Source organism: Symphodus melops (genome assembly GCF_947650265.1).
Source record: "Symphodus melops genome assembly, chromosome: 4".
Lineage (NCBI taxonomy): Eukaryota > Metazoa > Chordata > Actinopteri > Labriformes > Labridae > Symphodus > Symphodus melops.
Genome location: NC_136694.1, coordinates 11,271,068 through 11,343,156, shown reverse-complemented (window position 1 = coordinate 11,343,156; position 72,089 = coordinate 11,271,068). Strand labels below are relative to the sequence as shown.

At 40.0% G+C, this 72,089-nt stretch overlaps 2 protein-coding genes across 3 annotated transcripts; both read left to right on the top strand.

The window, feature by feature from the left end:
• The first annotated feature begins 25,857 nt into the window (after positions 1 to 25,857).
• On the top strand, positions 25,858 to 33,134 carry kbtbd8 (kelch repeat and BTB (POZ) domain containing 8). Its single transcript, XM_079341459.1, has 5 exons — positions 25,858 to 25,968; positions 27,547 to 27,754; positions 27,951 to 28,257; positions 28,461 to 29,280; positions 29,996 to 33,134. The coding sequence occupies exons 1-5, from the start codon at positions 25,953 to 25,955 to the stop codon at positions 30,457 to 30,459; spliced, it is 1,815 nt and encodes a 604-aa protein (XP_079197585.1). The 5' UTR covers positions 25,858 to 25,952; the 3' UTR covers positions 30,460 to 33,134.
• A 151-nt stretch (positions 33,135 to 33,285) lies between these two features.
• Positions 33,286 to 50,904, top strand: LOC306822306 (monocarboxylate transporter 2-like). 2 transcript variants are annotated; one of them, XM_079341225.1, is made up of 5 exons: positions 33,286 to 33,569; positions 34,360 to 34,580; positions 42,311 to 42,454; positions 44,055 to 44,870; positions 49,155 to 50,904. In XM_079341225.1, exons 2-5 carry the CDS (start codon positions 34,364 to 34,366, stop codon positions 49,445 to 49,447), a joined length of 1,470 nt encoding a protein of 489 aa, XP_079197351.1. In that variant the 5' UTR covers positions 33,286 to 33,569; positions 34,360 to 34,363; the 3' UTR covers positions 49,448 to 50,904. The 2 variants fall into 2 exon arrangements, with proteins under 2 accessions (XP_079197351.1, XP_079197352.1); XM_079341226.1 differs by lacking the exon at positions 33,286 to 33,569 and adding an exon at positions 33,944 to 34,018.
• Positions 50,905 to 72,089: the final 21,185 nt, after the last annotated feature.

Genomic DNA, 72,089 nt, shown 5'->3' with positions numbered 1-72,089 from the left:
CAGACTGGAATGAAGAAACAGCTATATAAATACTGACAGAATGGGAAAAAAACAAACATTTCTGGGTGGGTCGTTTGAATAGTTTGACCTCCATAGTTTTCCTATAAGATTCCCTCTAGCATGCTGACTGTAGCACAGAAACAACTACTATTTTACTGCAAATATTTCAGTATTTTTTGTTTGCTTCAACATTTCCTGAAAATAAAACGGAGCTATCTTTTGGATTGCTTTGCATCAACAGCAGTTGTTGTAACAAGAAAACGAAGAGTTAGAGGCACCCATCTCCAAACCATTAGGCCATGTCAGCCTGCGTGGGCGAGCTGGCCCAGCCATAAACTCTGCTCTGTCCTGGATCAAGTTTACAGTTCTTCTTGGTTTAATAAAGCAGATTCTCTCCCCAGATGAACATGGCTTTGGAGCACCTGGCCTTTCCCTGCTCCTAACGGACTCTGAGTTCTCACGACAACGTGCCGCTCTGTACCACCTGTTTGTCCGACTCGGGGCAGCAGATGTTTCAGATATATTCCTTCCAAAAAAGCATGACTATTGATTTGGAGGAAATCCCTGCCAGAATCCATCATAAGGTCTGCTTTGAATGGGGAAAGTACCTTCTCTGATTAGTCCTGCTCTGGCGGAGCAGGCGCTTGAAGCTGTTTCCCATTTGTCATAATACACAAATTTTGTGAGGAAAAAGACCGACACGCTTGAACATGTGCTTTTATACACATGGCTACAAACACCTCCAGATCTGTCGTTTTTATTCAATTCAACAATTTCCTTCTGTTATCTGTCTGAGACTAAATCATGTTCTCTTGTCTCAAACTATCTCATGAAAAAAAAAGGCAGAGTTTTTTTCTGTGACTGCTCTTACACAAAATGACTTCAGCACAGCTCGGGAGATATAGATTGAATAACTTGTTAGTTGACGGATACGATTGCCCAAATGAAGCCAATCCAAAGGCTGACTTATGGAGCACATCAACTGTCCAGGGAATGGTTATCTAGTCACATGCAGAGGTAACTTAACAGAGCAAGACACTAGACGCAATATAAACACAAGAGGAGTAAGTGAAAGAATGAGTTAAAAAGGTAAAGAATGCATGTGGCGGCAAGTGACAAAAACAGGGTTCAGGCAGAAACAAACATGAAAACATGAGGACAACAAAGAAAGAAAGTGAGAGAGGCCCCTATAAAGTGACTTCACACACACACACACACACACACACACACACACACACCATCCAACCCCTACCTCAAACTCAAAATAATAAACTCTTTTTCATTACCAACTCCCAAACAAGGAATAGAAGAGCCTGTGCAGCTGCATACTCTCATACACTAAAAGACAATTACTGGCTCGAGGTTGCCCTGGTAATAGGTTGCTTTCTTCAAAGCCATGCTACTTACTTCAACGTCCAATAATGTGGACAAAGACAAGGAAAGGCTACACAAAAGACCTTTGGCCACTGCCTTTCTCTCCCTTTTCCCTAAAATGATGCATTCTCTCTCAATGACTTCAAACATCCTTCTTACAAAAACATTATTGAGTTTTTTGTGCGTTTCAGGACCACTAATTCAGGGGTGCAGAGGCCGAGGGCTCCTCAAACTCTTTTCTTCTTATTGTGTTGCTTTTTTTTTTTTTTATCAATGGGGCATGAGAATGGTCTGGCATGGGTGTGTGACATGTCCTGTGGACTGACGCACTGTGTGAATGTGGGTGGATGTTTGTGGGTAGTGTGTGTGTGTGTGTGTGTGTGTGTCCATGTCCTCTGCATACAGACCCCATCTGTTTGGTGGCCGGACACAGTCTGGGAAAGTGTGTGCAGGCGAGGAATTCACACACAGCACAAAGGCCCAATTATGAGCCCCCACTCAGAGAAGGAGCAGGGGGGTTGGATGAGGGGATAATAGGGGCTTGTCCATCTCGGAAGGGGGTATGATGGTTTCCTTGCCTCTCACCTCGCCCTCCTTCTCTCCTCCCTGTCCTACCACAAATAAATATGTGTCAACAGGGGCTGAGCATGGAGGACATTCCTTTGGAGGAAAACATGCATGCTGTTCGGTATTTTATGCGGGGAATCAACAAATGCTAAGGCACTTTTAAATTTAGAGGAAAAGTCTTTACAAGCAATAAATTGATGCAGAATTGGTGCAGAATCTTTGGAATCATTCATGTATCTTCTACAAATAGGTTTAATAACATGTGTGTGTGGTACTTTCACAAATTGTATTCCTTCTATATTGTCTCTAATGTGATGTGAGTTTAGTCTCTGTGGTGTTGGGCTTCTGGTCTCAGTACGCTTTCACCTCCTGTCTGTCTTTACTGTAAAACAACTGATTAGATTAGCTTGTACTGGAAGAAAGTGATAGCAGCCCTGCTAGCATCACTTTCAATCTTCGACAGTAGCTCAATGGTGCCAGCACAACTTTGAATCCTTATCTTCACCTTCACCCAGACACTTTTGGCTAATTGGTGTTTGATTCAGGATCATGTTTTGCCTGTTTCATCTCAGTAATATGTCACTTTGACAGCTCAGTGTTGGTTATGAGTCCAGACAGTCTTTGATCTTTACTGTTTTGTTTAAAGCATACAGGACAGTGTGTGTGAATTCCCTTACCGTACTATCGGTGGAAAATTGTAAGTACAAAACAAACCTCAACACCAGTGACTTGGTTCTTGGCTGGGACAGTGTACATAGACACTGGGACATGACCATGTTAAAAATTACAGAGGTTGTGCTGTTGATAATTCACAATGTCAAAGACAGTGTTAAATAGTTCCTACTGACTATACAAAAACAACATGAGGGTTACAGGTCAAAAGTCATCCAAAACATACTCTTTTTTTTCTTGGGCTGTTTCACTACAGAGCTGTTTACCTTTCACTGTGTTTCCCCATGACTAATATAAAAATTAAAGTCAACAAACAAGCAAGCTATTGGTTCCCTCATAAATAAGTAATGCAAATGTTAATTACTAAACTTTACATATAACTTCATATACTATCATCGTTAACTATTGTCCAGAGAAGTAATTTGTATTAAGATCTGACAAATTTGATTGATTTTCACTAGAAAAGCCTGAAAAACTGCATGTCACTGAGTACATCCAGGTTCAGTTTGTCCTTGGAGGAACTGCATTTAGTGTCTCCTCCTTGCAGTGCATGCTGTTCTTATTGCTCTTATGAACAGAGAAATATGCATTTGCATGACACCAAGGAGCATATGTCAATGCAAGGCCGGACGGAACGGAATGAACAGACATGCAGTTGTGTGTGTGTGTGTGTGTGTGTGTGTGTGTGTGTGTGTGTGTGTGTGTGTGTGTGTAAGTGTGTGTGTGTAAGTGTGTGTGTGTGTGTGTGTGTGTGTGTGTAAGTGTGTGTGTGTGTGTTTTGTACATGTGTGTGTGTTTGCATCTGACACTCAAGCTTCAGCAGCTGGGGAACTGCTCTCACACACCAGGTGCAACCTGTAGCTCTAGGCGCTGTGTCAGCACATAGCACAGCAACATGACACCCTAGAGCCCAAACACACACATATACACACAAACATTTACTAAATTTACACAATACAATACAACACACATGCACACACACGCACAAGCATGCACACACACACACACGCCATACACACACGCCATACACAAGACAATTTAAATTCTTCAGACTTCAATACAGAACGTAACAGGTTTAAATATTAAAGTTATAAATCACTGATTGAATCACAGCTTTCATTTTGATCTGATAGGCTGACAGCCAGGGGAGCTATTGAGATTGAAAACGAGAGAGAGAGAGAGAGAGAGAGAGAGAGAGAGAGAGAGAGAGAGAGAGAGAGAGAGAGAGAGAGAGAGAGAGAGAGTCATGTCATGTAGTCCCTGCAGTGTTCATGACTGATGTGATCGGGACACACAAGTGGTAAAGGCAGGCAATAAAAGGCATTTGGTTGCCATCTGTCTTCGTGGCCCCAGTGTCAAACAGTTGGCTGTCAGGCTCATGCCATAGACACACAACTAGGATAACCATTAGTCCATAAACAGGCGCCCTTCTATAGACAAATGGTCAGGGATTTCTATGGTCATGTCTGTGGTGAGATAATGGCCATAAAGCTTTGATATACAGCTGTTCACGTGAAATACTGGCTAAATGGAACTGGGTTTAAGAAAAAAATGCCTCCAAGGAGGATTTGTTTATGTGTCAAAGAATAACTGTGTGACTTATGGAGGATCATGTAGGATAATGGGCTGAGGCTTGATCTTTCAGCAGGAGGGCAAGTCATGTGGAGATCAGAAAACTCCCAAATGTTTTCAATGTTTTTCCTCCCTGGCTGCTAGTTAGATATTAGAAAGTGTGCTATGTTCTTGCTATTTGCTATAAATTATAAATAATTATAAATATTCATGTTGCCGTTTGAAAGGGTTATAGGCAAGCATTCAAATCTCTTGTAAAAATGGTGACACAGAAGTTATTGATTTTAATAGACCTAGCATAAGCCTTCACCCAAAAGTGATTATTTTCAACTAGTGTTGACTAAAGCTGTTGACTTTTCACAGCAGGTGTTTAGTGTGAGTCGTTGTTGACCTGGCAGGGTCAGTGTATGGCAGGTGTTGATTGTAAGCCTAAAGTTAAGAAAGGTGACGTACATTACAAGCTAATACTTAAGAGCCAGTGCTAAGCCTGTCATTCACAGCAGGTTGGATGTGCACGCTAACTGCTAAAATACTTTTCAACTCACTCTATTCTATGACCAATAAAGATGATCATTTCCGGATGAACATCTTCCGCATCGTCCTCTGATTCTGACCACACTATAGCGACATAATCTGCACAATGCTGATCATCAGATGGGTTGTTGCATGGAGCTGAGCAGAAATCAATAAGAATGTCATCCGCCCTGCCTCCGAGCTCTTCAGAAATGGTCTGCTCTGGGATATTCACTGTTTTTGATGAAGGCTTTTTAATGGTTTTGAAATTAAGCTTTTTGTCACTGTTTTTTTGCTGTTTACTTAATGATTTCCAGACAAAATGATCACAGAACAAAATGTTTCACCTGTAGCTTCCTCAGGTTCACCCAGCATGTCAAAGTAAAGTCATTCTCAGTATGCCACGTATTATTGATTTATTTCTCATGGATTGTTCCTGAAACCGTGCGTGACTGAGAACGTATAGGCTGTGCAAGGGGTACCCTGTTCGTCATTTGGATTAAAATGAGACGTGACACAACATTCCTATTCTTTCTTTTCTTCTCCCTAAAGGAAATGGGTGCACAAAAGGGGATGCAACTTGTACAGATCATAAATCTCAGTTATTAGTCATAAATACATTTATTTTAAATGTTGTGTTGTCATTCAGTTTAATATGCGTTGTCTTCTTCTCCTGTGAACTTCTGAAAAGCTATAATGGTTTAATTTTGTTCTTCTTGTGGCATGACATGGAGGTACAGCTATTGCTTTACTTGATAAATGATGCAATCCTTCCCTTGTGTGGTTTTTTAACTAATTTCTAAGATCCATCCACTTTATTCCCTGCTAATTTAAAGACAGCTCATAATAGTAAATTAAACCTAATGTTGTAATGGTGTTTACTGTGTCCTTAACCTCTATCCGACTGCTCTTTGTGCATGCCTGGACAAGGCATCATTTTCTTAAAACTCATGGTTGACAGTAAGTACTTTATTGAAGCTTGAGAATCTGCAGAATTAATCTTTTTCTAATGAGGAAAACAGAGTGGTTGATAGGAGCAGCGCTGACAGACAAGCCGAGGACACAGACACCGTCGGCTCCTACTTTTACCCCTCTGTACCATTTACCTGCAGACTTCCCAATCGTCTCCGGCTTCACATAAGCCAGGCGTTGGGATTTAGAGGTTATTTCTTTGTGTTCCCGTCTTTGTCCGAGGGGTCATCTCTCAGAGCTCAGGTGAGATTGGGGTGAACACATGAGAAATGCAATTAAAAGCAGCACTGTAAAACAGAAATGATGCTAAACACAGGTCTGAAAATCTGTCGTTAAACACTGGAGTGTGTGGATATTATATTTATCAAAGAGGTAAAGAAGGATGAGAGGTAAAACGGTTAAGAAGCTTGTGAGTAGCTCTGCATTTTACCCCCTGGAGTGCCCCAATTGTGAGGCCTGTAGTGTTTGAGCACTGAAGGTCATGGGTGACACCTGTTTCCCGTCTCATCTCCCGACATCAAGCTGAGTCGCAGGGAGGGGTGGGGGGTCTCAACCCCCACTGCAGCGTAGCACAAAAACTCCTGTGTTTGTTTCCTGCCTCGAGCAAAAAAAAAAAAAAAAAAAAAAAATCCTTGAAAAGGGGATGAATCAGCCAAGTTTGTGTATCAGGGTGGGAAATTAATTTCCGAGGTTAACGGAAAGGCATGCATGCCTTTGAAGAAAAAAAGGACTCGCTCTGCTGTAAAGTGTCTGTGTTTGAACAACAGACTCTACTGCAGGCCAGAGTTAAACTTAAACACTACAAACTATTTCAGCGTCCTATGAATATAGTCACAGAAAGTCCACATTGGAACCACATGCCAAACTGGAGAGAGTTTGCCCCCTTGTGGTGGAACAGGACACTTCATTCTCTGATAAGTCCTTTGAGTAAAATTAGAAAAAAAATCCTGCAAAATCCGAAAACATTATGATCACCAGTTTGGTGTAACATCATTGACGTGAATTTCCTCATGTTGTCTTAAAATAGCCACGACAACCAATGCTTACCAGGGGCTGTCTGGTTATATTTGAGCTGTTTGGTTGGAAATGTTGTACCTGTTTGTGATGCTCTGCTGGAAGACTGAGTAGAGAGCCATCTGTTGTCTGTTTTTCATGGTCAAGATCAGGTCCTTGTCTCTCACCATATGGCTGTAAAAAAAAAAAAGAAAAGAGAAATTAAAGCAGTTATGTATTTGCATAAATTAAATACACCCAAATGTATCCTTAGCCCATACAGATACAGTCTAATGTCTTTAAAGCGTTTCACAGTTTGCTTCCAGTATATTTATTAGCCCTCTGTTTCCATATTGACTTCTCTGCAGCTGAGGCATAAAACTGCTTCGTGTTTAGGCCTGGCCTGTCCTCTAAAAGCCCACAAACACGCCACCGTGCTCGCAGCTGCATCCTGACTCAAGGTTCAGCCAAGCTTCTCCTCTTCTCCATATTCACTTCTGGCCTTAACTTTCCTGCTCCTCCCTCTGTCCACATGCAAAATATTATATTTCAGGGGTTTAAAAGCTGCTCATACACTTGCTCCCTCCACCGCTGAATGTTTATATGCTTCTCAGAATGCGTCCCCATGTATGCCATTTACTGTTAGTCCAAGCAGAAACGTATTCCTTGATTTCGTTTAAATGTAAATAAAAAAGGAGTTTTGAGATTTACAGCGATACAAACAAATGTTGTCAGGTGTATATTAAATATGAACAACTTTTATCAGCTCAAGAAATAATGTGTTTAGTTTTTATGAATATCAGACAGCAGATGGCATCAGTGTACCAGACTACTTAATGTGTTTTCGGCTGATCTCAGACCAGTTGATGCTTTTTTCAAGCTGTTCAGGATATATATACTGTACATATAGAGTAAGTGAAAATACTGCAAAAAATAACATGTTGAATCTTATGCTGCACTTCACCTTTCAGAAGTAGAGGATAACATGAATCTCATAGTACATTCGAAAGAGGCAAACAGTGCCTTCAAAGGATCCATTAAAACAACCTTGATATTCTAATTCACATTTATACAAAGCTTGTCTCTACTTGATCACTGTTACCTTATATTTTTCAGTCATTTTTATCATAATGTAAGACTTTAACTCCTCCACCAATACCCAGATGTTGTCATGGGAACATGCTGTAGATAGGAGCTGACAGCTGTTTAGGTCCAGGGAAATTATTCAGCAAATCTGGCAACTCCACCTCCTGGACAGATGGAGAGGTTGGCAAAGTGGTGATCACATTTAGCAACGTCACAACTCACTCTGGATTTTCTAATTGCAAACTCTTTCCATCATTTCCCCCCACTTAAAAAACAGACATTTGCAGTGTTTTAATATTTTGTTCTTGTTTTCTTTTAGAGAACAGAAAAGTAGAGAAATACGCTGACTGAGGAAAGGCTCCAGTACAAGGCTACTGAGGTAGCTTTCTCTTTTATAGGTCAAAAAGTAGCCAAGATTTCTCATGAATAATTCTAGCAAATGTGCTATATAGTCTATTTAAACATAAAGCAATTAAAACAATTTGTTTGGAAGTAAGCTCCCATGTTGCTCTTCTTGCTCAAGAAGAATACATTTTAAATATATTTTTGTTATTGTAAAACGCCATGCTAACATTTTTGTTTTTTTTGCTCTTCAGCTAAATGCTAACATTTAAACACTAATATGTACATTTCCATCACAAAATAGATGTTTCAAAGTTGATCTATTAGTACAGCAATTTCAAAAGACATCTCTCCAATGTCCACAGATTGCCCCCAATCGCCTGCTAATAGAACTATGTTAGTTTGGCAGCAGGTCACTATTCTATCGCAAGATGTTTTTTGGCTATGACGACGAATGAAGTATGAAACAGGAAGAGTGAGCAAGAAGCAGAGCATGAATTCCTGCAGAAATTATTCCTCACAAATTGTGACCAAAAGTTCTGATGTATTTTTGTTGTTTTCATTGTTTCATTGTGTTTCATTGTGTGTCTCCTGTTTAGCAGCTAAGTCATGTAAGTTTTTCATGTTATATCTCAGGCTGACAAAAAAATAAATAAAATACAATCCATGTGACCCCTCTGCTTACACATTGTACATGTTGTCAGTGAGGGGGAGTAGTGTGGGAAGCAGAGCGGCATGTGTTTTACAACAATGCATTTGCACTCTGAGGCCTTAATTGGGTGCCAAAGCACATCAGATGAAATTCCTACATATCGTTGCTTTAAGTGTTATGCTTGCATGCTCATAATTAGCTTGTGAGACTTAGTTGGTCTTGTTGTTCATAAAGTAGCCATAGATATTTATTTCACACTCTGTATTTCAACAGCTATAACCTTGGTACAGCATCAGCATGCTAGCATGTTTCCAATATATATCACATTTTTACATTTATCGTTATTTGATTCAATTGAAAACCAGGGACAAGTTTGAAATTATTCCTGAGGGAAATCAACAACGTCAATACAATTTCATGATAACCAATTGATTGACTTTTGAGAAAAGCACCTTTTTTTAAGCTGGTACACTGTCAAACGTTGTCAGCCCCTGAAAGTACTTGTATGACTAAAAAACCGATGAAGTCATCCAAAGTTTTTTTTGTGTTTGCTAACTTCTGATGACTCTCGGTGGTTTGCTGAATGTTTTTGGTGTTCTGATCCTCAAAAGCTTTCTCTACATTTGCTTATTCGTGTGTTTTGTCTCCTTCATCCAGATGAATGCAGGAAGTTCTCTGTGAAAGTCTTTACACTGAGGAGTGTTAGTGGATTACTCAAAGCAGAAGCAGCACTCTCTAAATTTGGCTCATCAGAGGAACTTATCGATTTGGCCGCCAAAGACCTCGTTTGTCTCCCACTTGGTGAGGTGTCAGATGACAGAACGCTTGCATTTTACCCTCAGCGAGTGGCAGCCAACCTTAGACAGAGAGACAGAGTATTAATTAGAGCCCCCCCAGCCCCCCACCAAGCCCCATCCCCATCCCCCCTCAGCCTCACCTTTCTGGATGCTCCCACAGAACAGGCATCTGTAGCCAACACTGGAAATGAGCCTTGAACGTTTAATTAATGAGCGCACTGGTGAGATAATTACAGAGAACGAAATTATTGACCAGGCCAACAAACTCCTGAGTCTTAAAAATGTCTGACCTAAAGAGCCTTTCTTTATTCTGGAGTCAGGAAATATGGTGTGTTAGGTAGTGTTATATTGTGTTCGGTATTTAGCATCTTTTTTTTATCACTCCTCCAAGATTGTTGAGACATAAAGAATTGCTGATTTCCTCTGAGGGAAAACTATCAATATCTCCACATACCAAAGGTTTTTCTAGAGAGTATATGGGGGGCTAGTTTAGTTCGGTAATAAGTCATGGCATGAGTTACTGCCTCTACTTACTGAGTCTAATGAAATAATAAAATGTAATCTTCAAGATTTATAAGAAGAGAATTGCTGAGTGTGGTGTATTACAAGAAAAACAGCAGTATGTAGTTGTGAAACAAAATGTTCATGAAAATGTAACGTTATAACATCGAGGCCTAAGGATTTGCCATGATTGATAAAAAAGACATCATAGAAGATGAAGCCTGAGTATTGTCTTCTATTTCTTAGTGCATGGGGCTCTGGAAGCTCGTCAATGTTGATCGCCATGCTGGAAATGTTCTCTCAACCAAACTAGATATGCACGATCCCCTTTTTTTCAGTTTCGATCTGATTCCGAGACATACATACGATACTGATTTCAATATTTTTATATCATAAATATTATTTTTTATTGTTGGTATTGCGTTTAAGGCTACACAAAGCTGGAGTAAACCCAGCATTGCATTGCATTGGGCTGGCTTCACATACAAACAGGAAGCAGCAACCGGTTTTTCAGATTAAATCTTTTCAACAGAAGTGGAAGAATTGTACTTTTGGTCATATTGAAAGAGCTCTTCCATTTCGTCTGAACGTTGTCATGGAGACCATTTCTGAATGTCTTCACAGAGTGACTGTACGAGTTGAGAATGTTCCAACCCTATTTCTTGATCAGTGGCCTGGATTGCAACCATCAGTCTGATATCTGATGCCTAAATTGCTTCAATACCTGATACTGATATAAGGTTAGATCGGTCCCTTCTCTAAACGTAACTTACAGTCAACCAAACAACAGGCTGAAAATGGAGGAAGAGGAGGAAGACTCCTGACAAACAGTCTACCAGTCAAGTCAGCTATGCGTCTTATTGGGAAAATGCTTATCCTTCAAAACAACTAAAACGAATGACAAATCAAAACTGGCTGCCTTGGTGGTAGGGTCAAAAATAAATAAATAGACTCAAAGTCCCTGGTGCTCAGAAATCTGTCTAGCTTATGGGGCAGCCTGTATGGCCCTATTGCATTTTTTCTTCAACAAAACCATTGTATTGTGCACATTACCAAGTTTCCTCTATAGGGGTCTACAGCAGGGATTGTTTGCTTTAACCTGACCTACAAAAGCAAACCAAACCATTAGTGGAAATATGATAAGTTCTATTTTGTTATTTTCCCTGTGACCTCAGTTACTGGGTTGGATTCCCACTAAGACATCTACAAACATGCAGACCAAGTGCTACTCTAGCCATAGAACCCACACACAAATAAGATCATGAAAATACAAACGTTATTCATTGGCAGTCGTGTATTATTCATGCAACATTATAGTAATTTCCTGTTATTTGGCTCACTTCCTGCTCTTTTACAGATCTAAGAATGCAAATTACTCTTTTTGGCTCTCTGATGATGATCTCACAAACATGTATACCACAAGGATTTTCTGAATGGGAAAACATGAACACTAGTCATATCGAGTATGAAAATGTATTGAATTGTCAAAATGAAAGGACCATTAAATGAAGCTTAACCCCCCCCCCCCCCAAAAAAAAAAAAAAAAAAAAAATTAAATAAATAATAATGAGTTATGTTTGAAAGTGTGGGACAAAAAAACATAACTGAAATATTGATTACAGGCCAAAGGAAAGATGACGATATAAACTGAAACCATTGTGGTTCATAGTGCGTCACACCTTTTCACTATTGTTAGCAAAAGAGACATAGAGTGTGTGTAAATCTGTATTCGCTTCTCCCCTCCCTCCTCCCCCTCCCCTCACCTGTGCTGTGCAGTGTAGGTAATGAGGCTGCAAGCTGATGGCCAGATGAAAAGACAGACAGTGGGAGCGACAGGTTTATTTTCGGTCTTCAGATACTGCACCAGGCATGAAAAATGACGTGCCAGCTTGAATAATTAAACTGCTACAGAGCTCTACTCATCCACCTGTCTGCAGATCAATAGACAACATTCAGATGGAGCGTGCCATATGTTATACACTAACTTCACACTAAACCTAGTAGAGGGTGCTCATCTTTTTATACATTGCCTTGTGAATAGTTTAACACAACGTGCACTTTTTCCTTGCAGCAATACCTATGCTTTAGTGTCGTTTTGTCTCACAAATAAAGGTTAAGAACATCATACCAAAAAGTAATTCCATAATACCCTTCCTTCCCCGTTCACTCGGTCTAATACGTAATGAATACTCTTACAGTGGTTGCTCTGTTCTCTGGGCTCAATTTTCCATTCCATTTCTGTGTTTTGAACATCAAATGCCATGCAGGGCCCTCGTGCAGGATTAGAGGGCTTGTTCCTTCCTAATAGGCCCTTGACCTTCGCCGCTCTCTGACAGAGCTCTGGCATTAGCCCCTTTTTTGCCGTATAGCGTCCGCTGCCCAGGCTCCCATGATGCAAATTTCATGTCACAACATCAAACGGCGTGCTGATCAAAGGTCAGCACTTCTTTGTGTAGGTGTTTGATATCAAAATTTCTATTTCATCTCCTGCTGTCAGGGGCTGTTAGAGCTGAAGAGCGAAAAGGATGGAGGGAGGGGGGAGAAGAGCCGGAGAGGTAGTCTAAGTTAATGAAATAAAGAAGAGTGGTGGACTTAGCTTGGTGTAATAGGCGACTTAGTAAATTACATTTTTACATTTTATCCTGTATATTTGTTCTATTTGAAATAAAACAACTCATCTGATCATTGAGTGTGCAGAGGGTTTATCAATGCTATGTAAGAAATAGACAATGTCTGTACTCTTCTGGGTGCTTATTTTGCTTTGATTGTGTTTCTGTGTCCTCATCCATGCCTTATGTGAAGGAATGAAAAGAAGGAAGTTGAAATTGATGCATCATTCTGATTAATTAGGGGCATGATTCGCTGAGGCGTCTCCGAACTAAACCAATCTGAATGTGGAATTAGGATTCAGGGGGAGAATAAAGTCAGTTTGTGTTGCATCCAGATCTGTGACATTATGCATGAAATTAAGATTAAGGAAGAAGGCTACTCTCTATCATCATAATGACACATTTCTGTGGCATTCACTGCCTGTGTTTCTGTGTGTGGATGGATGCACTTTATGTTTGCATACATGCTAATAAAGGTCATGCATCACACACTCTTGTGTGACACCGTTACAGAAAGAACGCATGAGCTGCATGGGCCACTCAATAAATGACACTCTAGACTAATTTAGCCAGGAGAAATTAAATCACATTCTTGTGAGGAACCAGTGGGACATTTGGTGAGCTGAATTAGAGCAGGATTATTATTCAACAAAGTGGCAGGATCGCCGCATCCCATGCAAATACAAAACCTGAGGAGTGAAAGCCTGAGGAATAAATCTCAGGCCGACTGTGCAGCACTGCAAGGCCAAACTGGTAACATTACGCGCATGAGGGATGTCAGATAGCAGGGCCATACAATATGTGGCACCCTTCGGTTCAACTTTTTTTTTACCTGGGATTATGTATCACTTTTTTCCTGACTGGTTTCCAATACAATTTATCCACTTCCATTTATAGCACTTAAAGTGTAAACCTAAACAGGCACAAAGTGTATGAAAAATGTCTGTTTTAAAAAGATGTTGAAGTCGGGAAAAGCCTTTTTCATTTTGTTTCAGAAGCGCTTATCTGCAGAAATCTGCGTTCTGCAGCTCAATGTGGGTTAGTGCAGCATGTCTGCATTTCTGTAACTCCGAGATAGATGGCAATGTTGCTCTTCCAAAGAAAACCACTCGGCTGAACGACGTGGTTTCTTTTTAAATACCTGCACCTTCTTGCAAACACCTTTTGCTCAGTAATTGTTCAATTTCAGTCAGAAACCAGAATGCACCTTTGTCAAATAAACAGATTTTATGGAAACACAAATGAATGAATCACTTGAAGGAACGAAGGTAGGAAATATGTATTATGAGGATGTGTCTCAAAGATTAGGAAAAGAGGATCAAATAAGTCTCAACTTCCATTATAACTCAAAACATATTTTATACTTGAGCAGTCACACATGAAACGGAAAAACAAGTGCAAAACGTATCAAGTTGCCACTTATGTGCTGAATATTTTATGTTTTTTTTTTTAATGATGTAATTTGGTAAAGTTTAGTCTTGTAGTAAAGTTTTTTGTTACTTTTCATCTACTTCCTTAAAGGGATACTTCACCCATTTACATGAAGCTGTGTATCATCAGAAACATGGTAGTAGTGTTGAATGGTTGGATTCATGACCATTCAACACTACTACCATGTTTCTAATGATACACAGCTTCATGCAAATGGGTGAAGTATCCCTTTAATATAAATTCAATCCCTAATCAGATGTCAGGTTTTTTGTCATTATATTTTATAAAATGTTAATCTATTCTTACACCATTTATGTGTCTATAAAAATATTGTAGTTGTTGAACAGCTTTTATTGGACAGTGATACAAATTTGCATTTTGAGAAATAGAGTTTCTCTCTATAATTTATAAGAACATGAAATAGGGGAAACCTCTTCTAACTGATTGCCTATAGAGAAAGAATCCGTGGCTGCACAGACAGATTAGCTGCATACTTGCATGGGGGGTAATTACTCTTCCTCTGATACAAAAAAGCTTGGGGGTTATCTCCCAGCTCATGAAAGGGCATTGTTTATAACAGAGAGGCTCCTCATAGCAACAGTGATCTACATTAATCGCCTGACAATCCAAAAAGATCAGTATGCTCATGGAGAAGCACTGGGAGCAGAGAATGGGGGGATCACTGCTTTTTTTCCCTTTTATTTCTTCCTGTTGTTTTTTTTGTTTCTGGCCTCACCACCTGTGGAGAGGAGGGGAGAGAGAGGGAGAGAGAAGAGGATGGGACAGAATTTAAATGAAGTTAGAGAAGTTTGGAGAGTGAGAGAGAGGATAGGCAGAGAAAATAGGAGACACGGGCTGAAAGGAACATAATCGACGGCAAAATGAAACAAAACGCGAGACAGAAGAGGACAGGTGGAGGGAGAGACAGGGGAAGAGGAGCCAAATGAAACACATGGCTTACAGGGGGCTGGTAAAAGTCCCACATGAAAGCTCAGACCTGATATAGAGGAGGGATTAGAGTTGTTCTTCCTGGGTCGAAAAACCCAGAGAACTGACATACAAATAATATCCCGTAAAAAACAACAGTATGGGTTTGAACTTCAAGTCTTCTTTAAGATAAAAAAAAAACCCCATGTCATCCTGTAACAAAATCTTTTGAGTAATCAATCAATCACTCAGATTTCATAACACACACACACACACACACACACACACACACACACACACACACAAATTGATGAAGCCATTAGAATTAGACGTTGAGAAAACACCAATTTAAAACTCTATCTTGGTATAAACCAGCATGCACACAAAAAGTAAAGCAAAATGAACTCCACATTTACTTAAGGCAAGAGGGTAATATACAATACATAAGCAGAAAAATACTCCATTAAAACCCTTACTTAACTTGCACTTTTTACATCTTGACAGAAAATCCCCATCATTAGACAAATAGGGCTCAAGTGTAGGTCGCGATTAAACGAGGTCAAACCAGGCTGGAGGTAATAAACTCTGACATTTCCAGTCTTATTGTTGCAGACGGTACCTGACTGCATTCAACACCACCCCTTCTTCTTTCTGCGCTCCATCCCGACACCTCAGGTCAGTAACTTTGACTCGCTAACCACCCTCATTAGTATTCTAGAAAGCTCCATGGCAGACATCCAGGTTCAGTGAGGGGAAAACAAAAGGCTGCTAGTATACAGGTATAGTATACTGTAGGTTTCACTTCTTTCAAATCATTGTGATATGAAGGAGAGGGCTGAGGAGAATGTGGAGTTATTTTTCTGCAATAAAAGTACAAGCCTTCAAAAGAAACTCCAGTGGGAAAAGTTCACTAACAACTATCTGTTGGTATCAAAGGTTTACGGATTAAGATTAGGCTTCAAAGTTTCAACAGTAGTTACTGTAAGAACACTTATTTCAATTCTATACTTCTAACTTAATACTTGAATATTTCTAAAATGTGTTCATATAGCTGCATTAGCTTCTTTCTGAGGTTCAAGGTTTGAATCGTCATCAGACAGGTCCCCTCTGTTTGGCATTTGCATGTTCTCCTCAGGCATACGAGGGCTCTCTCTGGCTTCCTCCCACAGTTGAAATATGCATTCAGTATGGATGCATTCATTTTTCAAGTTAAAGATAAAAGTTACTTTTTTATATTTTGCTAATTTAATCTGAATGTGTTTATGGGTATGTAATGCTAATTTTATTTACTGCCGAGTTTGTTAATCCCATGACAGGAACAAATGAACAATTTAAAGGGGCTATGTGTAACTTTCAAAAATATTATTTATAGCGATACTGCATGGCCATCAGGTGAACTACCTAACGGCCAAATAATTTATGTGTAGCTACAAGTTACATAAGTAAGTAACTTTTTACACGAAAAAGTCATATTCGCCCACTCATAAGCAAACATCTAACTGATGTGGCAAAGTAAATGTTCACTCTCTCTCTGCCAAAGCTCCAGCCTGTGACAAACTCCTTCACAGACTCTCACGTGTATGACCACTTACCTCCTTTTGGAAACATTATGCCAGTAAATATCCGGTGTTTCAGGGCCGATGTTGATGCCGTACAAGCACATATGACGAGCATGCAAGGGTGAGCGAACAACAGGTTACTAGTGCAGTTCTCCTGACAGCCATGCGTACCACTACAAATGCAGTATTTTTGAAAGCTGCTACATATAGCACCTTTAATGATCTTGGTAGTAGTATCTGTGTTGATGACGTCCACTCTCTTGCCCTTATTGACATGTTCTTAAAATCATGGGCTCTGAAGTTTTTCACCTCAGTCACATCATACATGTGCCACATTAGAGCTCTAATTATGTTCAAATCTGTGACTGTAAAGTTTCCAACAAAAGCATAACATAGTTTTAACTTAAATGTACCCCTCTTGTTTAGAATATTGTTTCAATAAAGAGTCAAATCCCCCAACAGGAAAGGGATGTGAGACAAAATCAAGAGACTCATAGTGTTTGGTTTTCTCTTTTCAACTAAGAGCACAGTAAAAAATCTGTTTTGAGTTAAATGTCATGGCAACCCCAAAAAGTCCTTCTTCCAGTGTGGAGGATAGAACAGTATAAAAGACATCTGCTAAAAACAAATCACAAAGCAAATGCAACTTGACAGGATTTATTCACTAACATATTGCCATAACATTTGTTTTGATGGGGCAGTTTAAAAATACAACCATACTTCTTAATGCTTTAATTCTTTGCTTTCATGTTTCCTTCAAATGCAACTGGGAGTAGACTCATAAATTAGTGTGCAAATACTTACATAAAAAATGATTCCAGCAAACATTCACTGTGTTAGTAATAACTGTGATTAATCTGTAACATAAATCCCACATGTGCTGCTTTTAAATATGTCCTTAAAAACTGACTTATTCATCAAACAAACATATAAACCTCCTGGTTATATAAAAAAAAGCTTTCTCCCTGCAGTCCGGGCTGCTATGTTATGCTTTGCTCAGTAATTCAACGACTTGGCCTGCAGTCATGGGATTAAAAAGACAAGTGCTGGTGAATATTCGACTGCTTCTGCAATGGAGGTCTCTCATTTATCACCCAGTGAGACCAGTGAATAATACATAAGCTTGTCCGGTCCACGCACAGTAAAGCAAGGGCACTTGTAGTAGAAAAGTATCGCCCTTGTCTAACCAGTTAGACCTCCCTGAGGCTGATTCCGACAGGTCTATTTGGAACAGTCTTGTTTGACCTCTCCCTATGTCTTCCCTTGCAGCGATGCATGCAGCCGATCAATCACTTGATAATACACACACCTCCCTGTTCATTTCTATGCACACACACTCACATATTACTTTTTTTGTCTCTTGCTTCCCTTGGACACACACAAGGCTGAATTCTATCTGTTTCCTATCACACATGAACTCTGCGGCCTTGAAGCATAAAACAGTGATGTCTGGCATCCATGGAAGCTAATATCAATAACATGCCACTGCTTTGGCATGCATGCTTTTCCTCAGCAGCTCTGCATTGATCACACTAGAATGACTCTGATTGCAGAGCTCTGCTCAGAGCGGAGATGGGATTCATGAATCCAAATGTTGCAGCAGGTGTCTGCAGGTAACTTTGCGCCCAGCTGAGGTCTTTTTCCACATGGATTCAATTGACATATAAGAACAGGCCTGAGTCAGGAAAAGGAGGTGATATGGAGGGGGAAAGCCCCCAACCACAGGGGACACACAACAGCGAGCCCACCATGAGGGATCTGGTTTTATATTGTGTAGAAAACCTTCCCATAGACTGTGGCAGGAGCTATGGCTGAGATGATTAAGTGCTAAAGCTGCATTTTCTCCTTCAAGCAAGCAGCCCTGAGGCCAGAGAGAGGCTGCATGATTGCCTCTGTGTGCTACATTACATTGACATGATGGAGAATACTCTCCTGGGGACTAAAATAATGTAAAAAGAAAGTGGGAGAGAGAGAGAGAGAGAGAGAGAGAGAGAGAGAGAGAGAGAGGGAATAAAAAGAGCCTGTCCCAGCCTTTTCTGCGGGGACCTCGGACTTCTCTGCATGCAATCGGATTTGCTGATAGATCTCTCTGCGCTGCTGCCTCAATATTGATGACAGGCAAAGCATTTGCACACTGCATGGCATGGCATAGCATGGCAGCACACACCAGGGGAGCTCTTTAATCCGATCATGCTATTAGAGCCCCAGATCTCCCGCTGGGTGTCTTGAGCCTTCCGGCCACTGACAAAGAGAGTGCTCAGCCATGCTGTGAACGCACAGGTCTGTGAAGAAGACCACAGGAGGACGATTTAGAAGGAGAAACAACAGAGGCTATAGTCAAAATGGACACAATTTGTGGAGTGCATATTTTTGCCCTCCCTTAACTAATTAGCAGGAGGCTAAATAAAGCCAAATTTTATAAAACCAAATCCATCAGCCGGACAAGTGGAACAAATGACTCGACCTCACAGTGGGAGGCGGTGCAGCCTTATTTGTTTGCTTTTACGACTTGAAGGGCAGACAATGCACGGTCACCCAGCTAGCAGCTTACTGAAACTGTCCCCAAAGTTACTGCCAATATGAGCCCCGGTTTCCTACTAGTCACAGTGGTTTCTTTTGGCAGGCAGATCAAAACACACAAGCTTTCATCTAATGTTATCAACACAGTCACATGTTCAGCCTAGTGTCAACAAAAAAAGAGAAAACGTTTCCTTTTTGGGCTGCTCAATGCTGAAACCCAGTTTGCCTTGTTTTTCACAGCTATGAAAACTTGAATGTTTTTTATTAGCACATAACAGGTCCACCCATTATGATTGCATCAGACTGGACATTTGAGGATTTTTTTCAGAGTATGAAACCATAAATATACAATATCTCTAACCTGACAACTTTTCTTTACAAAAAAATATACATATTTTGTCGGGTAATAGACTAGTTTACTACTTGCTCAGAGTTAAATACATCCCTTTCTCATATTTAAGGGCTATGGGCACACTTACACCAGGCCCAATGTCCCTGTACTGTGCTGAGGCACCCTAGTCCCCTTGTGGCCTGAACTCAATATTAATAAGACCTCTCAGGTCGTCTGGGTTTTACCCAGCATTCTCTGAATATTTGGCTCAAATTTTAGGTAAACACTTGACCTCTGCATTGGACCAATGTGATCCCATTGCCGCTATCACCTAAAATGAGCTCCCAGATGTAGAATCACATTGACTAGGCTTTCTATTTGTATTTGATCTGAAATGTGTCTTTCTCTGTTACCTGCTTATGGGACAAAATATGGAAACTAGCATTTCTGCTACAATCTGGCATCTTTTACAGCTGTAATTGGTATAGCTGTTCATTAACATGCACTGTCCCAAATAAACAAATAAATAGATGAATACGACATAATCACATCGCATATCCGTTTGTGTGCTTGTGCAAGAGCAACCGTATCGTGCCAAAGCACACCTCGGAGCAAACAAAGGTGAACAAAAATAGACTTTAGGGTCAAACACGCTTGGACACAGTAGGGATTGCATAGTATGTTTGTTTCGTGACCATTTTTGGAGTATATTTTTACCAAGTGAAAGAGAAGATTAAAATCACACTTATGACAGTAGACTAGCCTACAGTTAATTATTAAATCTATCTTTTCTGACAAGCTATATTAAAATATCCTCTAAAATTATGTTCCTATATCCAAGTAAGAAACAGTGAATGAGTACATGTTTTCAGACACGACCAAAGTATTAAACAGGGGGAACAGTACCCTGTGATAGGTTCAAATTGGAAAATCCTCCCAGCGCTCTCAACCCTAAAGTTATCTTTCTGTGTTGGTTTCATCTTTAGAGAAAACACACTGTTATAACATATATGAAGTGTTAAATGTTGGTTGGGCATGGGTTTTCAGGGAATGGATGTTATGATATCCACCAAAGCAATATAAGTATACAGTACTGTTTGAATCTTACAACACAGCAAGATTATTTGATGCCAACAACAAACAAGCTAACCAGCTGCTTTTCTCTAGCCTCATGGGCTACAAGTTTAGCAACAATCTTATAATCAGAGTCTTTGTCAGAACCAAAACATATATACGTTGTTGAAATTAATGATTTACTGACAATAAAAGGTCACCAGCAAAAGAAAAATTACTCCCTTATCTGAAGTTAAGCAACAACCATTAAGAAAAAGCTTTGTCGGCAGTTTGAAACGTCAGGGTGAAATTGTGTGTTAAAGTGCTTTTAGGGAGCCGCAGACCATCTGCTCATGCAGCTCCTTAGGTGGGGTTAGTGAGAAAGAAAGTCAGAGGCAAAGGGATTGAATGGGACTTTTAAAATTTGGGAACGGCCTCCAGGTCTGTATTTACAGCAGCCTCCCACTGTGCTCCTATTTGTCTCCTCCTGAGTAGCAGAATGGGGGGAGCCCGTATAGCTTCTTCCAACATCTGCAGGTATTCTTTCACAGGCCCCCGGAAGTATAATAACCCATTACCTCCATCTTTGACAGAAACACACATTTAAACTACAATTACACCCCCTGCCTCTAATTCCTCATGCATCCCATCTAGTCCTGTATGCTTCTGCTTTTCTGCAATTCAATCACAGCCAACAAGGGACTCCACGATTTAACCCCCTGCACTTTCTGTCATCGTCCCAAGAAAGAGATTGCATTAGGCTGACTCACAACCCAAAAGGGACCTTATAGAGAAGATGAGAACTCACCTATCACAGATCTGCATTTATCTTCTTTTTGTTTACCCTAAGGGGGAGAGGCCTATAAGGGTGAGATTCCAACGATTTCGTCGAATATTTCTGCAGACACCTCTTCTAATTTGGTAGGTACTATCACCAAGTATTTTGCAGGCTGAGATAGTGTAATTTAATAAAAAAAAAATACATGGTGGATGACTGAAAACTCTGCATGAGATTGGAATGAAGAAGAAAGTACAGATATCAGGTGATCATTTTTCAATGTATCAAACAGAGACAGGCGTAAAGACGTAAACAGAAACCACAGTTATCATCAAATAGCAGCAACCCCAGGAAGCCCGTTTCTCTCATTCAACAGTCGCTATAGGCCCAATTTCACAGGCCGCACTGTGGCTGAGTGGAAAGAAATTGGAAAAAAAAGTGAAATCGATTGCTAAGATTGCAGTTGAACTTTTATTTGTCTGCCCCTCTGTCATTTTACAGTGTTATGCAGTATTGAGGTGCATTTCTAGTCTGCAAAGTTCTGATAATGGTTCTATAGTAAGTGTTTCCTTTAGTTTGCAGATTTTTCCATCTGCATGCAGCTAACAGTGTTAGCTGTGTACTACGCAAGTTGCTGCTGACAGTATGGGTATCAAAAAGTTATGAAAATGTTCACTGTGTCAAGAATTGAACAGTAACAACACATTTTTGTAAACCTTATTGTGACTGAATTTAAAATACACTTAGAAAAGAATGTAGTGTCTAAAATGTAGACTTTGCATTTCAAGTTTTGTTTGAGAGCCTTCAAGTGTCTATGGGGTAAAGTTTGTGTCATGAAGTGTATCGTCACTTTTTATATGCGGTCCACATTATTGTTCAGTACTGTGGCAAAGAAGTATCCTCTGCAGGGTAATAATTTCTGGCAAATATCTTAATCCAATTTTTAACCTTACATTTTGTATAAACTGTTACTCAAAACACAATGCTATCTCTTTGCAACAGTAGACAGGCAAACACCTCGAGCAGAACCAGGCTTATTGGTCAGCAGCCATCTACTGTAACCACTTAGGACAAAAACATGGGACAGAGAGAGAGGCAGAAAGAGAAAGGTGGTTAGAGACAATCAGGTCAACTCTCAAAGAAGACAGAGAGAGACATTGGCTACAGATGGAAACATCAGCAGCACGTGAATATTCACTTCCTAACATCCTCAGACAGGCTAGTGTAAATATTCTTACACATTTTTAAATTCAAATAATATCTAATTAACATCATGTTAATATACATGGCAATTAAACTGCAATTGTAGAGTTCAATAAAAATCTATTTGTTTATTTCTCCTGACAGTGTGAGGCCACAGGTGCTGCCACATGTATTGAATGTCAAAAAACTCAGCCCAGCAAAACCCCAGACTTAGTTCTGATAGATCACTCGGATCGCAATGAATCATCCACAACCACAGAGCATAAGACATAGGGCATTAATAATAGCTGTTAGTGAAACAGTCTGAGATATGCAGTTCAGGTAATGTTAATTGGTAAATAAATAAAAATGTTTTACTGAACCACTTGTGGATGAGATGTTTTATTGATGATAAGATTTATCACTTGTGTATTTGTTTATGTGAAAGTAAAGCGTTGCACCTACTAAGTTGAGTAATTTCTTGTGTTGTTGATGAGTTGAATACAAATACTAAATGATGATGTCATTACTACATTGTTTCAAATTTTGATTATGTCAGCCTAAAGCTAAAAAAAAAGGAAAAAGGGATAGTCGATAACAGCTCCACTATACATTTCTGTTACAAAATTATGGATGTTTTCTAAATATTAAAATTGTACACAAACCAGAAAATCTAACTCTGATCGTTCAATAAACGGCAATGAACTGAACACAAATTGAATGAGTAAATTTTTATGTTGTGTGTTAATGCTGACATGAAGTGTTAAATCACTTTAGTGTTGCTAAAATGTCATACATGGCAAAGTTCATTTAAATTATGATCCTTTTAAGACATCAGTTACAGAAAACCTTTGCCCCCTTCATAATAAATGAACAAATCTGTGTGGCAGTCATTGCTGACAAAGACAAAACATGCAAAAGATCTCAAGAAAAAGAAAAACAGAAAATAAGCTTGGCTACAATTGTGATGGCAATACTGTCCTTTTTACTGCTTCTCATGATATTTTCCAAGGCATGTGTCGGTTTCATCAATACAACTTTCATTATCTTCTTATTAAACTCTGGAAATGTGAAAACCTGACACACTAAAGCTGACATGATCCTGTATAATCTTAACTTTATAAACAGATGGCTAGACCTGAGGAAGATCAGGTGTAAATATCCACATATTATAAAACCATTAACATTGAAGAATGAGTGAGGTCTTAAGTGTCTTTAGATTTGTTTTGAACTGGTGAGATACAAGTTTGTTTAATTGATTGAAAAGATTCTAATTGAACAGATAGATGTCCTTTGGGTATCTCTTGGCGTGCAAGGCAACCTTTTCAAAGAAGTCCTGTAGATTTTTTTTATTACAATTTAGCACCAACATATTAAGTAATACAAATAAACTGTTATCACAAAGTTTTCTATATTCTTTATGTATTAGTTTACGAATAAACAATAACAAGTTTTTCACAAAAAAATGTATTCGTTTAAGAATTCTCAACTCGTTATACTGTATAATCTTCTTTTGCTAAATTTGACTCTTAACTAACTTATTCAGTTAAATAACAGTAAATGATAATAAACCATATCTTGCTCAGTTAATTGAGTTATCTAATCATTTTCAAATCTTTGCTGCTTTATAGAGATGGGGAATCTGGGAATAGTGGTGTGGCTGCAAGGAAAGTCTCAAGGAGAATCTATCACTTTTACATCGTCAGTTTTATGTTCTGTTGTTTAACTTCAGCTCTGCTAGTTTTATAATGCAAGATGACAAGTGTTTTTTATTTACTGAAAGGGAACATTGTTAATATAATGTTGTATAGTTTAGTGAAGCTACAATATAATCCAGGTTTTTATTATTAAGATAAATGAAGGAAAGTACTTCATGCTAGGCTGTCATTGTTCTTAGAGAATTTGTGTGATCAAGTAACATATTATGTTCAGAGTCAATATGACCCTAGGAAAAAAATGAACAATTTCAAATATTTAAAAGGATTTACATTTTATACGTAAAAGAACATTATCATCATCAGAACATCAGAAAGGAACACAAAACAGTTCTTTATTTACAAAAAACCTAGACCGAACTATTATCTTTGGGGTCAATTTGAGCCATTCGATGTTTAACATACATAAATGACTGACTTTTTTTTTTTTGCTTCATGACTTTTCCTAATTTAATGGGGACATCTGGGTCAACATAAAATTGACATGTTGAAATGTTTTCATAGTTCTGTACACATGTTGTATGCATTGGTGTTCTTTGGGGTCGATTTGACCCCAGGTTGTTTTTAGCTTTTTAAGAAAATGTAAAGATTAGGGAATTTCCTCCCACTTAGAGTTAAAGGTGATAGTGAAATCATCCATTTTTGCTCGGCTATCACAGTCTAGGTCCTGTATTCCTTCAACTCTTCTGACCCAGAATTACAGTATATTGTCGTTACATTTATGTTTCGATTAACATCAAATAATCTATCACAATTTATTTTGACAAGAAGACACTTCTATTAAAAAAAGCTACAACCCAGATGTGAAGACTACATGTTGTATTTGATTAAAGTATACCAATGCTGAAAAATATACAGTACGGTTGAAGCTTGCATTTGAATCCAAGTTCTAATCAGATAAAAACCTTAATCCTCCAAAACGTTTTGTTACAAATCAGCAAACATCTATCTTTTTTCATCATTTCCATTAAACCTATCTGTATCATGTACATAATGTAGCACATATGAAGTGGTTTAGCTATATTTTTTTTACGTTTTGGATTTCTTACATAGCCTACTGTCAACAAAGTAAACAACTTAGAAACCCAATCAACAGACATTAATTAATACACTTTATAACACAATAGAGATCAGTGTACAAGGAATATAAAATACATCATTTGATTTTAGGGAATATGCTGGATTCATGTGACTTCATGAACTACAAACAAAAGAGAAATAAGTGTCATAAAGTAGGATGTTCTTTTAAGGATTTTATAATTTCTTAATGGTCTACAATAGAACATAACTGCACACGTTTGAATCATTTTTTCATATTTTCAAATAAAGTGAAAATAGATTACTTCAATGTTTGTCCAATAAAAATAGATGGTTTACAACAAAGCACTATGCTCTAAATTATTAAAGCATTTAAGCATACTTTCCTTTACATTTACTTATTGTATTGTATAACTGAATGAACTGACTCGAGGTCGTTTTTTATTTACCATCTCGTCAATATGACTGTGGAGTGAAAGGAAAATAAATTACTGAAGATAACATGTTGTTTTGGCAAGTTTATGCTTGTAAACATTTCAAGTAAATACTTTGTATCGACCTGTTGAAGTTTTGCATCATGTTGTTTTAATTTTATTGAGTTACTGTGTGGATGTCATACAGCTATCAACTTTTGCTCTATTTCAGATAAAGGATTATGATTGGCTGCGGAGATCCATGCTCCTCTTGTGATTGGCTTCGCCTTGTTTCCGGGGCTCCGCTGAGCACTAAGTGACGTTTCTCGGTCTGCCCCGAGATAGACTGGAGAGAATGGCTGCCAGTGGAGGTTAGCAAAATGTTCATTGTTTTGTCTAGTAATCTCACTCAAATAGCGCCCTTTTAAAGTTGTAATTTATGTGTTTGCATGTTCGCGGAGTTTATTCTTGTAGACTGATGTAAAGTGTCATGACATGTAGCATTCTCGTTGAAGGGGATCAGGCTCTAAACGACTCATCAAAAGAGTTGGTTATCGTTAGCCTCGCTAGCTGTGTGAAGCTAATGCTAGCTGTGTGGCTAACTTTCGGCCGGTTAGCTCGGCACCTCCAGCTGATTGTGTAAACACTCTTTTATGACCAGACACAACGATAGGCAAGCGGTACACTGTAGTTTACTGTTATCACGGTGAAGTACGGGACGTCAGGCGTGGTTTTATTTCCCTGAATTAGGAGCATTAAATCCTGAAGCATTTGAGTCTTTATCGACCTTTAAATCTCGCAATGTTTTCAATAAAGCTTGCTAACATTAGCTTCATGCCTAGCTGTACGCTAAAAGTTCAGCTTGCCTGTCAACAAGCTAACGTAAGCTCTCTTACTGCTGTCGTTCGTTATAACCAAACTTTCGAAATTACCAAAAATACTGTCGCGCTTGTTATTTATGTGCTACAAGTTGTACTACAATCTCCAGAGAGAATAACACAGGTCCAGCAGTCTCTGGACTGTGTTGCTCGATGTTAGCAGGCTAGCTCCCACCTGGTCAGACTAGTTTCAGTTCACTCATCGCGAGCCTTTGTCCTGTCAATGAGTTAGCTTTGCACACAACACGAGGTATATGTTGGGAGAGATTTGTTTTGTCCATGGACCCCTTGGGAAATAAATGTAACGTGAAACATTACACATTATAGGTAACAAGGCATGAAGTTGGGGTGTCACTTGTTTAAAAAAAAAACAAAAAACAAAAACTCAACTCGCGTACTCGTTTATGTTTACCACTTTATTAGCACATAAATAACACGACTCTCCAAAGTTTGTTTTCTTAGCAAATGAACTAGTTGGGCCCACAAGCTGATGTGGATAAAATAAGTTAAGTGCATGATAAGTTTGTAGTTGTAATTGTTAGAAGAGGGTGACATGTGCAGTGTAGAGAGTAACTTGGATTAGGTGGATATTTACTGACCCTTTCCCACCGACAACACAGTTTCAGTCTTCTTTGCAAAAGTCAATAACAGTAACTTCTTCCAGACGGCATACTTGTAGTAGTAATTTTGTGTGTAGGTTTAACATGCACATTGTTGTTGTTATTGTTAATTGTCAGGTTTTCTGATGAATATATGAAAGAACAGTTGTTATTATCGATCTATGTTTATAGTGGAGTATTTGTCCAACAAAATAACTGAACAGTAAGACATGATCTAATATTGCAACATGTTCAAGATAATCAGAATCAGCTTAACATACAAGGAATTTAACTTCGGTAGACTGTGCTCTCTCTGTACAATGTAAACATGAAATAAGAACAATTAGATAAAAATATGAACAGGAAATAAAAGACTAATATGTACAAGACTAGATAATGATGTTTACTATTATAGAAATCACAATTTTTTTCTGTTAATAATGTGATTTTCTCCCTTCGTTGTGTTGTTCAGAGGTAGGGAAGCTGTTACAAGTACAAAATGGGACGCCTCCAAGCACCAACTTTAATGGGGTAGATGCTGTTCATGCCTGTAACCTCCTTCAGCAGCTGAAAGCCTTATACGATGAAGCGCAGCTCACAGACATCGTTGTAGAAGTGGACCATGGCAAGACTTTCTCATGTCATCGAAATGTCCTTGCAGCAATCAGCCCATATTTTAGGTAAGAAATGTTCCTACAAATCTGTGTTTTAATTATTTTCAAAATTATTTTTTCTTGGTTGTAGATGCAGCATGGCGTCAGGGTAACTGTTAAATAGTAAGCTATTTAGATGAAACTTCCTGGTTCATTTTCAGCACAATAATATCTTGTTTCCATTGCGTTGGTTTAACTTGGTGAAAATGTTTGTTTTCCACAGGTCCATGTTCACCAGCGGCCTTACAGAGAGCAGCCAGCGTGAGGTCAGACTTGTAGGGGTGGAATCTGAGTCCATGCACCTGGTCCTGGACTATGCCTACACATCCAGGGTCACGCTCTCTGAGTCTAATGTACAAGCCCTTTTCACTGCAGCCAGCATTTTCCAGATCCCTGCACTGCAAGACCAGTGTGCCCAGTTTATGATCAGCAGGCTAGACCCCCAGAACTGTATTGGGGTCTACATGTTTGCTGATGCCTATGGGCACCAAGAGCTGAGGGAGCGCTCACAAGACTATATACGCAAGAAGGTGAGTTTAACTGGAGTAAAGAGTGAGGCTCTTTAAAGATAATAAATAATTAAATGATCCTCATGTTGTCACACTTGCTGCTGCTATTTTATTCCCCTGCTAATTCTTCTTTTTTTTTTTTGGACTTGTAACTTTGCCTTTTTTTTTTTTGTGAGCAGTTCGTCTGAAATTTGACTGCAACTTGTCTTTTGTTTTTGTGGTAGTTTGTATGTGTGTCATGGGAGCAAGAGTTCCTGCAGATGACCAAGGAGCAGCTTGTTAGCATTTTAAACAATGACGACCTCAATGTGGAGAAGGAAGAGCATGTGTACGAGAGCATTGTGCGCTGGCTGGAGCACGACCTGTCGGGCCGTGAGGTCCACTTAGCTGAGGTCTTTTCCCAATGCATCCGTCTGCCCTTGCTGGATGAGGCCTTCCTCGGTCGGATACCTGCCCCCTTTGCTTGTGCCCTGTCTTTGTCTAAGGACCCTGCTGAGGCCAAAGCCCGCCTCACTGGCACCAACGGTTGCCCACAACGCCTGGGTATGACTGCTTCTGAGATGGTTATCTGCTTCGACGCCGCGCACAAACACTCAGGGAAAAAGCAGACTGTGCCTTGCCTGGACACAGCCACAGGAAGAGTGTTCAAGCTCTGCAAACCACCCAATGATCTCCGGGAGGTCGGTATCTTAGTGTCCTCAGAGAATGACATCTACATTGCTGGAGGTTACAGACCAAGCAACAGTGAGGTGTCCATAGACCATCGGGCAGAGAGTGACTTCTGGCAGTATGAACATGCAGGAAATCGATGGCTTCCACGTGCACCTCTGCTGAGAGCAAGGATAGGCTGCAGGCTGGTGCACTGCTGCGGGAAGCTTTATGCACTGGGAGGCCGAGTATATGAAGGTGATGGGCGAAATGCATTGAAATCAGTAGAGTGCTATGATGCCAGGGACAACTGTTGGACAGCAGTCAGTCCTATGCCAGTAGCCATGGAGTTTCATAGTTCTGTGGAGTACAGGGACCGCATATATGTTCTTCAAGGTGAGTTTATGTCGAGGTTTCACTGTGGCTGTTTTCACGTGCACTCCATGTTTCCTCAGTTGCTTTTTTACATTAGTACCTCACAGCGGAAGACTTTCCCTGTTGGGGGGGAGGGGGGTTTCTTAGGAGCAGTGAACATAACAAGAAAAAAGGCGACGCAGAAGTGGCTGAGGAAGCAACAGAGACCGACATTATGATGGAAATGTTTGCCTTTATATCAATACTGTTTATCATACTCATTGTATGAACACGAGAGGAGAGAATTACATGCTAGCAAACAGAAATGATAGCGAAAAGTTTTATTACAAGCCCGGGGATGACACAGTGCATCATAGCGTCTCTGGTTGTGCCCCGGTCACAGGATTAAAATGTCATAACCCCCCTTCCATCCGCTTTTGGCAGCAAATGTAACCTGCTGCGTTCTCGGGTCAGCTCACCTCAACTTCCTGTGGAAAATGTAGTTAGTAGCTGGCAGGAAAACTTCCGGGCAAGGTCAGAGTGAAGCTGTTTGTTTTGAAGAGTTTTGTGCTTATGTGTATCGGGCTTGTGTTATCTCTACAGTGCACTAAACACGACGAGGGTTTTGTTTAATGTCTCTTTGATCAAAGTTTATCTAATTTTTTTTCTTCATTATTTGACATGTATATGACAGCTAAGAGTATTTAAATGTAGTTTACTGAAGCTCTATCTTACATTTATTTTTGCTCTTCTACAGGTGAATACTTCTTTTGCTTTGATCCCCGTAAAGACTACTGGAGTCATCTCGCCCCAATGAGCGTCCCTCGGAGTCAGGGTCTTGCTGCCTTGCATAAGAACTGCATCTACTACATTGCCGGAATCTGCAGGAACCACCAACGCACCTTTACTGTGGAGGTCTACGACATCGAGAAGAACACATGGAGCCGCAAGAGGGATCTGCCCTTTGACCAAGCCACAAGCCCGTATATCAAGGCCATGCTTCTTCAGGGCAAGCTGCACCTGTTCGTACGAGCCACGCAGGTCATGGTGGAGGAGCATGTGTTTCGCACCAGCCGCAAGAACTCCCTTTATCAGTACGACGACAAGGCAGACGTATGGACCAAAGTCTATGAGACACCAGACCGCCTCTGGGATTTGGGTCGCCATTTTGAATGTGTGGTGGCCAAACTTTACCCACAGTGTCTACAGAAAGTGCTTTGAGGTGGCTGATTCCTTGAACCCGATCTATGAGGCAGAGGGAGAAGCGTGATCCTGCCTGCCTTGTGCCTGGTGTAACCTTCGGGGGGGGGGGGTTGCACCTCAAGGACCAGTTTTGGTTAAGTCTTAAGTCTTTCAAACTTTGGTTTAACATGATCAAAATGGGGGTGCTTTTAAAAGATTGCAGTATTTTCTTTCTTTTTTTTTTTTTCAGACGGCACCAGCTACCCACACTGATGTTTGTTTAACAAAACTGTACAATGAATCATAAGTGCAATTATCCGTTTTTTTTGCTTATTGTTGAGCCATGTTCTTTTTCTTTTGTTTTAGATACATATAGAGGTAGTGATTTTTACTAATGATCTGCATGCGATTGAGGGGTCTGGAGATATGGATGCTACGTGTCAGCATAAAGTGAAAATCTATATCTATAAATCTATAAATAAATAAGTATATAAACTATATATTCATACGGGTAAGATGAGTACCTTAGCTCATAAGTAGGTTGTTGGCTCTGAGGTTTGTGTGTTTTCTTTTTCCTTATGTGCTTCAGTCCTTCATGGTGTTTTCTAGACGAGTTTTAATTTGAAGTGTGCTTGTGATTTACATTACCCTAGTGTTTTCGAAGCTTGAAGCTTGTATATTTCTCTCTTCCTCTCACATGCGTCAGTGTGTCAAACAATACACTATGCGTGGCTTGCAAGCGATTTTTTTACGTTTTGTCTTGAGAATTCAGTCGCACGGGGGCTCACGACTCCCACTTTTTTCAGTTTGCATTTGCATCCGTTTTGTGTCACATGCGAGAAGACAACTTAAGTGAAATGTTAAAAAAAAGAAAAGAGTGCTCACTCTCCACATTGGAGAAATAAGGACGGAGTCACATTTTGTTGCAACACTAAGTGGAAAGTTCAGACCAGCTAACAGGCTTACCTCAGAACCTCCAGAGATATGATAAGGAGAAAAGGGACATGTCAGGCCATTGTGTCAACGAAGCAGCTTTGTGAAAAGCTCAGTTCAGCATTGGGCATCAAGGTTGTTAGTTTATCATTTTTTTGCAAAGTTTAAAAGAGCCTTCCTTTCCAATGCCAAATAAGCATTTGAGGTCTTGTTAAGGTTGATCTGAACATTGAAAATAATTTTGTGGTAGCAATAAGTCATGGAACTGTGATTAGGCTATATTACGTTATGATACCTTAGTAAAAGTGCATTGATTGTTGTTTGTGCTTGTGTCTGCTATTGAAAATCACAGTAAATCCAATAATGATTGTGCGTCTGTTGCATGGGTGCAGGCTGGAAGTGATGCGTCATTTAGTGCAGATCATTTGGGATGCCGTTGTGCCTGTGGCTTAAAAAGGGGCATCTCAAATCAGAAAACTGTTCCTCCTGATGAAGAAAAATCTGAAAGTCACATTCAGCATTGCACTGACTCACTGTCCACATCTGCAAACTTCACACGGCACCCTACCGAACAAACAGACTCCACTAAAGGGAGCTCTGGGTCATGTGCTTACTCATCCAACAGCCATGAATCCGTTTTACACGCCGTCACACAGAGGACACAAATGGTTGGTGCTGCTCTTATTTTTTTTTCTTTTTTTGTTTTTTTGTTGACAATCTTGTACAGAAGAATTATTACCACCACTGAGTGGCGTTCCCTGTGAAAGTGTGACATTTTCAGTGCCGTCTATTTCCTCATGCAGGTTCCCTGTGTCATCTTTGCACTACACATTTCCCTTGCATTTTATCTGAACAGCAGATGCCCCTCTGTTGCTAAAGGTTTGTCAGACCACTCAGCTGTCATCACAGAGATTTACCTGGAAATGATTGCAGGATAAGTAACATTCTTTGAGGACTTAAAGCTATAATATAACTTCTCCAAGAGAAGATCCAATGTTGACTGAGTTGATTTTTAATTGACCTTGAGCTTGAACAATGCCCTCATCATGGGCGACTAATGGTTTGAGCTTCATCCATGCGTCTACAAACGGCCATTTAAGAACCAGGAACGGAGAACTCTCAGGATTTCTACTGATACACAGTACTGTATTTAAATGTTTTTGTTATGTGTATTATACTGTACTATAGGTTTGCTGTACTTGCACAGTTTTTTAAATTTCTCTTCAGTTTCTTTTATAACTTGAAAAAAAATTAGATGTGATTTTCTTTCTGTTTTCTCCAGTGGCTGTTTTTCCTTTTACTTTGTGTAATTAGTACCTATTTAGTTATGGTAGAGTAATCCTGCTCAGTTAAGAAAAAGAAAAAAAGATTACCTGCACGAGTGCTACATTTTGATTTTTTTTTTTTTTGATTTTTTTTTTTCCCCTCCGTTGTACAGTAGTATTTCTTTTCACTTCTCACTGAAGCTAAGCATTATGGATGGAGGAACTCCATAGTGATGTCACATTTCAAACACCAGTCTTGTCATACAACAAGCTAAAAAAAAATCTACTCTTTGTTCAAGATTTAGTGGCCTTGGGCTGCAATACATATTGCTCATCCTGGTCATCTACTGTACATGCATAGCTTATTGGTGCTATTTCATTGTGTTCTCCATTCATTCTCCTCACTTTGTTTCGCCCATTTGTCTGTTATTGGGTTATGGTGGTGGTTAAGCTCAACTGTGAATTTCACATTGCACATACTTTGAAAATAATAAAAAAAAAATATCAAAGGTGAAATGTGTTCAATTGTTTTCAACCATTTATATGTAGGCGTGCAGTTTGGAAAATATAAATCACTTATGAGACCAGAATTAAGTTTGAATAACTTTTTTTTTGTATAACAGTGATTAAACAATGAAGCTATTTGTATCAGGACACATGAACTCCATTTCTACTGGAAACGGACTTCTGGACATGTATTAAGTGTGCAGGCACGTGGCGGCCACACCTGCATGTTTGTATCAGAGAGCAGTAGCTTGTGACCTACAGGCTGAACAACATTCAGAGAAAAAGCTCACGCAGGGATGACACTGAAACCAGTCAGATCTGCGAAGAACCCCCCCCCCCCAGCCATCAGGGCGACACGTGATCAAACGTCAAATAAAGCAGCAGGCTGAAACTTCGACTAGGAAGTTTAAAGACTAAGTGTTGTGCGGAGATTCTCAATGAAAGGTAAGAGCTACTCAAACTCTTTAAACGACTCACATTAATGAACGTATCAGCAGTGAATAGTTTTAATGTTAAAGGTAAAACCTGTTGAAACAGACAATCGTTGATGTCGCGCGTTGTCCACGTGGGAAGTTTCCTCCCAGCACGGGTCCGTATGGAGGGCTGAAGCCTACAAGAGACTTTCATTGCGAAACTTTAACCCTGGATTTGACGAATTGGTGTATTGTTGTTTGCTTGTGAACTAGTTTGAGAAAGATGCTGCGACTCGGGACTCGGGCAGGAAGATGCTAATAGTGTCTCACCGGATGTGTTATCTCTTTGTGTTGTCAAACGTGTGTGCCCAACTTGCCCACTTGACGAGTATTTTTTAATCGGCTATTACACTTATATTCTTACTGTGTGCCTCAAAATATCCCCTGTCCATTATGATGACACTGTCGCGTGCTGAATTGGTAAGAGACTCAAAAGTCCCCTATATGAAAGCCAGTAGAGAAGTTTACATCTATATCAGTACTACAGGTGACATGCATTAACCAAAGAGTTTGTTTGTCTATATTTGAAGTTATTGCCTCTTCCAAAAGGCCTAAAGGCAAAATGTTTGTGTTTACATATATGAATGTATGCAGCCTACAACAACATTTTTTACAGTGCCTAATACAAAACCCTTTACCCACTGTTTATATTGGCAGTAGAAAGATACACAGGCTCCCAATATATGCTCCCAGTCTTTCAGCTTAAAACATCTACACAATAGATAGAATAACACTCTCTTATGTTTTGTTTGTTCACACAGGAATATGTCCCCTGCTCCAGCAGATCAGTTGGAGGGCAAACCCCTGGATGGCGGTTGGGGTTGGATGGTGGTGATTGGGGCGCACATTTCCATTGGATTTGCGTACGCAACGCCTAAAGTCCTCTCCATCTTCTTCAAGGATATCCAAGAAGACTTGGAGGCAAGCTTAAGTGAAATAGCATTGATTTCCTCTATCATGCTAGCTGCCATGTATGCAGGCGGTGAGTTTATTCAATCAGTACTTGTTGTTGCGTTGGCTTTATTTCCCATGTTAACCGGTTTTGCACCAGTAAACCAAGACAAATTCCTTGTATGTGTAAATGTACTTGGTAATGAAAAATAATTCTGATTCAAAGTTGTAATCACTATTGCAAAATTAGAAGTATCCCCGTGATTTGCTTTCCACTTCAGGATAAATGAAAGGTTTCACTCCAAGTTTACCAAGTTAACCCCACCTGGAAGTGTTTCCCTATAGGACCTGTTAGACCCTGAATCTTGTATCCAGGTTTAAATTAGATCAAGATGAACATGCACTGCTTAATGCCTGCTTAATCTAATTGTACACTATTTATACCATGTAAGGCATCATCTGAAATATGATTTTAAAGTTCAGTTGTCTTTTCAATAACCGTCCCACATCAGAAGTTGAGGAGCCTGCCTGTAGCAAAGTAAACTTTAGGATGTGACCTTGTTTATGAGTCCTCCGTTTCTCTGAGACAAAAATGAGCACAAGACAACATAAATGGTTCCTTTCACAGTTTGCCCTGAAATTAGTCTATATATTTTTTTCAAATTATCATAAGCCCTGAGGGAGTACCTTTTTATATTTATATCATACAACAGCAAGCTGAGCTCTGAAATTTGTCTCAAATGAAAGTTCAGTCTCAATGTCCACGTTCTTTGAATTGTCTCAGGTTTGTCCCGTTCTTTGATCCAAGATTAAAGAAAAATGAAGTACGAGATTTCTAATTATTCTCGATGATAAAACACCTCATTTATATCTCTTAGACGTCTTATCATATACATCTTATTACCACTTTGCTTTAACAGGACTAACAGGGTTAAGTGATGGGATTCACAAGATTGATGTTTCTAAACCTCATGGGGTTTCTGTGACTCACAAACTGTAAATAATTTCACACACTTTCCCATGGAGTGCAAACTTGAGTCAACTAGACCACTTAAACAACAGGTGGTTTGTCTTTTCAGAACATTAAATAACAGTTTTATTTACTCAGTAAGCAGAAATAACCTCAATATTCACGGTTCCAGTTCCACATCAGGGAACAAATGTAGCTTTTTTTTTTTTTTCTTTTTTTCTTTTTTCTTGTTTCTTGTTAAAAATGGTAAATTAAGAATCTTCAAATTGTTGGACAGCCGATCACAACATCATTTGACTATCTAGCCTTCAGCTTTGTCTAAAAATGACATAGTAGAAGCTTTTTGATGCGTTTGTGAATCTTCTGACATTGATTCAGTTTGGAGCCTGCAGCATGATAAACAACACTGTCCTGCAATCATGTTTAAATCCAGCTTGGACCGCAAAGAACACCTGCAGCAGGATGAGTGAAAGCAATCATTATGATAAAGGTAATGCATAGAATAAACAAAATAAAAATGCTGATAAGGATCATACATATCTTATTTTGGCCTCATGAAATTCTCCTGAGATGAAAATGAGATCTCTCCCATATTGCTTTGAGGATTTTGTCATTTCTGTACCGTGTCTTATGGATTCCTCGTCTCTTTATTTAAACACATTAGAAACATTGAGACAGTATTGTATTTGTCTCATAAGACACAAATGAGCTGTAGATGTTTAGCTATGGAAGGAGTCCATTTTTAAAGCAGCGGGGGTCTGGCTTCGCCTCTGATCAACATCTCCCCCCTATAGTCTGTCATGATGTGTGGACCTCAGTGTGGTATGTGGTCACATCCCTCCAGATTCTGTAGTCTGTACCTCAAAATCAGTACTCATTAAACTACTAAATGCATGTATATTGGTCTGCTTGTAATAGCCTGCTCACTGATCATGCTGAGCAGTTTTGTCTTTTTGGATTCTCTTTTGTTCCCTTACGGGCTCCAACAAAGCAAGTTCACCTGCAAGGAGTAACACTGATAATGGTCTGCTGATCAAACACTCTTTAAATTGCCTCGCATCTTCTGTTAAAAGTTTCACCTGAACAAACCACAGAGTCCGTAGCTAATGGCCAGTTTTCTGAAGCACACACCAGCGTGAGAAGTAATAAGTCGTCTGCTGTTCTTTTAAAACCACAGAAGATCATCTTTAGCTCCTCTGGGTCTTTCATCTCTACAAAGAAAGCAAACGTTGAGCTGTGTACTCATGTGACCCAGATGGGTAATTGTTAAATTGACTTCACATGAGGTACGACACACAAAAAAAAAAAGGGCTCTAATAAGAAGAATGTCGTTGCATGCATTCCTCACATGACTTAAATTTAACACTATGTCCCCTGACTTTTTTTTTTTATTAGCACTGCATCTGTTTCTCCTCTCCAACATCTGCGTTGATTCAGCCTTACAGTTATAAAACGAATGTTTTAAGGATTTATAGAGAGTTGCCAAGATAAGAGCTGGTTGGTTGCTAGAAGGAGCATTGTCGATGCAATCACTTTACTAGATAACTGAAGAGAGACGAAGTGTTGGGAGTAGACAACGGTGGATAACGTGCAGTAAAGAGCCGATGTGTTGGTTTTAAAAGCTGTGACCTCTGCGACTCGGGACTACAGACTCTATACATGAGGCGTGTGACATAACCACGAGGCTATCTGATGACCCCACTGACTATTTTCAAACAGAAGCTTGTTTAAAAGTTGTTTTTTCCGCTCGTCTTCTGACTTAAAAGCTGTCATTGTTTTTTTTTACCAATTTGCATCAGACTACAAAAAAACACTTCACAATCTGAAGTCCATTTACCATTTACAATCATCGTCAGCTGCTGTTGTTATCCAGGTCTTTTTTCAAACTTCTTTCGGTAGGACAAATAAGTCTTTAAGCCCTCACAGAAAACCACAATATCTTGTTGACAAACTTGTTTGAGTAATGTGAGTCTTTATTTGCGTGGCCTTGTGTCTTAACAGAACCTTTGAGTTGTCTCCTATCCAGTCAAACTTCCTTCAAAGGGGCCTCCTGAATTTTTGACCTTTCTTGGTGAAACAGTGTCTGTGAGCGCCAGCTGTTAGTCCTAGTTGGACCGTTGGTGAGCGTTGGACCTTAGTTTTTACTGTGTCCAGCTACGTCACAACCCATCAGCCTTTCTCTCAGGGTTGATGTTCGAAGGTTTAATTTATCTCTAGACTTCAACACAGCTTCAGGAAAGTCCCTTTAGCATGCTGCTGCAAGCTTTCACCCATTGGTGTGGTTTATCCTTATTTGTCATTTTCAACTTTTTTCAGACATTATTCTTTATTAGAAGGCTACCTATAATACAAGTGGTTTGCGACAGCGGTGTGGAAATGGTATGCTCGTACCATTAAAAACGGACTACTGGCTACTGCTGGCATGGAGAGTTATCTCTTCTCATAAATGTGCAGAAATAATAAAAATATGCAATACACCGTTCGATTAAAATAAATATATATATATACACACACATATACACAGGCTACAGTACCTGTTCTTGTGTAAAAAAAAAAAAAATAAAAAAAAAAAAGTATGTGTTTGCAACAGATTCCACTCATTCTAGTCCTGAGGTTCTGGTTTAAAAAAAAAAAAGATGGCTACTCCATTGATTTTTTTTGATTTTTTTTTTTGCAACATGACTTTGGGCTACATGTCCTGCAGTTGTTTCAACTTTTTGGCCAAGACAGAAGGTGACGTGACTGACGGGAGTTGAAACTGCAGAGGATGGAGGCCAACTATAAAGTATTTGAAGAAACATACCATTCAGATTGCAAAAAATGTAATGACTGGTCCAGCATCTTTCCTGATTCCATGATGATGAATTTTACAGGTGGTGGTGGTAGTAGTAGTAGTCATTCCGTGTTGATAAAATGAAACGTGGTCTCCCTCACATAGTCCAATATGTATCCTGTTTTTTATCCAAACATGGCTCTAGTGCAGAAACGACATCTTCACATGTAAGGATTACACAAGAAATGTAAAAATAAAATTGTTCACGAGACATAAATAGGCAGATAAATATTTAAAAAGGCACGTTTAAGAGAGATTGGTCGATTGCTCCACTTGATTGTTGCTATGGATACTGAGAGAACGGGCGGTTCTGTGGTTCAAGACACATGAAGCATACTCACTGCAAGATCGATGGAAACAAATGTGTCCCATACCTCTTCTGCATTTGGCATGATTGATTGGATCGCACGCTGACCTCAGGACCCATTGGGTGCATTTATATCTGAAGTTGAGGCTTCACTTGTGTTGGGTTACTGAAAATGAACGTTGATACCACACATGCTCTTTGTTTCAAACATAATTGAACATGTGTAGAGAGCCAAACGGATGCACATGCTACAACCCTTCTTTCAAAACAATCCAATAAATCTGAAGACATTGACATCCCCAGTTTAACTCTACAAGTTTTTAGACTCCGTTGGAAAAAGTCATTTATGACTCCAAAAATATTAGTGCTATAGAAGCTTAGTACACTTTATAGTTTATAAGTCCATGTTTCAAGGTTATGTTCAACCAGGGTTTGTGACTCACCTGCACCCAACTCGGAGAGCCCAAACTAGTGAATTATTCCCCTCCACTGTTGCTAAGGCACAAGACTTTATCATATTGTCCTTGGCAATGCTTCGGCAATGTCACCTAGGTTAGGAGAGAGAACGAGGAATATATCAGAGGAGGGTTCAGCACACTTGGGTCTGACACGGGGTTCCCATGGGAGAGACATGACAGCCTTTGGAGAGAACCTCTGACTCGAGGAGCCTGAATGATAAAGTTATAATGGAAGTAGAAGTGGTGGAAGTATGGGGAGGATGCCCTATTGAGACACAGCTACATTGAGAAATATTATCTATGTTTGACCCACGCAGGCACCTGGTTAACTGTATAAATAGTAGGAAGGATATTTTTTTATTACGTGTAGTGTAGTTACAGCGGTACAACAGGTTCATCTTTTAAAGGACACTTACTTTAATGCTCAGTGTAAAACAAGAGAGGATCAATGTGGAGAGTTTGTTTGTTATGACTTCATTATGACTTTGCTGTGACTGATTTTACTTAGAAACGTGGAAACGCAGATGATCACTAACTTTTTTTGGATCTCAGCATTAGACAAGTGTAAAAAAGAACTTTTAGCTCAGTCGCGTTACAAGTTATTTGACATTCAGTTTCACATCGTCTGCTTCCAATTAGTCAACTTAAGACTTGTCAGACGTATAGAAGCTACAGAAAAAAAGACGAGGATCCGAACTCACAACTTTCCTAACGGTCAACGAAAACTTTTAAGTGCATTTATTCATAGTCGTTTATTGGTTTAAAAAATGTTTAAAATTTACTCTCAAATGAGATTTTAAGCAATCATGGAAAACACTAAAGTTAATGTAATCTGTTTATTATGGAATAAATTGACCAAAGAGTTGGTGTTCAACACTTTGAACGTGGTCTGAACTTTATGAAACAGACATTTTTATTACCGGTTTATCAAACTGTAGTAAGTAACCAAAATGTGCCTTTTGCATCAAATACCAACAGTTGGGAGAGTTCTAAAGCTATGCTCGTTCATTGATCTTATGTAAACAATAAGTATTGCAAAATAATGTGACAATCAGGGCTTTAAATTAGTGCCAACTGCGGTATAAATAACTTTTGGCTTGGGTTAGGTTTTTGCTGGTGACAAATGAAGCAAATCATACTGTCTGTCAAATAGGCAGGCTGTAGAAACAATGTGACAAGTCAGTGTTTTCAGATTTTTTAACGTACCGTAAATTCCGGACTATAAGCCGCTACTTTTTTCTCACACTTCGAGCACTGCGGCTTCTACTCCGGTGCGGCTAATGCATGGATTTTTTATGGGGGACAATGAGCTTCTGCCGCAAAAACATTTGACTTCGTCACGTCGGATCTTAATATCAGTCATTTTGCGCTTCATGCACGCACCCTCATGATGGAAAACACGGAGAAATACATATGATGTAGCTTTCAAGTTAAAGGCGATCGACCTGGCTGTCAAAAAAGCTAACAGAGCTGCTGCACGTTAAGATGACACTGACAGCGACAACAGAGACTGAGGAAGTGAGTAATGAAGTCATTCTGAGGCAGTGAATGGATGGACTTTTTCTTGTGAAATATATTACGGTCATCTTTTTCATCAGCCGTGTTACAGACACCGTCGGCTAGGCTTCGTATTGTAACGGTTCATGTTGTAAAGTCAGTAGTTGATAATGTGTTCATAATTCCGATTATGTGGAGAGTCAGTGAATGCACCAGCGAGAACGTGTTGAGTGGCTGTATGAGAGAACGCTGGGGGAGAGAGTTGGATTGTTACGGCAAGTTATGTGTTGCTCTCTGCTGTAAACGGCGTGGTCACGGCCGACAGTGATCGGGTTATTAAAAGTTATTATTTGAACGCTCTCGTCGTCCTTTAACGTCCGTACGGACGCTACAGTATTTGCGGATGTTACCGGTAGCCTACGTCTGTGTAAATAGCTCTTGTTATAGCGTGGACACCTGCGGCTTATAATCAAGTGCGGCTTATATATGTAGAAATACATTTATTTACTTATTTTTAGCCGGTGCGGCTTATATCCAGGTGCGCTCAATAGTCCGGAATTTACGGTAATCTTTATCTGGCAGCACTGCTTGTTGTACTAATCCTACATTTCCCAAGAACACTATGTCGTGATGTGTCACACAACAATTGGCTTTGTGCCTACATGACTACATGTTTTTATGATTTGGTATGACCGAACGGCGCCAAACAAACCAGAGGAGCTGAAATTAAGAAGTAAAATTAGTTAGGAAAACAAGAGAAATGTGATGGATATATTTTCCGGGAGTGAAGTAACCAGAAGAACAAAAAGGGGGAAGGCGGCTGCAGACACGGGACAATGAAGATGAAAGAGGATGGGAAAGGAGGAAAATTAGGACTTTTAATTCTAAATGGATGTCTGGTCGTGAGTGGCTGGTGGAAAATCTGGTTGTATGGTTACTTGAATAATCTACTAGCCATATTGTCTGATGATCAAAAACATTATTTTAACAACCTGGTTAAAATGGGTATGATAATCAGAAAGTTTATAGGGGTTTGGTCTTTAAATCCTTTTGTGAATCATAACATAGATCATTGTACAAACACAATTCTTTGCCTCTTAGTGTTCTCATCGAGTGGTAAACATCCCATCAGAGACGGCAGGTGTTTGCCAACCTGTTCTCCTCTTCCTGCTCACTGGGCTGTTTTTAATCTTCACCATCCACAAGAGGCCCTTCCCTTCAGTGCTTCATAAATTGCTACCTTTTTTTTCAATAATGATGGCGGCCCATGTATCAGTTTGATTGATGCCTTTCCCAGTTTTCTATATGAATCGACTCAAATTAATATATATTCAAATAAATGGTCTTGAACGCTAGGAAAATAAAGAAGTTTTCATTAAGGCGTGCTCAGCAAAGACTTAGTGCAATGTCACTCTTTCAGGCAAGGTTATGAACGAGGGGAAGAGTGACAGCATATAAAAAGCTGTTTAATTGCTGATTGATCACTGAGTTTAGTATTTGACATTATCAGGGGAGAGCGTAATGAGTCACCAAGTCGCTTCTCAGTGGACACACGAGTGGAGGTGTTCCATCACCTGCGCCGATGTCCTTATACCCTTGGTTTAGAAGAACAGTGAAAACTGTTACTGTTTTGTCGACATTTGATGACGATCTCGTACTAGTTCAGACGCATCACTCACTAGACCCCGAGTTTCCATATTGGCATGAAAAACATGCTAATTCTGAGCTTTTCGTTTGGTCTTTCTTCCTTTTCCAGGGCCCGTGAGCAGCGCCATGGTCAATCGCTTTGGAAGCCGGCCAGTTGTCATAGTGGGTGGACTGATGTGTGGGGTCTCCATGATAACTGCTTCTTTTGGGACCTCCATCATTTACCTCTACTTTTGCATCGGTGTCATTGGAGGTACAGTAAACATTTTCATAATCAAATGTTTTTCTACAATATTGACACTGCTGCTTGCTCAATTTGTAACTTGAGTTTAGTGCATACTGGCCCAAAGACCCCAGTACGGAGTACTGTGCAAACTTATTTAGTTATGTAGATTCAAGACATTTTTCACCTTCTTACAATTCCCGTCAGCCCTCATAACGTCCCTCTAAGATTTGGAAAGTCTGCATCTTTTCAGATCCTTCCAGTATCTCATGGTTGCCAGATCTGCTTCCCTTGACTTTGCTGCTGTGCCATTTATCTGAGCCCTGGGCGTCCACCCCCGCTCCTGGAGGGCGGTAAGTGCACCAAAGGGACCGGCGCCAGGACAGTAATTAAGACAGAACCATCCCTGATCCCACAGAGCATGGTCTTTCATGGCCCTCTTTACTCTCCTGTAGGCTCCCATCATAGTAGTCACATGGGGGCTCCCTGCCACCTTGTGAGGCTCATTACCGTGACAACGACTGTTGTGAAGGATTAATAGGCCCCAGCAAGTGGCTGGGCCATGTGTGGTGCCCAGAGGCATGTGTGTGCCCTGCTCCCCTGTGCCCCAGCACAGTGACACATAGGCATCAGGCAGTTTCACCTCGCAGACAAGCAGACACATGCTCACACACATTCCTGCACATATACACACAAAGGCTAAAAAATAAGTGTAAACACCCTGAATTCAGCAGGTGTCGTCCTTTTAGTCATCTGTAGCCTTGATTTTAAAATGAAATGAATTGCTTTTTTTTTTTTTGTCCCTTTGCACCTTTTAAAGAGGGTCAGTCGTTTCTTATTAGACATGAAATGCTCGTCTGAGAAAATCTTCTCAAAATTTTGTAGAAATACAAACAGTTATGGAGTATTCCAGGCTTCAGTGTTTGTTTTGTTTTAATTTAGAACAAGGACAAAAGTTTTGAACAATTCAAAAATGTTATAGTGTGTTGTGTAAGGGACTTCATCATGACCTAAATAAAGTTTGTCATTTAGGCATTTAATAATATATATTTTTCCTACCTATGGATAGTTTTGAACGGTTTGGTTTAAATAAACAATTTATTGAAAAAGAGAAACTGGAAAGTCAACCGACGATGTGAGACGTGGTGTATAGCTAAACATCACTTCAGAGTTTGTGTATAATTTTTTTTGTTTCGATAACTATTTTATTTAAGAGCTTTTAAAGTGTTACTGTGAATCTGAATATTCTGATGGTGATCCTCTCGATCGACCCACAGTGATATGTTTACAAAAAAGTTTTATCATTGAATCAGAAAACAAGAGAAAACTGACAGTGGCAGACAGAATATAGCACTCTAACCCCTCTCCCTATAGTGCTTCAACTTTATGGAACATAAGGTGGTAAAAATGCAAGCAAGTGAATGCATTACTCAGGCTGTCTAATTAACTTTGAACTAAATTGTGAAATTATATCTGAAATAATTCCAGCGTTCTTTAATGAGATTTTGGCCAGCTTAAGTGAAATGAGATGAAGCCTTAATGAGCCCCAGACTGAACACGTTCTGATCTAATTTAACCAGCACCCTTTGGAGTTTGAAATGTAACTTTTTTTCTGTTTATCTTCACACAGGTTGTGGACTTTCCTTAAACCTGAATGCATCTCTTATCATCATCAGCAAGTATTTCCTGACTAAGCGTCCTCTAGCCAACGGACTAGCCATGGCCGGTAGTCCAGTGTTTCTATGTATCCTGGCTCCTTTCAACCAATATTTACTGGTCAATTTTGGCTGGAGGGGAAGTCTCCTTATCCTCGGGGCTCTAATGCTTCATTGTTGTGTAGCTGGGGCCCTGATGAGGCCTGTTACTCCGCTGCGCACACTCTCCTCATGTGCATCAGAGAAGAGAGTGGAGGAACAACAAAACAACAGAAACTCAAGGCTGGAGAGAAGCTGTATGAAGAGGGCTAAGACGTCCCTGGATTTGTCCTTCTTCAAAGATAGAGGCTTTGTGATTTACCTCATTGGGAACATCATGTTTATCTTTGGTGCCTACGCGCCCATCGTGTTCCTGACAGCCTTCGCTAAAAGACTTGGTGTAGAAGAGTACTCAGCAGCCTATCTGCTCTCTATTATGGGTTTTGTGGACATGTTTATTCGGCCTGGAACAGGCTTGATAGCCAACAGCAAGTGGATCCGGCCCAGAATCCAGTACTTCTTCAGCTTTGCGATGGTTTTCAACGGTACATGCCACTTACTGTGCCCACTGATCGAGAGCTACACATTCCTGGTGGTCTACGCTGTGTTTTTTGGAATTGGTTTTGGAATGGTTTTCGCCCTGATATTTGAGTGTCTGATGGACCTGATGGGGAGTCAACGCTTTCCTCGTGCTGTCGGACTGGTCACCATCATCGAGTGCTTTCCAATGCTACTGGGACCACCTGCTGCAGGTAACTGTGTGCGCACACACACACACACACACACCCCGAACGTTACATTTACAGACACGAGAGATCAGTGAGAATCAGCAGAAATGGTTTCAATTTAATCTTAGGCTGGGTGTAAGACACAAGTCATTACACATTGACTCATAGAAAAATAGGCACTTTGAAACAAGCTCTTGTGCAAACAATTCGGCAAACTTAATTACAACAAGCAACGCTTTCTCTCTCTCGTTCAGTTTGTTTATCTCCAGCTTACTCTTGAGCTGTGCTTTATGTTGCAGCAGAGCTCAGTTGCCTTCTCGGATGTCATTACTGTGTGACAGAGCAGGATTATCATGGTTGAATAGAGTTTTCTTTTTCTTTTTTTGAGGGGTGCATGAGTGGTCCACAAACAAGTAATTGGTCATGGGTATTTACTGCTGGAAAGAAAATGTCCCTACTCATTGGTAAGTCTTGAATGACATGTTTGTTCTCGACTTTGGCTTCAAACAAAATGATAAACCCTCAGAAACATGAAGCTTAAACGATGGGTCTTCTAAGCAATACGACAGTCGCAGAGCTGCATGCGTCAAACAAAAGGAGGGAGGAGAGGGAAGGATCCAAAGAGATTCTTTGTTTGTTAGACAAAACATAACTGATGTTTGAGAGACACATTATTATACAAAAGGGGCCTTTTACTCTCAGAACAAAATGTGCACTGAATCACCTTCACATTAACTCCACCTTTTTATGTTCAGACAGAATATTAAGGTCGTAATAGCTAGATGGATAACTCAACTTTACAAAAGTAAAAAAACGATTCTGGCCTTGAGTCCCCTCAGATACACATTAAATGCTCTGCTCCAAGTTTGCCCTTTGAACGGAGGCCATGCTTTGAAAAAAACAGTTCAGAGTGGAGTCTGTAAGAGTGACGGATATCTCTTTCATGGCTCATTCCTTAAAAACAACAGCTCATCTGTATCCTCACTAGTTAATATTATAAACCATGATGAACGTGAATGTTTGTGCCATCTTTTCGATCCCTTCTTTCTTAACTTCTCTACATTCTGTTTCCATTTTAAGGCCTTTTTTTTTTCATTTTCCATACAGAGTCAATACTGGACATAACTCATCCTGTGTGCCGAAGAATATCCAGTTCTAATGCATGATTACATTTTCATATAATTACAGACGCAACTGTGGGTGTACCTCTCTATTTGACAATTAGATAGATAGATAGATAGATAGATAGATAGATAGATACTTTATTGATCCCGAGGGAAATTCAATCAATTCAATTCAAATTGATCTGAATAGGCTAACTGTATTGTAGGGTCAACTTTATCATACCTGAGAGTGAATGTTTGCTGATCATATAGAGACATAGTCTTTATCTCTTTCTGTTTTATGATTTCAAACTGTTTTAATTCACACAACGAAACCCACTGAAAATATAATACTTCTTGTGCTACTGTGCATAATGGTTTAGTGTTTACATTATTAAAGTGTAATTGAATCTCCTTATGAGCCTCCTTACACTAACTGGAGAACAACCCAAGCAAGAGTCTCAAGAATGAAGAGAGTATTTGAACAAGCTTTTAGAGCTAAGCAAACCAGTTTATAATGTTAAAATTGGGCTGTTGACCAGTTCATTGTACGTTTTTTACCAATCCAGAGGAAGCCATTCCCTCTGATCTTTAATGTTATGGATTGGTAACTGAACTGGATCAGTTAAAAACGATTTATTAAACAAAAAACAAAGTAGTTCTAAGGAATTGCTTGTCAACATAAACTAAATGGTCAAGATCACCTTTAGCTGACTGCCATCAAGAAGAGCTGGGTCTCCTTAACAGTGACTTAAGAAGATCCAAATTTTGTCTTCATATGACTTTAGCATCTTCTTATTAGCTAACTGTAAACTTCCCATTTGCCTCCAACCTGAGTTTTAATGAGGTGAAAATCTATTGGCCCCTCCAGTTTTGCTGGTGTGACCCTGTTCTGAGGGTCTCATTTAATGGGGTAAATAAGTATAAGTGCCTCCCTGCACATCTAAAATTCTCCTCCAGAGGGCACAATTGTTATTTCTCCTCTAACTAGCGCGCTTGTTTCTGCTCCTCCAAACCTCCAGGTCAACCCAATTAGGAGGAAGTGAGCTTAGTGGGTGTAATTAGCCTTTTGCTTTGGGTGTTTAATGACACTCAGTGCAAATTCTTGTCATTGAAGTCCTGTACCTGGGCCATAATTAAGCTGTGAATACATTAAAAGGAGTTGACCGTGCCAGATGGAACTAATTACCACCCAGCCAATCAAGGACTGTCTTAATGAGGGTGATGGGCGTTGGCGTACATGCACAAGATGACTGCTATCAATCAGAGGATACAGCCTGCACTGAAACGGCCCGATACAAAGTGACCTCATAGTGAAGAACAGTAAATACACAAATAAACAAACAAAGATGGAGTGATGGAGTAAGTCGTCTCTCAGTAATAGTTTGGCAGTTTGTTTGGAGCTCTTGGAGTCTTTATGTTGAAGTGTCCTTGGGCAAAAAACTGAACCCCAGATTGTTCCCTATGGCAGTGTGAATGTGTGTTAATGGGATCGGTCAGTACTTCAGCACTTAACATTGTTCCCTCTGCCATCAGTGTAAGACTGTGTGTGTGTGTGTTGTGATGGTCTTGGGTCCGTTGCTATGTTAAGGCCGTGGAGAGTGGAGGAAAACGGCAGGCAAAAACTCACGTCCACACGGATGCGGGGATTTCAATGCTCGTCGTTTATTAAATAAACACTCCAACCTTATCAAGCTCGGTTGTACGGCTACTATCGTTTCATACATGAACAAAATAGTGCCATATTTGACCATCACTGTTATTCTATGAAGTAAAGAAAACAGGAGCGAAACAAAATACGTCCGACCAGCGTAGTGTGCGCATCGTTCCACGAGGAGCAGGAAGCACAGGCACTGCTTGATGACGTCGTCACTAAGCGACACAGTATACACATTGGTAAAGGTACATTCCATAATCACAACTGTGTGTGTGTGTGTGTGTGTGTGTGTGTGTGTGTGTGTGTGTGTGTGTGTGTGTGTGTGTGTGTGTGTGTGTGTGTGTGTGTGTGTGTGTGTGTGTGTGTGTGTGTGTGTGTGTGTGTGTGTGTGTGTGTGTGTGTGTGTGTGTGTGTGTGTGTGTGTGTGTGTGTGTGTGTGTGTGTGTGTGTGTGTGTGTGTGTGTGTGTGTGTGGTCATAAACACCCTGTGAGTGATCAGAAGACTAGAAAAGGGCTTGAAAAGTACAGTCAGTTTACCCAGTTTACTACACTATTTGTTCTGGAAATGGTAATAATTTTACTTAAACCTTTTTAAAATAAAAATAAACGTACCCTTTGGTCAAACTTTCCAGGCAAAAATAAACTCTCTCCAAGGGAACCACCAGCAGAGATGGGCACAATTCCCTTTTTGCAAGTCAAACTCAAGTCTTTTGAAAGCAGCTCCACTGTCTGTGGTTTAAAAAACAATAATATCAAAAGGATTCGTATATTTATTCTATGAACGAGAGGGAGTGGCTAAGTGGGATCAAATCTAGCATTTCCCAGGGTGTCAGGAAAAAAATGCCATGTATATTTCGTTGCCGTATATGTTTGTTTTGCTTGGACGTCACTTGGCTGAGTCTGCGCCTGCGAAAGTAAAGGCAGAGCTTTCTCAAAGGTGGGATAAAGGCGTACCCCGGTTTCTGAAACCAGGAGATGATGTTTACCTGCACAAATACAAAAACGGGATACTTAAAACCCCAATCAAAACCGGGATACTCAAGTCCATGTAAACGCACTCAATGAGAGAGACTGCAACACCGAACCGTTGATCTGCGTCTGTAGACGGGCGGGTTTGAGTTGCAGAACAGTCTCTGAGAAACCTGAAGGCCTCCTTCTGATCTAAACTACATTTGTCACTTTTTCTGTGGAAGTGGGCTCAGTATTTATGGCTCTGAGAATGAGCCCCTTTTTGGATTCGTTTTGGTAGCAGCCCTCCAAATTGCCCTCCCTGAGAAGCTGGGAGAGCCAGGACAGATGAATTAGCTCTCTGCCATTTCAGACATGACTCTTCACAGATTGGCCTGTGCTTCCTTTACTCTCTTCTACACACACACTCACGCTCCCAAGCTAAGTCTAAGATAGTTCTTACTCTTGTACGAGCATGATTAGTGATGCAATTAAGGTTTTATTTAGTGGCATATTATGACAAGTCTATTATTTTAAATGCTAGTGCTGGCATTCACCTTTTGTAATTTTATCATTTCTCCTCTCCCCTTGTGCACTCAGGGTTACTGGTGGATATCTACAAAGACTACAGGTACCTTTTCTTCATGTGTGGCGCAGTAATCTTGACTGGCGGCCTTTTTCTCTTCGTCATGAACATCTACAACTACCACATGCTGGAAAAGGAGAAGCAGAAGCAGAAGCAGGTAAGCGCCTCGGAGGTGGAGATGAAACAGACCCCTGAGGCAGCAAGGGAACACACTGAGCCTGAGGCTCAGGAGAAGAACGGAGCCCTGAGAGAGCAGGAACACCAAATGAATGTGGATTCAATTGAATTCGCTGGTCAAGCACTGTAAACCCATTCCAGTTGAAGAAGGCCTAAAACAGTCAAGCTACTTGGTCAACATTGTAGAACACATGACATGGCGTTGTTTCAGGTTATCATTGTCATATATTTTTATCTTCTGTTACTTTAGTCTCTTCAGTTGAAGCTTAATCTACGCCATGATTTATCTAGTTGTAGTATCTCAGTTTTGACTTAGCCTTTAGCAAACAACCATTCCACTGCTCGTAGACTGTAAACATTCTACATCATTTCAATGTTTTTCTTTTTCATTTCTTGATTTTTGCACTCGTTCTTTTAACTAGTCAAACAAAAGCCAAACACTAACATCTGTATGCTTCAGTGTTGATGGTTAGCAGGTGTTAAATGTTGACCATCTTGCGGTAGTATTTTAGCATGCTAATGTTTTCTTATTAGCAGTAAATGTAAAGGGCAGCTGAAGCTGGTGGGAATGTTTTAAGTGTTGAAGGTTTTAGAGCCACCTGAGCATGGGGCTTGATAAAAGATTGGGGACACACCAATGTTCTTAACATTCACTCTGTTAAGAACAGGAAGCAGGGATTGGACTAGAGAAAGTCTTTTCACTGTTAAAACAGTTAAGTGACCCAGTCCTTTATTTTTGCCACTTCAGGAAGGAAGAATAAGTGATTGTTTATTATTATGGTGTTTATTGGACCATTTTTACCTCTTACATCAGGAATCTACATGATGACATGGATTGGTCTTGACATATGTAGTTTGTTTAAAAATATTATTCAAAGCAGCAACAACAGCCTTCTTTAAAACATTTGCAAAGCTTAGACAAACAGTGAAATCCTAAGTTCTCACAGGGAGTCACCCGAACTTTGTTTTTAAGAAAGTATTCATTTCCAACCAGAAGTTGTTGGGCTATTCCTCTTCAAACCTCTAATGCCAGAGGATCACCTCAGTCATAAATAGTCACTTCTCGGGGACTGACATTCTCAGGAAATCTTGGAAGAGCTCATATCTGGAGATCTTTTAACAAAAGTCAGAGAATACTGAGAGACCTCCATGTGTAATTTAACTAAACCATTACTGCTTTAATAATTCTTAACCATTTATTTCAAAGTAAACTAATCTTACTATGACAATATTAGTTATTCTTGAGCAGTTCAGTCTTTACATTATTTCTGTGAAACTGTTACAAATACTGTATAGCTGCTAGCAAAAACATGTTAGTCTCCCAGGATGTTTACCTCCTTCTAGGTTTTTAAAATGGATTGTAGGCAAACACTGCAACTCTGTAATGCACATACTGTAACACAGAAGGTTATTGTTGTGGTACATTGACTAATTAACAGCTCAGAATACTGTCTTTTAACATTTGTCTGTGTTTATTTAATTTGAAGTGTTATGAGTTAACATTGCACAGTGATGTAATAATTTTATGTTAACATGTAGCAGTGACTTTCTTTGTTTGGGAAAGAATGAATCTGCATGCACTGTAAACTGTTTTTGTTTTGTTCTGTATTACAAATAAATCCCAAAAATTATACTTAACGTTTATTTCAAGGGGATGGTAGCTTTTGAATTCTAAAATTTTAGAATATGAAATCTTCAGCTACATCTTACAATTACCTCCTATTTTTGATTTACAATAAACCACGCATTGACGCTCACTATTGTTAACCTTAAAACAATTCCCCTACGTTTTTTTTTAATGTTTATATTATCATATTGCGCTTTCTTTTAAACATCTCAGTTCTCATTTTCATCACCACACATTTCTGTGTTCACAACAGACCGGCAAGTCTTTTGTGTTCCACATTTAAGCAACGAGGAGAGGTAGGTTACAGACCGGAGAGAAAATTTGAAATCGGGATCTACCACGTAGCTTCTTAATGTCTGTGGCCGTGTCCAATCTTTCATGACAATTAGAAGACAGGGGAACAAGTTTGGAAATGTCAGCAGCTTTAGGGTGTGAGCACCTAATGAAGCAAGGCCCGGATGTTCCAGCCTGGTGCCCTGAGCTGCGTGAAGCCTTACACACATCAGCGAATCGGTGGGCCAATAAATTAGATATGCACTTGCGAAGTCACATACACACATATTCTTTATTTGCCCCCGTCTTTGCTGAGTGTTATACAAGGTCTTTGGACATGACAAGGTGGAAAGGTACCCCAGAGAGAAGGCGCTGTGGCTGTAGATCTGTTTATCATTAGTAGATGTCCACTCACCTCCTGTTCCCCTCTCGCCTGCTGACCCATCAATGCATGCTCCCCCTGAGCATCATGCCCTCCACCCTCAGTTGTTTAAAAAAAAGAGAACTATGTCCAGAGGCTCTTGAAGGTAGATGCATGAGTTGAAAACTACTGCAGGAAACTAAAATGTGTGTTAAGTTGCGTTGTAATTTCATATAAACATTCTGTCTCATCCAATGGCAATCACCAGATAGTCTGGTCTTACTCAAGGTTTCTGCCTGTTAAAAGAAAACTCCATTGAGCCTGTAGGGCCCAGTAATCAATAATGTATTGCTTTATACATGATTTGACACAACTAAAATAAACATTAAATCACCGAAGAGTGGATTTACTTCAACTTTTTCTAAAAACACCTTAGTAGGATGTTAACTTGCTGCAGAACTTTTAGTCCTAAATAAAAAGCTTCACACATTTTTTTTTATTCTTTAAATGAACAAAGTGAGATCAACGCGAAGAGAATCTGCGATCTACTTTCCTGCTTGTCTCTTAATAAGCAGCATTAGTAAAATACATCATGGTGTACTGGTTCTAATCAACAGCTCTCAGTTTCCTGTCACTTCTTGTTAAAGTGTGAGGCGGCTCAGGAGTGTTTGATTGTAATTGGATCTCACTCTTCATGACAACATTTCTCTAACATTTCAATTGATCAGCATCCAGGAGTGAAGGAGAAGCGAGACTGTCTGGATGTAGATTATCAGGCCTTCTCCTGACCTTTGGATTAAACTAATCAAATCCTGCTTGTTTACAATAGGTGCAGCGAGATGATGAATCTGGAGTGGTCTACAGAAGCAAAAAGTCGGAGACGAGTGTGGGGTGGGCTCCCAGAGGGCTCAAAGAGCACTGGCGTCTATCAACAGAAGAAATTGACTGGGATGTTTCAGAGCAGCAGAGATTAGATTGGTCCAGGGTGTTGAACAAGCATGCACCTGCTATACCAATGTACGGCTTCCTTCACCTGAGTGAGATCAAACTTACAGAACACAGTGAAGCAAGGGCAGCTGAACATACACATGCACACACTTATATTCACACACACACACACACACACACACACACACACACACACACACACACTCTGATCATCTTATGTGGCCTTTAGGTTTAAAGCAAAGATTTGATGCTTGGTTATTTGCTCAGGGAGTACACTGAGGGATAATACCATAGAACACTAGAGATGTGCTATTTCTACATTGGATCAGGTACCATGATTCCCTTTACAGTGTCAGAAATAACATCTGAGTGGAAGTTCATCAAAAAGGGCTTGCATAGTAGGTTTCATCAAGCTTAATTTGAAATGTCAAATTAATATGGTTCTTTGAGGATGGGTTAGGGTTACGAGGATGGTGACATTTTCCCCAACTGATCATTTTGATTTACACCGAAGACTTCTGAACTTTAGTACTTTTAATATAAGGAAAAACTTTGAATGTCATAATTTATTTTTAATTTAGAATCAATCATTTTATAGTGCCCAATTCATAACACGCTATCTCAAAAAATCAGGTTTTGTCTCACAAGGTCATTGGGTAAAAACTGCAGAAATCATCACCTGGTGAAATTAGAATCTGTAAATTTTACATTATTATAGTAACTTCAAATGGAAACAATCAATGTCTTATGGCTCTTTACTTTCAGAGCAGGTCGAGAAAGAAGTCAGTTCTTTTTCTTTTACCTTGCAATTATCTATGAGCAAGCACCTGGCAACAGTAGGAAGAGATAATCTTTTACAGGCACTAACCTTGTGAAGACTTATTGCTGAACAGCCGTCTACAGCCAATGGATGGGCTCGAAACATGATTTGAAGAAAGACAGCTGCATAGAGGAAATAAACAACTGTTACACATACTGACAGATAAAAGGACATAATGGAGAGATGCACATTTGCGGCTGTGGCTCAGTTTATAGAGCCATTCAAATTTCAACCAGTGGTTTGAGCCGCAGCTCCTGGCACGGCTGATGTGTCCGTGAGCAAGCCACCTAACCTCCCACTACTTTCTTTGTGGCGTATGAATGTGTATGAATGGGATTAGTTACTTCTGACGGTCCCATAGCAGCCTCTGCCATCAGTGTGTGAATGGGTTTGAATGTGTAGCTGTGACAGTCTAAAAGCACACTGAGTTGTCAGAAGACTATAAAAGAGCTATACAAGTCCATTTCTTTAATGTTTACTCCTCCTTGTGTTTTCTTGACATTTTGAGCACGTTTTCTGGTTACCTGTTCTTATATTTGCTTGGACTACTTTAATAACGTGTTTCTGTGTTACATGTTACCTGATAGGAAAGCCACTTGACAAACCCCTCTGGGTTTAATTGGCTTCTCCAGCACATTTCTTTCTAAAGATACCATCTTTTGTATTAACTAATCACACAGTCTTTTTTTTTATTTGATCTATTTTGCTGGTTTGTTTGTTTTAACTGCATTAGACAAATAAAAAATAAAAACATTTACCACAAGTACGTTTAAGTTATATCCTAAAGTAAAGACTGGAAACACATAGAAACTCCTAACTTGATAAAAGGTTTGGGGGGGGCAGTATCTCAGTCCGTAGGGACTAAGGTTAGGAACCTGGAGGGTCACCGGTTCAAGTCCTGATGCGGACCAAAAAATCTGGAAATTGGTCTGGTAGCTGGAGAAGTGCCCTTGAGCAAGGTACCTCAGCTGTCTTATTAAACACTTAGTTAAACACTTGTGCTGCCCCACTTTTGTCCCTCTGTCTACTAGCAAAGATTGCTTGTGCCAGGATTATGTGAGGGGAAAAGATTTGCATTGGCAAGAAGAGAGTAACAGGGACAGAGAACCAGAAAATGTAGATAAACTGATGCAAAGTCAAGAACAATAGGTCGTGAAAAGCGTTAGAGAAAATCAAAAAGAGGGTGTTAAGTACTTGGGGAGGTATAGCAACCGCCTTTCCATCCATCATCCCAGTCTCTCTCCCGTCCACTGAGCAGGAGAGGTAATGAAAGTAATTTAACGTACATCTATAATTAATATGCTCACTTTGGGCGGTGTGGTTGGGCCGAACCGGTGATGGAGTGTGTTTATTATGTGTGTGAAGGAGCTGGTATGACGGGGCACTAGGCCACTAACATGGTAATACACTAGCCATCACTCTTGCACTGTGGAGGTCAGAGCAGTGTGGCTATATGGGGCACCGCCGGCTCCAGCACTCCCATAGGTATAGATGGAAGGCAGGTTTTTGTTCTTCCTCCGCTTTTTCTTTCTTACTTTCTTTCTGAGTCTCCTAAAGAGAAAGGAGGCTCAGCACGTAGCAACGCCCCAGGCCAATGTTCTCTATCTATGTGTCCTGCTCTTTCTGTCTCTCTCTCCTTCCTTCCAGTCCAAAAAATCCCTTCTTCCTTCTTATTCCTCCCTCTGCTCTCGACTCGGGTATAGTCCCTTTCTCCCTGTCTGTCTGGCTCTCCTCTGCTTTTTCTTTATTCCTCCTATTAATCTCTTCCCCTCCAAGAAAAATTCACTGAATGCACTTCAGGAACCTCTCTATTTCTTTTTTTCTTTAAGGGCAGACTGCTTTGCACAAACACAGTTCAAACCCGCCTGCCCTCAGTGCTGTCTCCTTTGGAAACTCACTGGTCTTTGAATACCATCTGTTTGAAGAGAATGCCCTCTGTATTTCTTTGACACAGGCTCTCAAGTGCTCTCACACACTTTTTTGCATTTACTCACATACACAAACGCACATGAGTATTAGCTTAATGTAGAGTCCAACATGCAGACATACCCACACTCACTCTGAGACCAAAATCCTTATGTACAATTAAATGCACAGTATTCCTCCAGCAACTGTCCATTTTCCAGAAAAAAAGGGCTGATTCAGCTTAGACTTGGTGCCTGAAGGAGGGAGATAATGCAATAAAGAAAATATTTTATACAGATATTGAACTTGAAGGAATGACGTAGAGCAGGACAAAAAAAATATATGTAAAAATGGATTTCTGTTGCAAAACAACAGAAGTCACAATCACATCTTTGAGACTCAACAACATTCAATTATCATTGTTTCATTGAGTGACATTAAAAAATGTCAGAATAAGACATTTAATACAAAACATATCTTCTAATATTCCTTAAAAGAAATGTACTAACAATAGTAGTCATAGTCTGATAAACTGAACATAGAAAGACTAGTGCACTTTGTGATGTAATCTTTAGCCATGGTTCACAACTACTTGTTCAGGACACAAAAGAGGATCGCAGATGTACTGTATGCCTGGAAAACAACGATGGGCAGGAAGTCTATACTGCGCTTTTATTTTGAAGACCATGTGGTTGGTTACTCATACTCATACCAGGTGATGCTGGGTGGCCGATGCACTGTAATGCTGGTCCTCTGCCAATAAATGGCATGAAGAAGAACAAAACTATAGAGTAGCTAGTTTATATGTTGCCAGGTAGCATGGGGAATGTGAATGTGACCAAAAAAATAAATAAACACAGGGTTTCTTACATTAAGGACAAAAAGGAAAAACAAAAACCTGAGTGTTGTGTTCAGTATTTGGAAAATGAGTTAATTGACTCTGTATGAAAACATTTGTTCTTTAATTGAAAATCATACTTTTCATCCATAGCACTAGACATGTGAACCATGAACTCAAAAAAGTCATGAAAAAGACTCATATTTTGAAATGTATTGTATTGATAACTAATCTTATAATATTTATTCAGCCTGGGACAGAAAAAGATGAGGGGAAATTCTATTTTGCACTCTATTATTAAACTCTGGGAGGCACTATGACTTGCTCAAGAGCATCTTGGTATTATCAGACTTGGTCCATAACAGGACTTAAACCAGCAACCCTCCAGTTCCTAACCCAAGCCCCTGAGAACTGAGCTACTGCCAAGCCCACATGAAGGCATGTGTTTCCACACAAAAGGAAACAACTTAGGAACAGCAGCAGGCTCTCAGAGTTTATATGCAACATAACTTTGCCCTGGGTATGAATGAACAGGTGTACTCATTTAAGAGCATATAGTCCATTTAATCTGTCTCTGTCTCTCGCCCTTTCCCCTGTTGTTCTCTCTTTTTCTATGAGGTATTTATTGTGTTACATCGTTGTCTTTGTTGTTGAATTGTTCGCTTTATCTTTGTAACATTTTTGTATCCGTTTCTCTGTTTTGTTTTGTGTGAGTGTGATAGCACAAAGAATTATAATTATTATTATTTTTAATCATTCGGAATAATCCCATAAGGGATGGGCCGTGTTGAGCAGTCAGACACAAAAAATAAAGATTCAGTCATTCATTTATTCATGTAGCATGAAGTAACATGCAGCATGAGCCAGTTGATTTTAAGAGAATTCTGGTTGCTCTAAACGTGGCTGTAGTTTCATTTCGCTCTCCTTTCCCTGCTGACCATCCTTTCCCCCTCTCCGTGCCGCATGTGTTTAAAGCTTTGTCAACAGATGTGGCGAGGGTCACTAGGTGTGTGGACTTTGCCAGCCGAGTCCCCACATGTCGGATTTTAATGGGCAGCATATGGAGGTGATGACTGATGAGTGGGATTCGGCATGTGACAGGTGCTGAGTCGTCTGTCGCGCTTACCCTGACCCCACAAAGGACCAAATCAGAGGACACCTTCATTCAGCAGGTCTGACCCCTACACACACACACACACACACACACACACACACACACACACACACGCACGCGTGCACGCACACACACACGCGCACACACACACACACACGCACTATTACAGACAAAAGCCATGTTCACATTTGCACTCTTGAAAATCTGTAGAGAATTTCAGAAGGATCTCCCTTGAAAGCCTCCTTATACAGTTGTTCACACCTGCACCTCACAGCTGGATCCCTATGTGATAAGGGGAGCGATGTCCTACTGAGACAAGGCAAAGGAAGAAGAAGAAAAACATATGGGAGAAGAGTAAACACAATGCAGCATTTAATTCACGTGCATGGAGAACGGTCGCGTGCATACACTGACTCTATGGTTGTGCCATGATCACAAGGAATAAACATTGAGTCACTGAAAGTCTGTGTGAAAAATTCAGCTGGTTGTCTTCACACATGCAACTCATTCTGAAAACCTGATGAGTTTATCAGGATTTTCCTGTTAGTGTGAACAAGGCTACGCACACACACACACACACACACACACACACACACACACACACACTCATCATCATCATTATCATCATTCTGATTCAGTGTTTGCTTCACATTTATTTGTAATAAAGAATAAAAAATACCTTGGGGAAGACAGGTAGTTTTGACAAAGGGTGTGGGTTGTTTATTACTAGGCTGTTGTGGCCAGAAACATATTCTTTATCTGGAGGGATATTTTAGAGAGCATCTGCCCTGCTCTCTCCTGCACAGCCATAACAGGGTTGAGTTCAGCACGTTTTTTGAAAAAAGAAATTCCCTCTTCAACAAACTATCCTTGAGGTTATTAAAATGTTTGTAAGTGTGGTCAGGGAATATAAAGTAATAGATTTGCAGGTAATCATCTCAACATGGTGATTGAACATTTCGTTCTAAAAATTACTTGACTAATTATTTCAACAAATCTGTAAAAAAATAAAATAAAATAAAATAATGTGTCAATAGATTATTTCATCACTGGGTTTTCTTAGGAAATGACCTTGAATCTTTCGCTCCATTTTCGATTCTTTTCCATGACTCAGAGGAGGATGATGTGGTTTGATGCAGCGCCCAGATGATGCAGTTTGATTATATGGCAACTGCAATAAGGTCACATAGGCAATGTTTAATTAGTGGGCCCCGGCTGTCCCTGCAGAGGAGTTTTTTTTTATTACCTCAATATGTCAAAGAGCGCATCAGCGAGCAGCCACAAAACTACAGTACAGAGGCAGGCGTGTACATGTGCTTACACACAGATAAGATGCTGAAGGAGAGTTTTGTGTGATATGTGACCAAGAGATGGCACAGTGAGAAAGTGAACAGTAGAAACAGAGGAGGTCAGCAATAGAGAGACTCAGTAAGGGTCAGCAAAATATCAGCAAAGTAAAGATCAGCCTCCCCAAAAACTGGCAAGAGCAAAAAGGAGACAAAGAGGAAAGAGTTTGATGCTCCACGCTGTGTTGTCACCTAGCAGAGCATTCATGCCTCTCATTACCGACTCACTGAGGTTTTTGAGGTGCTTAGCCAGCTGATTGCAGGGTCACTTTGGCCAGCACAAGTGAGTGGCATCTGTTCAGTCCTGACTGTGTGCACACAGCTGAGCCAGTTGAACGTATTACTTCAGCATGGGCACGGGATGCCAGGGCCATTAACACATGCCATCTCTGTGAATGGCTACACAGCTACATGGTGCGTGCCAATACATCATTAGCTGAGGCTGACGATGATTGTGAGATGAGAACACACTCAAACAAACACATATACATAAACACAGGGTGCAGTTAACTGTTGCTGCTCATGATTTGGATCTCTTTTGTGCTTGGTGGACTAAACAGAAAGGCTGTGAATGGTCATGAAGAAGGGAAAATTGCGTACACAATTATGTTTCTATGTCCTTTTTTTGGCATGTAGAATTATTATAACATTAAGAATGTATACAAAGGAAGGCTGGGATTACAATGTTATTGACATATAATAGCAGTATTATAAGTTTCAGGTACAGGCAGTGATTTTGTATTTGAACTTAAAATTACTGAATAGTTTATGAGACTAGTGTAGTTAATACTGTATTTTTACTAAAAGTAAGAAATGTGTTTGGGCTCTTCACTCTTAAAGGCAGGGTTGGTATTGTTTTCAGAGACACTTTTTATGATTTTGGTTGATATTGTCTTTAGGTCCTGACAGAAATGAATAATTCACCACTTTGAAAAAGAAACAAAGAAAATCTGTCATCTGTAGCAGTGCTAAGCAAGTATAAACTTGGACCAATGTCTGCCCTCTGTTTGAATTTAATAAACCAATCACACCTTCCTTTCTCCCTGCCCGTTAGTGCCTTCATAGCTGTGTTTGCTGTTTTTTTACGTATGTATAGTCAGAGAAATATTAACAAACATGTCTTGGCCTGCCTGATACGGACCCCCTGATCTCCTTCTAAACATACACCTTCAGGTTGAGGTGGCATCTTTTAATGTCCATCTAAAAAAACAACTGATTCTTGTAAAAGAGACTGGAGTCATGTCAAAAGCTCCTAAAGGGAAAGATAAATGCTTCAATTGAGATGGATGAAAGTAAAACCTTTCCTATCATCCTTATATACTCTGTGTCTCTCATTTTCACGTCCATTTAAAAGTGTCCACTGTAGCTACTTTAATATACAAAGTGCGCCGTTAACGCTCTCTCTCTACCTGTCTCTGACCTTCTCCTGTGTCTGTGGCAGTTGGGTGTTGAGCTGTGGGCAGCATTGTGGGTGGCCCATATCGGAGCAGGTGATTGATTACATTTTTATAAGAGCAATGTAGAACCTGAGTCAGTAATTGGCACAGTGTTTTGTGTTTTTTCTTATTATTTTGGCTGCTTGATCTATGTTCCCTCTCACTCACATGGCGGATGATTTAAGAAAGCAATTTTAAAGCCACTGCTGGGGTTTTCAAATGTGGAAAAGGATGTTTTTGCCAGCAGAGGTCAGTGTTGCTCCACTGATGAAGTTTCATACGTCTCTCTATCTGTCATCCCTCCATTATTCTGTGTTTTCCCTCTTCACTCTCTTTTTCTTTCTCTTTTCATTCATCTTCCTCTTCTGCTTTTGGAGTACTGGGAACATTATGTGCTAATCACAGCAGAGCATACATATCTTCTCTCCCCATACCTCCCTCAGCTACAGCAGATGCTTCCTCCTGCTGAACAACCGTGAGCTGTAATTGCATTTGACTCCACTTAATCTAATGGCTTTACCAACAATGGAACATAAAAGACATGCTTTAAATGAGGAAATCCAATGAGCGGTGTTGGAGAGAAATTAATAGAGTTTTGTGTGAGGGATGCTAACAGGATATTGACACAGATTAAGACACACACATGAGAGGGAAGAGATTAAAATTCCAGCATCAAAGGATCCCTCCCATCCTATATTGATCGCTGAATGTGTTGTTGTCAACGTTTAGATTTGATTACCGCTGACACGCAGGGCTGAGGCTGAAACACGAGGCTGGTAATGGCCGCGATGCCTTGTGCATATCAAATGCAGCACGAATCCTACTGGAGTAATTAATATCGCGCTGTGGTTATGAATTTCCTGGCATAAACGGCCAATCGGTTTTGCATGGCTTGCACGGTGGTAATTAAGATGAAACATCAGGGAAAATGGTACATGAATGTTTCAGCTAATTCCCCCTCTCTGTATTTCTTTCTCTCTTTCTCCGGGGGCTGCTCCTTTAGTCATAGTTTTCTTAAAGATTTGGCTAAACTAGGTGTTGACGTTTGCGTGTTCATCAGCTTGCTGATAGTTTCATAGCTGTAAAAGCAAAGAATAAAACAAAGAGCTCCCCCACCCCTTCTGACAGAGGGGCCTTTTGCTTTATGGTGGCTTGTCACAAAATGCTTTCCACAGCTCTTGATTCTCTTATGTTCAGCTCCTCTTAGACGCCTTGGAGTGCCGTGTGTCCCTCAAGGGAGAGTTGCCTTTTTTTTTTAGTTAAACCTCCTCTGTCCCATTTTACACTGGATTGTGTTTCCCGTGTGCCATTGGCCCCAAACCTCTGGGGCTTTGACGGCGGTTTCTCAAAAATCATCTCATCAAAAAGCTGTCAGTGTAGTTTGGGATCAGTCAGCTGTCATCAGGAGGGGGCAGATATTGACCTTGTGGTAGGTAAGCTACACCGCATACTGCTATTTTCAGTTCAATATGGGCAGATGTGTTGATTACTGGGCCATGTTAACTATTGATTATTATGTTATCTTGTGTCAGAAGGCAAAGTGAAGTGACTAATGCCCGGCCCAGACTATAAGCTGTTTAGAAACATTCACAAAAAAGTAAAACTATGAATAAAGTAATGGGAATGCCATGAACATGGGCTGCACGTGTTACACAGTGAGCTTCAGATATTTAAGAAATAGATTTGTCGGGTTGTGTTTTCTTCTTTTGTCGACTTGAATCCAAATCGGCTATCGTTTCATTCCACGTGACAAATCCAGGGTGTTTGCTCGGCTGCCCTTGGGGTCCCCCCCAGCCCACACACACACACACACACACACACGCACGCACACACACACACACGCACGTACTCTGCTTAATACGTGATTGTCAATTTTGTAACATAATTGTATTAAATCTATAATAATACATTATCTTACTTAAATACTGGTCTTTTTTTTACTCTTTAGCTGTTTTTGATTTTTATTAAGTACAGTGTCGGCAAACGTGGTATATATTAAGTACCTTCAGTGATGTTAAAGAGCATTATTTCTAATTAAGGTAAATGCAAAACATGTCGGTTTGCTTTTTGCTAATGAATTGAACAGATTCCTTTAAAGCTGAACATTTGTCTTGTCTAGGCAGTATTAATAAAATAAACATACTCGTATGCAGTCATGAAGAGGTCAAGTACCCCTAATGCCCTGAAACCATTATCGCCCTCATCATCTCCAGCATAATCCTTTTTAAAGCGATATTTAAAAGTAGCACATGAAATATTGTATTCTGCCGTGTGTGTGTGCATGTGTGTGCGACAGAGAGAGAGAGAGAGAGAGTGAGAGAGAGTGAGAGAGAGAGATGGGGAGAAAGACAAAGGGCAGGCATGCGTTTCCCATGGTGAGCTTGTGTGTGCTAGCCCGGCGGTGGGGCGATGAGTCTTTGTCCTTCCTCTTCTCCCCCTACAGATGAGATGAGTGATTTGGGGGTGTGGGGGCTCTTCCCTCACTCTGTGTCATTTCCAGGCCAGCACCCCCTGGAGACCCTCCCTGACGTTGCCTGCACAGCTGCCCCCCCCCCTCAGAGTCCCCCCCCCCTCGGGCCTATGACACACATAACACATTGGCTATGTCACCAACACAGCTTATTTTAGAGCGGCCTCTTTGGCTGCCAGGAGAACTTTAACTTTATGTAAATCATATTAATAAATTTTCGTGGGTTAGGGGAGAAGGAGGGAGGAGGGGTGTTGCTCTGAGGATTTCAGCACACATGCCAGCGCCAGAAGGTGAGCGGGACAGTGACAAAGAGTCGGCAGTTGAAGGGAGGGGAGGAGGAGGAAGAGAGATGGCACACAGTACGGTCCAGTAAGTACTGTGTTGGTGCTGCAGAAACAGAGCAGAAGGAGGTGCAGAATAAAATGATTTAAAGTGACCTGCAGGCTATCAGAGCGTTATGGCCAGTGATTTTACAGGTAAAACAATCAAATTCAATGAAAGCAATGGATTTCAGGGAAAATATCACATCAGCAGTAGAATCTGACAGAAAAAGTAAAAATGCCGAAATTCTCCTTCTTTTTATTAAAAGTAAAATGATAATTGCAATCATTAATTTAAACGATGATTTATTTGAAAATGTTGCATTTCATTACAAAGCTAACGCTGGGATTCTAGCATGATGCGTGCATGCTGTAAATCACATTCTTTTATTTCATACCAGTTGTTAATATTTTCAGCATTTCTCCTTTGATAGCATTTCACTCAGTTAGCTAAAAGGAACTTAGATGACACAGTGTTTCTATTTGTTCTATTGAGTCCCGCTGCTGGCTTCTATTAGGTGTTTCCACCCAACTCATCTTCTCTTTTTCATCCACCACCTGCCACCCTGTCACACACATGCAGAGACCAGGAACACAGACAAATCCTTTCTCTCCTGAGTTCCTCTCTCTCTCTCTATCCTCAATGAAGAATTGTGGAGAAAAAAAACTTGAAAACATAGTCAATCTTTTTTTGGTTTTATCATGCAAATAAATGCAATCACTTCAGGTGTTTCATACAGTAAAGGAAACCTAAAAAAGTTGTGTTGATGTGATGATGAAGTTGAAATCCTGCATGTTGAGCACAGCTAAGGGCAGCACAATAGCTCATTGATCGCTGAGGAGAAGATACTAATGCAATCGATGCCACATGCTGATGAGAGTGTTTGCAGGAAGTGAAGCCCATCATCATCCACTCTCACCTCACCTGACATCCACAACATGGAGTTGCCTTAAGAGGCAGTAAAGGACAATGTGAGTTGAAGAAGGATGTCCTAATGAACATGCACATACACTGACAGTGTTTAAAGGTGGTCATTGCCGGTGAGCTCCAAGCATGGGTCAATTCACTTCTTTGTAGGTGATACATGGGTTGGAAAATACATCCTGTTATATCAGCTTTTATGCATTCGTGTCCAGAATTATAAAATAACAAATAACTTTTTTACAGGTATCAGTACTTTACTTGTATTTGTTTGCCAACGTTTTACTTTTTAGACCGACCTTTTAATCCTGATTATTTGTACTGTGTAATCCTTGCCTAAAGCATGTAACTTTAACTTGAATTGAATAGACAACGTTTATGCATTATACTAATTTAAAATCATAATGTGTTGCTTTGCTAAAACTAGAAACACTGAAATAGAGTCTCAAATCTGATCTCAAAGACAAATCAGGATGAAAGAGCAAGAGAGCACAGAGGAGGCATCTTAGTAATGTCCTGTTGATGACCAACAGACAGGGCTTTGTGGCTATTTGGATGAAAGTGAACAGGCTGATATTGTTGTTGAAGTGCTTCTACTAAACCATAATTCCCCTTCAACATCCTAACATCCTTTCCAGATGAGTGCACAGAGGGCTGACTGCCTCATGCTCAGCTAGCAGCACAGCAGGGGGCGCTAGATCTGCCTTGCAAATTAGTCAGAAATAAACATAATCCACTTCAAAAACGTCATTTCAATTGCATTTCAACAGATTGTGTCTTTTAAATTGTTCCCAAGGTTGTTGGGTTGTGAGGGTTTTGTGTGGATTACAGTACCCATCATGAAGAATCTGATTTTTATGGACGACAAGGGATGGAAGGGAGACCATTGACCCCAAAGGAATACAGATTTTTTTTTTTTTTTTTACAAAATATTGCTTATTTACTCTTTATCATATCTATATCTATCTATATCCAAATTAAGTTAAAAGATTTTTATCTGTTTTTATTCATGATTGATCATCCCAGCGTCACAGGTAACACATTCATTGAGACACACACACACAGTCCTCCAGTGTGTGACTCTTAATTACCGGCAGCCCTTGGCGGGACAGGAGTGACGGCAGGCAGAGGGAGGAGGCGAGGGGGTCTTTGAGGACCCAGAGGGTCACTGTCACAGCGCTCGCTCAGCTCACTCACGACCGCAGACGAATACTGATCACATCTCACACACTGGAGGCCGAGCACGGGGAAGAGAGATGGAGAGAAAACGGGACTGCCAATGAAATTAATTAGCTTCTGTCAGCTTTGTGATGCTGGAGAGGTCAGTTGTATTGAAATCATGTTTGAATTTGTTTTTATGAGTGTGTGAGGGTGAGTGCACGTATGTGTGTGTGTGTGTGTGTGTGTGTGTGTGTGTGTGTGTGTGTGTGTGTGTGTGTGTGTGTGTGTGTGTGTGTGTGTGTGTGTGTGTGTGTGTGTGTGTGTGTGTGTGTGTGTGTGTGTGTGTGTGTGTGTGTGTGTGTGTGTGTGTGTGTGTGTGTGTGTGTGTGTGTGCGTGCGTGCGTGTGTGTGTGAGTGTGTGGCTAAGTGGATAATCTTGTCTGTTCACACACTGTACATCTGATTTTGTTTCTCTGTTTTAGCAAAGGAGTAATGAACTCCTTTTCCTTTGCTTCTTGGCAACTGAGCATGTTTGTGCATTTCGGTGAGTGTGTGTAATTTGGATACACTTGTGTGATTTATTTCTCAAACAGAAATGAGGAGAAGAAGAGATTTCATTCTTTCTTTCCTTGGCAGCAGCGGCCACCTCACAACTCATGTGTTGATTACAAGGCCCGGCACTCGTACATATGTTCTCTGTCTGTCTGGCTCAACAAGATACAGTCTGCTAACATGCTTTACTAATCATTCCAACAGCACATGCTCTCCAGGGACGCCAGCCAAACTCCATATTTCAGCACACTCTTGTCATCATCATAATATCAACCGCCTCAGAAATGTGATATAAATGGAGAGGAGGACAAACTGTGCAGTCTGCTGCTGGCTACCATCTCCTGCTTCTGAATAGAAACAGATTTACAAAGCACTTTGAACTCGTATTGGAAGATTTGACTGACTATTTCATTAATGAGACATTTGCTACAAGACAGGAACAATAAAACAATAACTCAACCGCATAACAACCATAAAGCTAAAAAAACTACAAACATATTTAACCGAACCATCACAGGACCCATCCCAGGCAACACAAGAACCAAATGACACGAGGGGACCAGAGAATAAAGAGTATTTAAGAAACCGAAAGAGCTTAAAAAACAAATAACAAGGAATAACATACAGAGCAGCAGAGACATGTAAATAAATGATAATAATAAAAGAAATTGTAAAAAAAAAAAAAAGTGAGAAAGAGAAAACATAACTTATTGCTAAAACTAATAAGAGCCATTAAAGTATTTACAGGAATTGAAACCGTAACTTTATATAAAAGCATTTTTAAAGAGACAGTACAAACAATGAAAGGGAATAAGAGCTGTACAACTCTAAAACACAAGTCTTCAGGTTTGATATGCTTTTAATTGTTCTCTAGTATCTTAATGGGTATTTTTATGTTTGCATTTTCCTTTTTATTATCGTTTTTTTATTTATTGTGATGAATTCTAATTAATTTTTCCAAAACATGGTTCTTTCTGTGTGTTTCAGGACTGTCTTATTAACCTTTTTTTCTTGTATTCCCATTCCCCTGTTTAACTTTTATTTGTTTCTCATTCTCTCATTACCGTGTCATGACTTGGCCCCTGTGTAAACACTCACCAATGTAAACATGGGTAATGGTTCTTGTCATTAAGACACAGTCCACTGTGAACAGAAGATTTTCTTAGACTCTGAGGAGCACCCAAAAAAATCTTTAAATTCCAAATATACAAAAAACACACATATGACTCGGGCTATAACCAACTTCTCATGTATTCTTATTTCCTATTTAACTAAACATCCTACCAGTTCTGTTTTAATCATTTAACTTAAAATGCTAATTTCAAAATTACAGCATGACATATGTTTTAAAGCACAGACATAGATGTGAAATTTTAAGAGTTTGTGCTAATGGTAACAGCTAATATTTATCTTACATAGTGTTAATTAACTTGACTGAAACATACATCTATGAACCAGCTTCTACTCTGTTTTAGACAGTAGAATATCGATACAAAGGGACTAATTTGTTTAAATAACTTGTTTAAGTTTTGTAAATAATCAAACGTTACTGAGTGAGCAGGTAGTTAAAAAAATAGTGTTCTCTTGGTAGAGCGCATGGTCTCAGTGGTGTAAAACACGAGGAGCAGGGTGTTCAATCATCTTCACCCTGTCAGCACAAAGACAAAGAGCTGCCTCCAAGCAAGCAGGGATGGTTAAAGGTGAGTCATACAAACTCACATTAACACACACATACACACAATTACTTACGTAATTACTCACATACAGACTCAAGTGCCACATTGCATACACACACACACACACACACACACACACACACACACACACTAGGGACCAGGCTGGCTGAAGTAGTGACTTGCTGCGGTGCCCTTGGCTTGATCTTCAGGCCTGGCCACTGTTAATGGACACAGCTGATGCACGCACACACACACACACACACTTTCATCATGCCCAACCACTGACTAACCTCTGTTGTCGGTCTGACCCCCCACCTCGTGGCCTCTGCTGTCCTGTCACGCTGCTATGAGATCAACACTAGTCTCCTGCTGGGAGTCAGGAGGTGGTGAACGGAGACGGGGGCGCAGTGTTTGTTTGTGTGTGTGTGTGTGTGTGTGTGTGTGTGTGTGTGTGTGTGTGTGTGTGTGTGTGTGTGTGTGTGTGTGTGTGTGTGTGTGTGTGTGTGTGTGTGTGTGTGTGTGTGTGTGTGTGTGTGTGTGTGTGTGTGTGTGTGTGTGTGTGTGTTTGGAGGCAAGCAGGACAGGGAGTGTGTTCAAATCTGACGGTCTGAGTAGTAAAACCCAACTGACAACATGTCCACTAAGCTGTCTTTTATTTAACTTCTCCTTTCAGTCCTTCATTTCTCCATCTGTCCAGTATCTCTTTCCAAGTGAAGAATACAAACATGTAGTCCTTTTCCTCAACTGACCTGGCGACTTGTATGTTTGTTCAGGCTGCATAAATCATAACGCCGCTAGGCAGGTCATGTGATCACCTGCTACACACTGTCAGTAGCAAGAGGGACAGACACAGGCGGAGAGAGAGCTGGAGGAGATGTTTTGTCCAGAGGTGAGAAACGCTGCCCATCACACTCCCTATGCTCAAAGCTCCTGACACCTTTTCTTCTGTCTCATCCAATCACAAACTGCTCTCCTTGTCTTTGGGGAAATGTTTTCATGAGACCATTCGCAACAAGCTGTTCCCATTTAAGTGCCACAAAGCCCTGATCCCTGGATAGATAGCAAGGGCAGGTCAAGCATGTTTAAATGAAGGTGACTGATGGGTGCAGTGGGACAATCTGGAGATATACTACAAAGCACTACACGAACTGTGTTTACTCCTCCAATCCGATCCAATCCAACTTTATGTAATTAAGCACTTTAAAACAACCACAGCTGACCAAAGTGCTGTACAATAAAACAAAAAGTTAAAAAAGGCATAATACACAATACACAATAATTTAAAAGATATAAAAACATGACTCATGGTATGCTGTAAAATAAGTAAAATACATAAAATAAATAAAATCATCATCTTACTCGGTGTCAAAGGCCAGGGAGAAGAGGTTTTAAGACACGATTTAAAAACAGACAGAGAAGAGGCCTGTTTAAGGGGCTGAGGTAGTTCGTTCCATAGTTTAGGAGCCGCAACAGAAAACGCACGGTCCCCTCTGAGCTTCCGTTTAGTTTTGGGCACCCTCAGGAGCAGCTGATCAGCTGACCTGAGGGTGCGGGTCGGTGTGTAAGAGTGTGGAAGCTCAGAGAGGTAGGGCGGGGCAAGACCATTGAGGGATTTAAAAACAAATAAAATAATTTTAAAATGGATCCTAAAATGCACAGGCAACCACAGGCTAAAATGGTAAACTTGAACGTACGTAATAAACGTAATATTGGTAGTGTGAATGTGACAAATCAAGCTAGCTTCATTCAAGTTTACTGATTTTTGTAGTATGTTTCCCTGCTCAGCCACGGCAGGATAAATTTGGAATTAAAAGATCCTTTTATTTTCTTTTTGCCTCATGTTGGTCGTAACCTTACTTTAAAAGACTTTTACACAGGGCTGTTGGTTTTTTATACAATTACACTTAAGTGTCAGCCACTAAAGAGAGGAAAAACATTTTGAAACATAAAAAAAACAAAATATTTCACTGGTCAGATGAGGATCAGTAGAGCTTCTCATCCAGAATGTCGGGGTGTTGATCCCAGCTCTTGCATTCACATGTCCCATGAATGGGCAAAATACATAACCTCAAGTTGCTCCTGTTGCTTTTTCGGCTGTGTATGAACGTGTGTGAATGTTGATTAGTTCATTCTGATTGGCACTTGACATAGCAGCCTCTGCCATCAGTGTGTGAATGGTGTGTCCTGCAGTGTAAAAGCACTTTGAGGAGTAAGAACACTAAAAGAACTTTACCATCTGAAGTCCATTTACCATTTACAAAAAGCCCTTTTTTTAAGCTAGAAGTTAAAAAATATGGGACGATGTATATTCTTTTGCCGAAGTGCTCAAATTAAATTTAATCCTGCTGTTTCTGTGATTCTGTTTCTGTTTTAAGGCATAGTCTGGATTTTAAAAAGCTTCCATTGAGGGACAAGCTTTTTGAGCAAAACTTTCCACAGATCCAGTATTATAAGACAGCTAGATGAAGCCTGTTTAATGCAGATGGGCCATGCTGCAAAGGTATCAGATTGTAGTAGCCGTGACTTACTTATACTGTATGTAGTAGTAGGTGATTATGTGTGGGTAGACTTAAAAAAGACAGCCATATAACATCTCTTGTAGCTGATCTTGTTACCATTTATTTTACTGCAGTGTTTTTTAAGGTGAGCACACCATGGATCTAATTTACTGAGATTACTTTGGAGAACCTTTACTTTGGAGATTCCTTGTGGAGGTGGTAGTAATTAAGTCAGGCTTTTTGCATGTTCTGCTGGTTTACATCACAGAGAGTTCAGACCAAAAGCAGGATGACTGCAAACGCAAAACAGGTTTTAGTTGGAGACGCAAATTAACGTATTTTTGAGTTATAGCAGATAAATCTGAAAAGAACAACAAATAAAATGTTGCTTATGAGAAAACCTCAGCATTAAACATGGCCTCTCTTTTCTTTCTTCCATTTTTTGAATGAATTGTCATACATTGCTCAGGAGGTGCGAGTTGTGTCCTCTGGGGCATGGGCACGCCACTCGGGTAATTTTTTCACACCAGACAGCTGGCCAACACTGAGTCTGACCGGACATAAATGCCCAGGCAAGAGGTATTGAAGAAGGGGGTTCAAGCAGTGGTGAGGTCCCCCAATCCAAGCGTCCTACAGAATAGCAGCACGGGGCTGTAGAGGTAGGAGACTAGCGCAGAGGAAGGGACAAGCTGTAGTAGAGAGGGGCAACCTAAGAAAAAGGAAATGCCAAGTTTAAAATGTAATGTTGGTGAGAACAGGGAAATAGGAAGACAGAAGTGTAAATGTTGAAATTATTTGCAATGCAGAGGCTGTGAATGTTCAGTTCAGTAGCATAGCAAAAGAACCTGCAGCAGGGCCTGAATGAAAGTGGATGGGCCACACAAATAATTTTATAAATAGGGCAAAATAATTTAGTGTTACATTTAAATTGCAGCGAGATACTGTTCAATACATTCAACACAGAAACAGAAACCGTCAATCACAACAACAGTCTTCCACAGCACTAAAAATCAAACCAATCCACTCTGTTCAGTTAATACAAGACATTATCTACATTCAGAATCCAAACAAGCACTCGATTTATGGACGATGAAAACAGCTTTGCACACAGTGACCGCATAATATATCGAGCATCAAAGCCAAGCCATGTCATAACAGAGCACAGCCATAGACACAATTTAAACAACCATTCACAAACAACTTTGCTGATTATTTCAGTTAATCTTTATTTTATATAATGACAAAATACAACAAATTGACAATAGGCTTCCCTTATTTTTTTTTTTTTTTTTTTTTTGAAACTCTACTTATCCCATACACCCTGACGAATCAGGGGGAGCAATTTTGACAACTTTGATGTCTTACTGGGGTCATATTAATCTATAATTTGTCCTACAGGACAAGTCTTAAATGCCGGGCCTTACTGTTGAAGATGGATATGATTTCATCATAGTCCAACGAGTCTTACAGTTCCTGTTCAAAAGACAAAAGGGTACTCAAAAGTGAGTACATATTTTCATGGATTCATTCATTTTGATAAATTGGTGGATATATCTTTTAATTGTGTCAACCATGTGAGAGTAATTCTTTTAGGTTTGTGAAGATGTACTACATAGTTGTGTAAGAGATCATATTACAGTAGCAGCAGAGTTACATTTGGTTTGGAGCCAACTGTCTTCTTTGTTCTAGCCTTATGGAGAACTACATAAATAGTCAAGTGTCTGTTGTTGTTGTCTGAGAGATATAGCTTAACATAGATGTTTGACTCAAGGAGTCAAGGAGATGTGTTCTTCATGCCTTTTACAGAGTCAAGTATTTGTGGGCTGTCTTTCGATCAGAATATAAGGAACACTGTGAAGAAGAATAGTGTGGCCAGTGACTGCAGAGTCCTGGTCCACCACCAGCATGCCAGTGATCATGAGATCCTGGTTCAGCAGCATTTCAACTCAACAATTTTGAGATTCTGAGCAGCATGCCAGTAACTGCATGGTCTGGTCATGAAGCATGTCTGAGATATTGTCTGTTATGTTATTATGTTATTTGACCATGGCTAAATAAATCTAAGATGATCCACAGGTCTGTTTGATAATGTCCTCCCCATTCATTCAACACAGATATAGAAACCCCCACCTTACAGTTGTTCAGGCGAGACAACTTGGAGAAAAGCAGTGTGATTTTTCTGATTCGACAGTTAAAGGAAAACTTGTAATTCTTGGTTGTGTCACCAGTTCTTTGATTCAGTGTGAGTGTCGATCACCCCCCTCCCTGTAACATTAATCGTTTCAGTAACGTTAGCAGTGCGTAACACTGATTCAGATTCAGGCAACTTTATTCATCCCTGAAGGGCAATTCAGTTTCACAGCCTACCGAGCCATCAAAAGAAGCAAAGACAACATAAAGGAGACAAACAGTAAGGCAGGTCATGTGAACAGTAACAACAATTCAGCAGATGAACAATGTAACCAATGAGAAACCAACGCAAGCAATTATAAATACGATGCCAGG

Excerpts from the sequence above, each read along its gene's own strand:
- kbtbd8 (XM_079341459.1), top strand. Across the intron at positions 28,258-28,460 it reads AAGACTATATACGCAAGAAG|TTTGTATGTGTGTCATGGGA; the intron begins GTGAGTTTAACT and ends TTTTTGTGGTAG. Across the intron at positions 29,281-29,995 it reads CCGCATATATGTTCTTCAAG|GTGAATACTTCTTTTGCTTT; the intron begins GTGAGTTTATGT and ends GCTCTTCTACAG.
- LOC306822306 (XM_079341225.1), top strand. The coding sequence starts at position 34,364 with ATGTCCCCTGCTCCAGCAGATCAGTTGGAGGGCAAACCCCTGGATGGC. Across the intron at positions 34,581-42,310 it reads AGCTGCCATGTATGCAGGCG|GGCCCGTGAGCAGCGCCATG; the intron begins GTGAGTTTATTC and ends TTCCTTTTCCAG. Across the intron at positions 42,455-44,054 it reads TTGCATCGGTGTCATTGGAG|GTTGTGGACTTTCCTTAAAC; the intron begins GTACAGTAAACA and ends ATCTTCACACAG.